General features: G+C 41.7%; 1 protein-coding gene across 2 annotated transcripts; it reads left to right on the top strand.

Moving 5' to 3' along the window:
* Positions 1-27,533: 27,533 nt before the first annotated feature.
* On the top strand, positions 27,534-49,855 carry LOC140105977 (synaptotagmin-15-like). 2 transcript variants are annotated; one of them, XM_072130105.1, is made up of 8 exons: positions 27,537-27,769; positions 28,958-29,162; positions 35,019-35,164; positions 35,351-35,646; positions 37,100-37,270; positions 38,537-38,657; positions 46,975-47,154; positions 49,335-49,855. In XM_072130105.1, exons 1-8 carry the CDS (start codon positions 27,763-27,765, stop codon positions 49,469-49,471), a joined length of 1,263 nt encoding a protein of 420 aa, XP_071986206.1. In that variant the 5' UTR covers positions 27,537-27,762; the 3' UTR covers positions 49,472-49,855. The 2 variants fall into 2 exon arrangements, with proteins under 2 accessions (XP_071986207.1, XP_071986206.1); XM_072130106.1 differs by lacking the exon at positions 46,975-47,154 and having other exon boundaries at positions 27,534-27,769.
* The last annotated feature ends 22,234 nt before the right edge of the window (positions 49,856-72,089 follow it).

Genomic DNA, 72,089 nt, shown 5'->3' with positions numbered 1-72,089 from the left:
TGCTTCTGAACATTTCCTGAATCAGGAAGGCTGTTGGAAATTTCCTTACTGAGAGAGGCTGCTGAGAATTGCACTAATAAAATTGCTGGATCATATCTTAATAAGTGGAGGGGGGGCAGCTGCTGGATAGTACATGTAGAAGGAGGGGTGGTACTGGACGAAAATAAAAACATTTATACCTCCCTTCCTCCTGAGCTCATGGTGCCTGTGTGTTGTGGCTAGTGATGCCGGCTCTTAGCACACCGTAGGTACGACGCATGCACAGTGAAGCCGGGATACTACGTGAGAGGAGGCACTGTGGTGGGATCTGCTGATGTGAGTTCAATGTGCCTCGCGGTTAGGACCCGAATCTGCAGTGGGTACTGAAAATATTCAGACCCCTTTAACTTTTTCATTCTTTGTTTTATTGCAGCCAATTGCTAAGATCAAAAAAGTTATTTTCTGCTAATTTATTAAACTGAAATATCACATGGTCATAAGTATTCAGACCCTTTACTGTGACACTCATATATAAGATGCTGTCCATTTCCATCTGACCCTCCTTGAGATGGTTGAAGTCCTTCATTGGAGTTCAGCTATGTTAAATTAAACTGATTGGGCTTGATTAGGAAAGGCACACACCCATCTATCTATCTATCTATCTATCTATCTATCTATCTAGTCTTTCCAAAAACAGGCAGCACTCCAAAGTAGTAGTAAAATAGTGGGGGGTGTCTTTATTCCATGTGCACATGGAATAAAGACACCCCCCACTATTTTACTACTACTTTGGAGTGCTGCCTGTTTTTGGAAAGACTATATTGGAGGACGCTCTAGCCAGAGGGTCAAGGACGTTGCACCCAACCAGGTTGCTGTGCTGCTCTGGATTTTCCCTTTCCTTTTTCTGTATCTATCTATCTATCTATCTATCTATCTATCTATCTAGTTCAGAGATATCCTGGATGAATGAGTGCAGTGGATCTCAGACGGGCCAAAGGTTTACCTTCTAACAAGACAACTGTCCGACTGTTCATGGTTTTCAGATTTGCGCAGCTTTGACAGGTATTTAACAGGGGTTTGCGCTGGGATTGTGTTGCACACGTTCGGATTGTGGTGCGCTGGCTTTCATGTCACAGGTGCTCCCACCATCCCTGTCTCGTATTGGGGGCACACCTGTGTTCTTCTGTGTGCTCCCGTTCCAGCTTCGTTCCGGATCCCTGTCCGTGCACATCCCGTGTGCATACGCGCCACCTTCAGGAAATTTAATTGGCGGTGGCCATTTTCCCTGAAGGCTATTTAAACCTGCCTCTTCCATCACACCCTGCCGGATCTTTGAGTCTACGCCATTGTGAAAGCTTTCTTGCGATATTCCTGCATTCCGGTGTGTTCCTGCTCCTGAGTTCCTGTGTTCCTGCGTTCCTGTGTGTTCCTGCTCCTGAGTTCTGTGTTCCTGTGTGTTTTCCTTATCCTGTGTTTCCTTTCCTGTGTTCCTGCGTTCCTCTGTATTCCTGCTCCTGTGTTCCTTTGTCCCGTGTGCCAGGAATAAGAAGGTGAATTCTGTCCGACCTGAGCGGGGAAGCGACACATGCAGGATATCGGGCGCACAATCTTAGTAAATCATGACATCGTGACAATGCACGTTCGTCAACTCTGCGGGATCAGGTAAGTAAATGTGCACCAATGACCCTCATCACACAGCTAAAATAACAAAGCAGAGGCTTCAGAACAACTCTGTGACCATTCCTGACTGGCCCAACCAGAGCCCTGACCTAAACCCAATTGAGGATCTCTTGAGAGAAATGACATCCACCAACGTTCACCATCCAACCTGAGGGAACTTCAGAGAATGTGCAAGGAAGAGGCAGAGGATCCCCAAATCCAGTTGTGAAAAACTTCCCAAGAAGTTCCCAAGAAGACTCATGGCTGTATTAGCTCAAAAGCTGATTCTATTCAATACTGAGCAAACGGTCTGAATACTTACAACCAAGTTCCATTTAAATTTTTTAATATATTAGCTAAATTATCTACATTTCAGTTTTTTTTTGGCAAAATGGGATGCAGAGTATACATTTGGTTTGAATACTTTCCGTGCCAAATGTATTTCCTCTTAATTAATGTTGCTGCACCTACAATCACTACACCGACTATCCGTATATACTTGAGTATAAGCCGAGTTTTTCAGCACAAAAAAACCTAACTTGACTTATACTAGAGTCTATAGAAAAAACTAAATATGTGCTCACCTTCTGACAACCCACAGGTGCTCTACTTTTCAGCTTCAGATCCGTGTCGCCTCATGATGTCATGACTCTACACCAAAAATGTGTATGCTGGCATGGGCACACACTATGATGTCAGCAAGCAGATGACATCATGGTGCATGTGACAGACCACGTGCCGACAAGGAGCCAATGCCGGATGTTGCTGAAAAGAAGAGTACCAGCCAGAGGGGCGTCGGAAGGTGAGTTCACTTTGGGAACATTTTGTTTTTTTCTTATATGCAATATACGGGGGCAGGGGCTTCAAGGTGTATACTGTAGGGACATGGGCAACAGGATATATACTGGGGGGGCAAGGGCTGCAGGCTACATACCGGGGGGCAGGGGCTGCAGGCTATATACTGGGGGGCAGGGGCTGCAGGCTATATACTGGGGTATGAGTTGGCATGCTATATACTAGGCTTATACTCAAGTCAATAGGTTTTCCCAGTTTTTTGTGTTAAAATTAGGGGTCTCGGCTTGTAATCGGGGCAGATTATACTCGAGTATATATGGTATTTAGGTTTAGATCTATATTCACTCATGCATGGACATACATAGTAACTACATCTTTAACAAAATTTTATAAATAATGCAGAGGAGAATATTAAGCTTTGTAAAATACTTTATTAAAGAAATCTCTTCCTATCTTTGTACCCTGTTTTTCTTCCTGAAAGGTAAAATTTCCAACTTCTATGTTTATCTCCTGAAAAAGTTAAATCATTAAGAAAAGTATTCTATAGGAATAGAAAGAGTCAGTCGCCTTTCCTTATCTCTGCTGTGTACAGTACCTTGGGAAACATTCAGATACAATGCTCACAGCAGGAGAAAAAAAGTGCAGAAAAAAGGTTTTACTTAAAGGACATCTACCACCAGGATGAAAGACTGTATGCAAATGAGCCTGAGGCGCTCCACGCTCCAGGCTCCATTAACATCAATGGAGCCTGGAACCCCTCAGGCTCATTTACATACAGTCCTTCACCCCTGGTGGTAGATGCCCTTTAATGATGGATATTTCAAAGTTTACTATATCATTATTTATAACTACAGTAATAGAAAATGTAATTAAAAATGTAACACTTTAACAACCGATCAATAAAACAAATGCCCCCCTTTAAGTCTATATTGTAACTAAAAAAATCTCCATGTAGGTCACCCCCATAGGAGAAAAAATAAAAGCATGTCTCAGCATAAAGAAGATTCTATAGAATTGTGAGATTATGGGTAATATCCAGAACTCACCCACGGCAGCAGGCACGGGTACACCCTCAATCCGTACCGAGGATCGCTGGTGTAACCGTGACACACCTTTTTTTAGCCTCACAGAAATCTTAGGTTCATCATCTCCCTCAAACGCTTAACACAAATTTAATACTGCTTTTCTGCTTCCCTAGAGGACACTATCATGCCCCCAACATAGTTTGTGCCCCCACCGTGGTCAATATACGCACAGTGCCTCCTGTTGAATAGTAAAAGGGCTCCCAAAATGGAAAGAAGGCCCTCAGGGTCGCCAATATAATGGGGCACATTTACTTACCCGGTCCCACAAAGTTCATGAAAGAGCATTGTCTGACGATAATAATGATTGTGCGCCTGATATGTTGCATGTGTCACTTCCCTGCTCAGGACCTCTGGTGTTCACCTTCTTCTTACTGTTGTATGTAAGTGCATTGTCTTGCAACACAATTTGAAACTTAAATACCCCAATCAGTCCGAATCAGTCAGATCGTCTGACGGCTGTCCCCCGATTTCTGTCACATGGAAGCCAGACGCAGCTGCGCCACAGTCTGATCGTGTGCAACACAATCCCAGCCAGAAGTTTCTGTTAAATAGCTGTCAAAGCTGCGCAAATCCCGAAAACCGTGAACAGTCTGATGAAAGTGCGATCCACGACCCTTAAAATATAAAATGAATATATATACCTGCCGCTGGTCATTCAAATGCCTTACAGTGGTGTAATGAAGGCAATACATCCTCCGCCTGCACAGTGGCATGTGCATCACAGATCAAGGTAAAGTTCCTCTTTTTTCAGGACAGAATTATGAAATGGTCCCTACCATTTTGAAAATTCTCATGAATCATTAGTACACGACTACAAGAAGCTTTGTAACATATCGGGGCTTGTTTACTAAGGGTCCACGGATCGCATTTGTGGGGCCACAATGTTTTTACCGGTTTTTAAATCAAGTGAACTTTTAATTAAAAATTTGTTTTTCTGGATGCTGAAAACCATTGCAATACTGGCCCCCACCCAGTTACAGTATCTGTGCATTGGCAACAGCGACTGGCACAAGCAAGAGGTGCTTTTTATATCAACAATATACTATTAACCCAGTGAAGGATGGCGTCATCATTCGTCACCAGCACCACATCTATGAAGAAGACATCGATAGGAGCCAGGAGCAAGGTAAGTACATTTTTTAAATTTTAATTTATTGGTTACTTGTGGGCAACCTGTGACTACTGGGGGCAGTTTATCACTAATTGGGGCAGCCTGTGACTACTTGGGGGCATCTTGTGACTACTGTGGGAAGCTTGTCACTACTTGGAGGCAGCCTGTGACTACTTGGGGCAGCCTGTGACTACTTGGGCCAGTTTTGTCACTACTTGAGGGCAGCCTGTGATCACTTGGCCTGTGACTAACTGAAGGAAGCCTGTGACTAATGGGGGAAGCTTGTCACTACTTGGGGACAGCCTGTGGCTACTGTGGGCAGCTTGTCACTAATTGGGGAAGCTTGTCACTAATTAGGGCAGCCTGTGACTACTTGGGGACAGCCTGTGACTACTTTCGGGCAGCCAGTAACTACCTGGGGGCAGACTGTAGCTACTTGGGGGCAGATTGTTACTACCTAGGGACAGCCAGTAACTACCTGGGGGCAGATAGTAGCTACCTGGGGGCAGACTGTAACTACCTAGGGCCAGCCTGTCACTACTTGGGGACAGAACTATGACTACTTGGCGTAAGCACTATGGATACTGGGGCATGGTGGCAGTGCTGTGACTACTTTGGGCAGCACTGGCTACTGGGGCATGTGGGAAGCACTATGACAACTTGGGGGCAACCCTGTGACTACTGGCAACTGTAGCATTAGTGGCTACTTGGAGGTAGCCCAGGGGCATAATTGTGATCTCTATTAAATTGCTTTAAAATTTAAGAAGGTGGAGTTAATTATAATAAAATGACTGCTTTGTGTCTCTAAATCTAAATCCAGAGTTCTGATGGGAAGAAGTTGTTGTATCCTATCCACCTATCAGATAGAAGACGAAAGAGAATTCCTCCAACCAAAGCCGTCAAGTGCTGGTGTTACACCTTAGCTCACAATTCTGCACACATTCAGTTCACAACAATGGGCTTGGTTTTGGTTCTGCAAAAAAAAAAAAAGCTATTGTACTGTACAGTTGAGCAGTTGTGCTCTGGTCCAGTTTAGTTTTAGTTGGCTTTTGATTAGTGGGTCTAGATTTAGTTGGCTTAGGGTTAGTGGGGCTAGGTTTAGTTGACTTAGAGTTACTTGGGCTAGGTTTAGTTGGCTTTGAATTAGTGGGGCTAGGTTTAGTTGGCTTCGGGTTAGTGGGGTTAGGTTTAGTGGGCTTTGGGTTAGTAGAGCTAGGTGTAGTTGGCTTTGGATTAGTGGCGCTAGGTTTAGTTGGCTTTGGGTTAGTGGGGCTAGTTTTAGTGGGCTTTGGGTTAGTGGGGCTAGGTTTAGTTGGCTTTGGATTAGTAGGGCTAGGTTTAATTGGCTTAGGCTCAGCAGCGCTAGGTTTAGTTGGCTTAAGGTTAGTGGGTACATTTAGTTTTCCGGTAGTTACGGTCACACACTGGGGCTCATTTACTAAGGGTCCGTGGACCACATTTTTATCAATTTTCCCGACGATTTCCAATTTGCCCCACATTTAACAGGGTTTTTTGGCGCACACCAAACCCGACGGATTTGGACTGTGGGCGGGATTTAAAATTCAAATTGTGTTGCAAGACACACACTTACAAGCACCGGGAAGAAGGTGAACTCCGGATGACTTCAGCGGGGAAGCGACAGATGCAGGAAATCGGGCACACGAGCTACGTGAATCGTGCCGGACTTCATCTTCATCGGACCGTTCGGATCGGGGATCGCGACAAGACCAGGTAAGTAAATTTGCCCCATTGCGTTTGAATTACATTCAGGAACACAATTCATGCACATTGTGGAGGTGTTTCACATGTGCACAATGCAAAACACTTTCTGAGTGTAGTTTGCCAGTATTCCTCCCACAGAGTGCACCAACTTTTTTTTGGTTCACCCTTAACATAGGCGTGCTTATGTCTGACTTTGAATGATAAGATAAATGTACTGCATGTTCTGACTGAGCACTGGAACGTTGCTTTATGTGCAGAAATTTGTTTTGCATGAAGAATAGTGCAGCCGTGCCACAAAACACTCGTGGGCGACACAAATGTCTCACGGACACTTCTTGAATACATGTGCAAGCAGTTTGCACTGAAAAGAAAGTGGAAAGTCCATCAGAAAACTGGTGCAAAGACCTTAGTAAATGTCGGCCATGGTGCACATTCACCTTTCAGTGTAAACGCAGATTTGGTTGGGAGAAACTCCTCCCCACTGTGCTGGAATTGTGGCCCTAAACATAATTCAAGTGCAAAGTGTGAACACAGCTGGAGGTCGCATTCTGATTATGTGTTTGCAAATCAAATGCATTGGGCAAAACGCATCCAACGCATACATGTTCTGTAAATAGCAACATTTGTTTTGTCTTTTAACATTAATTGTAATTTCACACACCACACACACATGCTGCACACAAATGATGGAGCATTTTGTCCAATGCATTTCAAAACACAAGACAAATGCATTGTGCAAATGCGACGTGAAGCAGTTTTTGAATCTAATGCTTACAGTTGATCTGTAACACCCCAGCCAATGCATAGGCAGGTGGGTAGTTTCGAATAGCGCCCGCTCCAGGTCAGGAGCTGTTAGGGAGAATTATCACCTCTCTTGGAAGGTTCTAGAACCTGGGCATTGTGTAATTGCAGCTGTACATACAGCCTGGAAAAGCAACAGTTAATGCTGTTTTTTCCAAGGTACCTGTAAAGCAAGCTGAAAGCTGGTTGGAGGAGTGCTACCACCTGACCAGGGGAGTATAAAAACCTCTGCTGGGTGGAAGCACATGGTCTTGGAATCCAGTAAGTAGATAGAGAAGCAGTCCAGTGAGCATCTCCCTCCAGAGCTGCTGTCCAGACCCACTACCAGGAAGAAGAGGTATCTCAGGCCCAAAACTGCAGCTTCCACTATTGGACACAGTTCCCCCTAAATCAACCCAGCCCTCATCTTCTACCGGGCTGCGAGTAACCTTTCTGCGGGCCAGCTACCTCCCACCAGCTCACCAGCTTGCGGAATCTACTGCTGTTTTGCCATTGCCTGCTGTTCAATAAGGAACTGAAAGTTGATTTACACAATGTTGCCTCCGTCTGATCCAGGCTGTTTACCACTACTGGCTTCCCCATCCATTACCCAGGGACTCATCCTACAGACACTTAGGGGTTGCCCCAGGGAGAAACAATTGCATCAGAAACCATTGCATCGTGCCCAAGGCTGCACTAGCCAGCCACTCCGGTATTCTGGGCCCCAGCTGCCTCCAGGACACAAGAAAAGGCTAGGCCCTGGTGGGGGATGTTGCAGATCGTTGTAGAGACTCCTCCTGCATCCAGCGCTCATCTCTTCTAGTAATGTGCTGGGGGTTATGGGCATTAGCACTGAGAGTGTATAGGGTAATATCAACAATAAATACAGCCCCGTCTAAAGGTAACAACCTAGTGGTTATCCTGAAGTAATGTCCAAATTCAATTAGTAAATTATAGACATTTATAAATAAAGTTAATTGTATCACTATACTTCACATTGTAGGGTGTCTCAAAGGTGGTGATGAAGACCTCTACGGAGGAGTAGTGAACTGTAGACCTTAAGAACTCTGTGGTTATCACTGTTAGATATTATTTGAAAACAATGGTGCTATTATAGGCCGCACACCCCCTGTATGCAGTCCCAATTTGGGTAATATCCGGCTTTATGCTAGCATGTAATGGTTTATGCACTGAACGGCTATTTGTGCCTCTATTTTAGATTGGATTTGTGTACCTGCATGCCTTTTCTCGGCCATAAAAACTTACTATGAATTTTTGTGATAGGATTTTACTGCATTCTAATATCTAGGGGTGTTTTGTGGAGGTTTTTTTTGGTTGCATCATAACCATTCCCTTTGTCTGCATGAATCTTGTCATGCAATTTTTAAATGTTTTTAATGGTGTCTTCAATAAATTTTGTATCGATTACTTGAATCCTATATCTTTTTGAGGATCATTTATACACACCACACTGGTCCATATTGATACTATTATAGGCCGCTTAGTCATTGCTAAGCCGTAACTTTTTAATAATTGGAAGGGTCGGGTCAATGTTTACAATAAGCTGCAAGTAACCCTAGGAAGATTATAATTGGTTCTGGCAGTGAGCGCGAGAGGGAATGAAATGTATTGCTTCCTGTTAGTTTAGCGGTTCTGGGCAGGATAAAAAAGATTGAAACGAAAATTAATGCCTTGATTTACATATACGGAAATGAGATTGTGCTCTACAGAGAATAAACAGAACATATTCTAATTGAATCAGAAGCAATCAAATACACCAGAACAATCTTGCACATATCTATTGTTATAACAATAAAATATTAAATGTACAGATGCAGTAAAGTTATCCTCCATGCTTAATGCAAGCAGTAGCAACAATCTTTAACTTGATTTTCCATAGTTTTTATGCTAAGTGGGGAGTTCTTTTTACCAACAAATCCAAAACACCTGTTTTATCATTAATTCATACGCTGATCTGTGAGACCCTAATGTAACATCTGTACCTGTGTCATCATCTCCCCGTGGAGTACTCCTAAGTTATGATGTTTCAACCAAACACTGCTGGTGTGAACAATAGTTTATGTTTGGTGAATACCTTGATTTATTTGCACCACAAGTCAATCTCCTGCAGCTCTGCTCTGGTTCATCAACAATTAACCTGCTCTTACTGACAGGCTTCATCAACTAACATTACTCCCTGCTGGTCTAGATGTCATAGCCTTAATCCAATCGTTCATGGGGCGATCACATAAATCATCTGCTTCATTTATTTGTGTGCCTGCAAGAGACCCAGTTTGTACTAAGCTTCTGGTATCTTGTATTGTTTTATTTCTGATCTCTGTATTTTGATATATTGGCTTGCTTTTATTTTTGACTTTTCTTCTACCTTGTGATTTTGTACTGCATTTGCCCTTTTTGTTGTGACCCAGCTGTGGAGACTATTCTCCTATTTTCGATTTGTCTTGTCTTCATCTCTATGTTTTGCAATTGGGCTCAGGGAGAAAACATTTCTTACTTGTTCCTTATTGCTTAGGCTAAAGTGAGGCAAGTAGATAGGGACAGCTGGGAACGGGATTAAAGGGAACCCGTCACAAATATTTTCACAAATACAGGTAGTGACAGGTTCCTATAGAGCTCTAATAACTATTTGACACCCTGCTTGTAGCTATAAAATTATGCCCGTGAGATTCCCATATATTCAACTTTATAGTTTTATCTGGTAACTAAGCATGGCTACAGTGAGTCCAGGTGGGTGTGGCCTCCTCAGGCTGAATCCAGCAGCTCCTCCCCATCCCTATCTCTGTATGCTGCTATAAGGTCATGTGACCAGGGTGACATCATCACAGGTCCTATAGCTTTTGTAGCATTAGGAACTGTACACTAAGCACATATGTCATGAAATCACAGCATATTTTAGCACATGAAATCACAGCAGCCTGCATGGAGAGGAGTAGAAGTCCATGGAGGCTGCTGTGATTGTTTTATGTGGTCAGATATGTACATGGGGTATAGTTTTCATATTAAGTAGCTCAAGGACCTTTGATGATGTCATCCTGGTCACATGGCATTAGGCCACGCCCCCCATGGACTCGCTCCAAAGCTGTATAGATACCAGGCAAGATTATAACTCTGATTTTATGGGGATCTGAGGGGAACAATTTTTAGCTAAAAGCAGGGTGTTAGATAGTTACTAGAGCTCTATAGGAACCTGCCACTACCTGTATTTGTGAAAATAGTGGTGACGGGTTCCCTTTAAGCTCAGGGTTCACTTTGTCTGTATCTTAGTCTGTTCCCAGATCCCAGTTGAAAAGAGAGAAGTACAAAAAAAACACATAGAGAGATTTCTGAATGAAGATTTTTTGCTCCTTTACTTTCAAAAGAACTTACAGAGCTCAACGGGGGCTTATATTTAGCTTAAAGGGGTTATCCGGGTTTAAAAAATTTCTTCTGGCCGGGCTGGGGAGGGCTATTTAAACACAATAAACGTGTACTTACCTCCTCCGGTGCTGCCGATGTCCCGCGCCGTGGCCGGTCTTCTCTGTTCGCCGGTTTCATTACACCGGCGCACAGGGAGCTTCCGGCCGGCCAGATGCTCCCATGCGCACCATCTCCCAGCGCTTACAACGCTGAGAGATAGGGACGGATGGGAGGAGCTGTCCACATCGCGGACCGGAAGCTCCCTGTGCGCGGCTTCCGTGCCCCTGTAAACAAACAGGGGCACGGATCGAAGGGACCGCGGCGCGGGACATCAGCGGCGCCGGAGGAGGTAAGTCCATGTTTATTACGTTTAACTAGCCCTCCCCAGCCCGGCCATAAAAAACTTTTTAAACCCGGATAACCCCTTTAACTTCCTGATGTTAGTATTAATATCCAATACAACGTACTGAGCAGCTGGAAAAAAATCCAAATGTGGGGAAGTGGACAAAAACAGCATTTGCACCATTTTCTTGTGGCCTCTGTTTTTTCACTGTGCAGTCCAGATGACACATCCCCTATATTCTTCTCTATATTCTTTATATACAGAGAGATACCACATTTATGTAGGTTTTATAATATTTTAATTATGTTTTATTTTGTTTTGTTGATTCTAACTTTTATGCTTCTAACTTTTTATAAACATTTCTGTTAAGTATTTTAAAGTTTTTTGTATAATTGTTTTAATAGGTTACTTGAAATCCTAGGGGCTCTGATCATTCAAAAGATATAAGGCAATATGACTGTATATTGTGATTTTACTTCATCTGACAAGGTATAATTCAGATCACTCCCAGAAGTATGTTTTATGGGTCCCCCATAGCTCTGCATCCAAGGTGGGGCCCCTTTCCACCACAATGGGGATCATTTACTTACCCGGGCCTGTCGCGATTAAGCGGCGCATTCTCCGACGAGGATATGGGTCTTCCGGCAATTCACTAAGGCTGTGTGCCCGATGTCCACCAGGTGTCGCTGCTGGGCTGAAGTCTGCCGAGGTTCGCCGGAGTTCACCAACCTATTTCCGGTGCATGTGAGTGATAGATTTTGCGACACAGTTTAAGTTTTTAAATTCCGTGGTTTTTCCGTCGGGTTTTCTGATGGCCACGCCCCCCTATTTCTGTCGCGTGAAAGCCGGCACCAAAATCCGATTGCGCGCGCCAAAATCTTGGTGGAATTCGATGCAAAACGGAAAAAAATCGGGAAAGTGTGGCCACTGAGCCCTTATTAAATGACCCCCGTATATAATACATTTGCCAGAGATATTAGGAAACAATGGTATTTTCGTTTTAGATAATAGCAATAACACTGCAATGACTAAATAATCCCTCTAAACTGTAATCCACAGCATTACCACAAAACACATAAAATAACACCATCATGATAATGCCCAAAAGAATCTTTATTGATGATATTTACCACCATACTTGTAGTATACAAACACTGTGTCACGGGTGTTCCTGCTCCTCCTGTGTGCCCCCTCTTGCTGGCAGCCTCACTTACCTTGCGTGCTTGCCCACCTGCTAGGGTGCGCACTGTCTGTCTGCAATTTAAAGGGCCAGCGCACCACTAATTCCTGCCGGCCACAAGGTGCAGGAGCAGTGCAGTTTAAGGAAATCTACCACATGGATGCAGTATTTTACACCAATCACACCAATATGCTGATGTGTATCCCCAGAAAGAGCATTCATTCTTCTTAAGTTTTTGGATAAAATCGTGTTTTAAAATGATGCAAGTGAACCTCAGGGGCTCCTGTCTACATCACAGAAGCCCCTTCTGGCTCCATCTTCTGCTAATTATTCAAGCTTCTGTACGGTGTTACTGCCCACCTCCTCTTACCTCTTCCCAGCCTGACAGATGGTAACGCCAGTCGGAGCTAGACGGGACTTCTGTGATGTAGGCAGGAGCCCCAAGGCTTATTTGCATACTTTTAAAAGGCCATTTTCTCCCAATCTAGGCGATTAGAAGATAAAGGAAGTACAGATCCTGTTTCAGAGGACACACCAGCGTGTAATTGTGCTTGGTGTACAATACTCCATCCATGTGGTAGATTTCCTTTAATGTGCGTTGTAAGCAAACCTGAACAAGTGGGTTTTTAGGTTAATGTCATTAATGTAAAGCCCTAGCATTCCCTCATTCATATTCACAGCACCTCCTTGTAATTCAGTAATAAACAGCCCCCTCCTTCAGTCAGTAATCCAACTATTACACTTCATTAATCCATTAGAAAGGGCATCCCCTCCCCCTCAGAAATCCATTAGACAGGGCATCTCTCCCTCAGTAATCCATTAGACAGGGCGTTCTCACCTCAGTAATGCATTATACAGCACATCCCCCTTAGAACTTCATTCGACAGGGCATTCTCCCTCAGTACTAATCCATTAGAAAGGGCATCCCTCTCAAAAATCCATTAGATTTCTGTCCCTCAGTAATCCATTAGATGGGGCATCACCAACCCCCCTCAGTAATCCATTAGATAGGGCCACCTACCCCGGTAAAGTTTGCCTTGGTTTTTAATATTGAATAGCAGACCCTTTTGTGGATTGGCTTTGGGTATCTGAACGTCTTCCCCCTTCAGTAAAACCTGTAATCAGTGTTACCCTATTGTCCGGGCAGCCATCAACCTTGCAGATTGGATGAAATGTCGCCTTGCCAGCTTCCATAAGACTACAAGGCCCCTGGTCTTCACCGCAGCCCACCGCAAAGCAGGATGGATTTTACTGCCAGGGTCCTGTCTGGCCTGTAGGAAAGCGGTGGTAAAAGCTTGACAAGTAATGACTGGTACAAGTCCATGGCCAAGGACAGGCAGATTTTGGAGCAGAGTCCAGAATCGGTATCAAGAACAGGTTGAAGGGTAGTGGCCAGAAACAATAGGTCTGGGAGTCACAGTACGGAGCAGGCAGAGGGCTGGAGCACAGGGTAGAGACCTAATACTCTAGCAAAGACAGATGGCTCAGGATACACATTTATAGCCCATCCCACAGAGTAGATCACGGTATCTCAGGATGAAGTTGCAGGATAGGGCTGCAGTGCAGAGCACCAGCCACCAGAGGGAGTTCAGCGAACAATGTGCATATTCGCCACCAGAGGGAGTCAGAATGCAGAATCATGACAGCAAGCAATCTGTATACTTGCCACTAGAAGATAGAATGGAGAAACAGCGCAGAATCGCAACACCTATTAATTCTATAATACTGTGTGTGCACCACCCTTTCCCTTAGGATCAGTTCTCATCCCCTTTGTAGCTGCAGGCGTCCACCATCAGGACACCGGCACAATTTTATTATCTTCTCTAAATATCAGTAACAATCAACTCTCCTGTTGATCCCTGAGTTAAGGGAGAAACGCGTTGGGCTAGTGATACCTAGATTAGGAGAAAATACAATGTAATGCAAAAAGTAGCTGATATATCGATATGTCAGTGAGATATTAGACTGGAGAGAAGTGTATCTGGTGTTTCCCTATTCAAACAAATATAGGGCTGACTACTTATCTAGCGTCATATATACTCCAGCATTCCACCTCTCAGTCGTCTTCCTTTTATGGAACACCTAGGTTTTGTCATTGATGCATCTGATGTTAATCTCCACTGATATGGCTTTAGATGTGATCCTAAAATAAGGAGTTCTTAATGGTCTCAAATGGTGGTGTTTATTTACTAAGGGCGACAATTCACTGATATAAGAAACCCCCACCCTTGCTTTTTAAGTATGCCCAATAAATATTAAGTGTTATATCCTCCCTTCCCGTTCATATATGTGATATCATTTTGAGTCTACTACGGAATCTCTACTATTTAGATTTGGTCTGTGAAGTATTATTTCAAAATTTATACAGTTAGGATAGGAACACCTAAGAGCTTATTCATATAGTATTATTATATGTTGTATCCTTCCAGCAGGCAGCTCATGAGTTAAGCAGTATTTCGACTGTAAACATGTCTCTCTCTAAATACATGCTTTCATTTGAGTGCTCTGGCTGTGCATGTTCGCAGGATCTGAAGCTGTGTGTAATTGATGGTGGCATTTCTTTTGGAATAATTAGCAATAAAAGTTTCATAAATTATTTATGTAGAAGTCATTAATAGTAAAAGCTTAAAACCCCAGTCTGTCACAGTTATAAACAGAATTTTGGAAAATATAATACATTTTATTGTAAAAAGTACTTAGAATTCAGCTCAAAACCGTAACATCTATGTAAAGCCTACAACCACACAAGAAAATATGTATATATGTTGTGGTAATAACACAAAATATGGCAATGATTTATTGATGGAAGCTCTCTACCCTCTGGCAATTAAATTTAGATTCACAATCAGACATAAACCACTTGATTACAGTTTAGGTCCCACACATGATTTGTCATAGAAATACCTTGGTCTGGTGCCCAATGACACCAGGGGTCCTTGAAGTTCAAAGGATTCACAGTAGATTTTGTTGTGGCCATTTTCCCATCTTAGACTAACATGTATTATACCTAATATCAAAGGGAAGAATCCCACTGCAAGGGTAAGGTCAGAGGACCTTGCTGATTTTGAGTAGATACGTTTCCAAAACCCCCCACTAAATCACCTAACATCCCAATTCCTGAACATACACCCCTCTTGCCTGATTTGGGGTGTATGCTACTGAGATGCCTAGTTGGCAATTGTGCAATTATTTCATGCTCCCATGAAGCGTTATGGAGTTCAATAAAAAACTTGTGACAAAAAAGTAACTGAGGGGAAGGGTAGCAGTTGAACATCCTCCACTCAGTGAAATCTAAGTCTGGGGGTTAGTTTAAATTGGCAAGCCCAAGAAACCCCCTTTGTCAGTCTTTGGAGGCGTCATTTCAAATAGACAGGCTGTCTGAAAGTCCTTCTGCTGAAACTTCTGGCAGGATAAGTCTTCTATTACACTAGTAAGGTTTATTAGTTTTATTCCCTTTTTCTACTGTTTATGTCTGTATTGTGTGCATATTTTTTTAAATCCTTTTTTCTGACAATTGTATATATTTTATGTCTGCACTAAACATCAGTGTATTAAATCTTTAAAACTTAATGGGGCATATTTATCAGGACCTCTGCGCACCGCCACTGGCGCAGAGGCCCTGAAATAATCGCAAATGCTAGCTTATTGCTAGCTTTTGCGATTATTTTCCCCAATCCGCCACCTTCACGCCAGTGGGGCGTGAAGGGGGGGCGCGGCCGGCCGAGCGGGGGGCGCGGCCGGACGGGAGTGGGCCGGCGCGGGGCGTTACTGTCCCCGCGCCTGCGCACTCGCTGCTGCCGGCGACTTTTCATACGTGAAAAGTCGCCGGTTGCGTTTTTTTCTACGCCAGGCAGGGCCTGGCGTAGGATAAACGCTGCGCAACTGGCAGCCCGATACATGAAGAGGCAGAAGCCTCTTCATGTATCGGGCTGCGAATTTGCAGCGGCAGGGCTATCATACGCTGGCGCACGAGCGCCAGCGTATGATAAATATCCCCCAATAAGTCTATGCTTGTATTGTAAATGTGCCATCTTGCATAGGTGTGTTGGGCAACTATAATCACACATTTGTGATTATAGTTGTCATATTATACCAGTACTAAATATATAGTGATGCAATATTATCTCCATACTCTGGAAATATACTACATATATTAATGTCTAGTAATAACGTTCACATGCTGCATGTAAATGTAAATGTAATTGTCAGAATATAGTTGTAGACTCTGTCCCCTGGGTCACATGCTACACCTTAGAACATGTTCAGTCAGCCACTTCTTTAGACCCAGCAGTTAAAAGTGCCTTTCTAAGTACACACAGGGCCGCATCTGCCATGAGGCGAGATGAAAATCTCGCTTCAGGCAGCAGAATGCGGGTCCCTGTAAAGGGCGGCGAAATTCGCCGCTCTAAAGTGGGCGATTCGGGCGTCCATTAACGCCCGAATCGCCCACTAGCTAAATAAATCGCGCCTGTCTCTTTAAGACACAGGCGCGATTTATATGCGGAGCGACGCAGCGCCTTTCCGGCAGCTGCGTCGCTCCGTTCTAAGCAGTGACACAGGCGTCATGACGTCACGCGCCTGTGTCACTGTGCGGAGCCGCGGCTGCCGGAAGCGCCGCGTGAGGACGGGACCCGCGCGCCGAGGGAGCAGCTGCCTGCAGGTGAGTATGATTTTTATTATTTTTCATGTATTTAATTAATTAAATGTGGCTAATAATTAATAGTGGGGGGGCGCTATATATATCATATGGGGCCAGAATTATTTTATACTGGGGGGGGGGCTTGATGGAATGCTATGTATTTTATTTGGGGCTATAATTATTTTATACTGGGGGGGTGGGCGCTATATATATCATATGGGGCCAGAATTATATTACACTGGGGGGGGGGGGGGATGATGGAATGCTATGTATTTTATTTGGGGCTATAATTATTTTATACTGGGGGGGGTGCAATATATATTTATATTATTTGGGGCTATACCGTGATTATTTTATACTGGGGGGAATGCTATATATATTATTTGAGGCTATGATTGTTTTATACTGGGGGGATGCTATAGATATTATATGGGGCCAGAATTATTTTATACTAGGGGCAGGGGGGAGGTTCTGTATATTTTATTTGGGGATTTGGGGCTATACTTATTTTATACTGGGGGGATGCTATAGATATTATTTGGGGCTATAATTATTTTATACTGGGGGGATGCTATAGATATTATTTGGGGCTATAATTATTTTATACTGGGGGGGATGCTATAGATATTATTTGGGGCTATAATTATTTTATACTGGGGGGGATGCTATAGATATTATTTGGGGCTATAATTATTTTATACTGGGGGGGGATGCTATAGATATTATTTGGGGCTATAATTAATTTATACTGGGGGGGGGGATTCAGTATATATTATATGGGGCCAGAATCATTTTATACTGGGGGGTGCTGTATATATTATATATCACTATATCACTAAGCTGGGGGGGCTGTATATCAGGTACAGTATATTACTAAGCTGGGGGGATGTATATGGGATACAGTATATTACTAAGCTGGGGGGCTGTATATGGGGTACAGTATATTACTAAGCTGGGGGGATGTATATGGGATACAGTATATTACTAAGCTGGGGCTGTATATGGGATACAGTATATTACTAAGCTGGGGGATGTATATCAGGTACAGTATATTACTAAGCTGGGGGGATGTATATGGGATACAGTATATTACTAAGCTGGGGCTGTATATGGGATACAGTATATTACTAAGCTGGGGGATGTATATCAGGTACAGTATATTACTAAGCTGGGGGGATGTATATGGGATACAGTATATTACTAAGCTGGGGGGAGGTATATGAGATACAGTATATTACTAAGCTGGGGGGATGTATATAGGATACAGTATATTACTAAGCTGGGGGGATGTATATGGGATACAGTATATTACTAAGCTGGGGGGATGTATATGGGATACAGTATATTACTAAGCTGGGAGGGGGCTGTATATGTGGGGCAAGATTTTATCCCTTTATAATGAAGGGATGTTTTATATGTGGGGTAGCATGCGGACAGTTGTGTTGTGAGGAGTATATATTATTTAGGAGCACAGTGTTGTTATCCAGGAGACTTTATACTGTAAGTGACTGTGGTATTTTTAGGGACGCCGGGTGGAGATGCTGCACAGAGCTGAAGATATCCGGCCATGAATTCAGCAGTGATACGTCATGGATTGGAGAACCCGGAATAAAGTCCTACTGATGGAAGAGATTGTCATCTATAAGGTACTAGATGTCACTAATGCCTCTTAGATCCTGTAGTCAGTCACACAGTGTCAGGGAGCTGTCTGTAGGGATGTTACTTGTTAATAAAGTTTAAGGATTTACTTAACAGGGAGCGGGGGGGGGGGGGGGCAGCATTTTAATATTCGCCTCAGGCAGCAAATATGCTAGAATCGGCCCTGAGTACACATATTTGCCTGATGTCATTGACACCAAAAGTATTTAACCTTAAAGAGTCACAGTGCCCTCCTCCCCCATCATCATTAGGGAAAAAGAGGACTATGCCACAAATTATACTATTTTTATTTTTATTATTATTATTATTATAATTATTTCATATATTTATTAACTTAAAGGCCTGTATGTACAGGAATGACCATCTCTCTGCAGGTCCTGCATTATATAATACAATTTGATAAATACAGCACCATCAACTTACAATTATCATAAATAAATTATATTGCTGAAACAAAGCAGAATGAACCTTGGGAAACATATTACATTATCTACATAAGAAAATTACTAATATAATTTTTTTAATGTCATTCTCTGCATTAATTTCTTGATTTCATCTGTTCGGTGCAAGCTAATAAACACACATGCATGGTTGTGAAACCTACAGTCTATGAGTAGGAGGAGGAAGAATTACAATGCGACAAATCTCAGTTTACATGATACTGTTTAGCCAGTTTGAGATTTTTATTTGTCGTGTTCTGCCAAGAACATGTTCATATTTTCATTACAAGTTCCAACTTCTTCAGTTTACAAAGAAGTGAATAGCAGCAAAGCTTTTGTATAGATTACATACATTGCAGCTCTTGTAGAAAAGACAAATAATTGTCAATAAATCCTTCACTTTGCACTTATGAGTAGTCTGTAATCATTGTACAAAATTGGGTACAGAATTACCGTAAGTTATCTAAAAATTTAAAAATATATACTGTTCTAAACTGTTCTGGCAGCTTGAATAATTTGCCTTTGTATACTGTGTGTTACAGGCAATCTAATATATAAAGCTGAATGTATGTGTTTATATGTATGTCCGCTTAAGGAATCTTTACCGTTGCATTTACAATTACAAAATTTTGCATAGTTGTTGCCAGGGAACGTCATAGACCACAGTTTGAGCCGAAATGTTCACCCCACGCTTTCCAAAATGTACTTATTCCCCACCATATGCAGGAGCAATTGTCTGCTGCTTGTCACCGGTTCTCACGTGATCGGGATCGCGAGCGCACCCATGTTACTCCATGCACCACCACTGCAACTACGCCGGACTCACCTGGTTCCTGCTTGATATTGGACTGCCGTGTGCACGCATCGGCTCTTGAAGATTTAAACGCCCGACGCACTGCTGATAGGTGCGCTGGCTGAACATCTCCACCTTATAATCCGGTACCTCCCTTCCTGCCCTGCCGGATCTTTATGCTTATAATAATAATAATTCTTTATTTATATAGCGCACACAGATTACGCAGCGCTGCACAAAGCATGTCAAATTGGTCCCTGTCCCCATGGGGCTCACAATCTAAACAACCTAACAGTATGTTTTGAAGTGTGGGAGGAAACCGGAGTACCCGGAGGAAACCCACGCAAACACAGAGAGAACATACAAACTCTTTGCAGATGTTGACCTGGGTGGGATTCGAACCCAGGACCCCAGTGCTGCAAGGCAGATGTGCTATGAGGTATGCTTATTCCTGGAATACCCCTTTAAGCCTCATTGGCTCTCGAATAATGGCTCCTCCTATCCTCTGCCCACCACTCCACTTACATTGTCAGGTCTAGGGCAGATCAATCTCTCTGACTCAAGGAGCATGTCAGCCCCATCTCCCATTGCTTATTTTCTTATTCAGAAATTATTTTGTGGTTTATGTGCTGTGTGTAAATAAATATTATAGATAGATAGATAGAGAGATAGAGATAGAGATATATGTGCATATAATAAAATAAATTAAATAAATAAAATTGCAACAACAAAATTTGACAAAGTTATGGTCTTCCACATGGTTGGATTATTGATAATGGATTTTGAAGCCTGTTCTTGTTATTTCCTGAATATCAGTCTGCATGCCATGTGTTTTTTAAAAACCGCTTTACGAATAATAATATATAAAATGCTAATACTGCCAAAAAATATTATATTACTTTAGAACTGTATTACCGTATTTTTCAGACTATAAGACGCTTCTTACTATAGGACGCACCCCAGATTTAGGCTTCCAAAAAAAGGAAAAATATATTTTACACCAATTAAAATATTTCTGTCGGTTGCACTAAAGCACAGCGCACACAGACATACATTTACACACACAGCTCACCTATACGCACACTCACTCAGCTCACCTATACGCACACTCACTCAGCTCACCTATACGCACACTCACTCAGCTCACCTATACGCACACTCAGCTCACCTATACGCACACTCACTCAGCTCACCTATACGCACACTCACTCAGCTCACCTATACACACTCACTCAGCTCACCTATACACACACACACTGCTCACCTATACACACACAGTTCACCTATACACACACAGTTCACCTATACACACTCACTCAGCTCACCTATACACACTCACTCAGCTCACCTATACACACACACACAGAACCACACACATACACAGAACCACACACATACACACACACACATACTTCCCCCATTCCTCTTCTTATGCCATTGCAAAAGTTTCCTTGTGACATCCCTGCGTTCCTGTGTGTTCCTGTTCCTGAGTCCTGTGTTACCAGAGCCCCTCCGTGTTCCTTTGTTACCGGAATCCCTCCGTGTTGCTGTATTTGTGTGCCTGTGTTCCCGTTCCCATCTGCCTTGACCTCCCAATGTTGACCCCGGTTTGGACTTGACCTTGCATCTTTGCTGCCGGCCCTAACCCTGTGCCTGTACCCGACCACGAGACTGTCTTCCACAAGGCTACGGCTGTCTATGCCTGGCAACTATGATGGAATCCCTTCACAAATTGTCTCGGAGCGATCCAAGGTGGCATTCTTCGTCAGTCTCCTCTCCGGGAAAGCCCTGGAACCTATACCGGTGGACAGAATCCAGCTCTCCCTACAGGAGCGTTCCAGACAACGTCAGGAAAACCTCTGTCTGTGTTGTGCCAGTCCAGAGCACTTCATTGGTACTTGTCCTGTCCGTCCCCAACGTCCGGGAAATGCCAGTACCTAGGGTTCTTGGGAGAAGCGTCCCTAGGTGTGAGCAAAGCTTCTCCACGTCTGACTCTTCCCGTGGTCCTCAGCGTTGGCACCGGTACCCAGATCCAGGTTTCTGCTTTCCTGGATTTGGGCTCTACAGCGAACTTTGTGGATGCTGCCCTGGTCTCCCAGCATCACTTCTCAGTGGTTTGTCTAGAGAAGCCATTGTCCATTGCCTTAGTCAGTGGCCAGATTCTCTCTGTGCACAGAACCCCTGCTCCTGCAAGTTGTTGCCTTACATAAAGAGAGACTTTTTCTTTGTGCTACCCCAGAGCACTTCCACTCTCCTGCTGGGTCTCCCCTGGTTGCAGCATCATGCCCCTATTCTGGACTGGTCTTCTGGGGAGATAGTGGGACTGCTAGCTATTCAAAGATTTATGGGCATTGCAAATTATTATAGACAATTTATCCCTCATTTCTCATCTGTGGTAACCCCGATGGTGCCAGTCTTTTCTTCCATCACATCTTCCGGCTTCATAGCCTACCCCCAGCACTTCGTTTTGGATCGAGGTGTTCAGTTTTTGTCCAAGTTCTGGAGATCTCTGTGCAGCCAATTGCAGGTGAAATTTGACTTTTCTTCTGCCGATCACCCTCAGTGGAGAGGGCGAATCAGACTTTGGGTTGCTACCTCCGCCACTTTGTGTCTGCCCGTCAGGATGACTGGGCTTCTCTTCTAACATGGGCGGAGTTCTTCTACAATTCCCTGGACTCCACTTCTAATGGTTCTGCTCCCTTCATTATTAATTATGGACTGGATCTCCTCCTTCTCCAGTTACCCGTGCAGATGTTCCTGCTCTGGAGTACTTGGTACAGGATCTAAAAGTCATCTGGGAACAAGTCCGCACCTCATTGCTCCAGGCTTCAGCTCAGACCAAGCATCAAGCGGACAAAAAACGCTGACCATTTTCTTTCTTAACTCCTGGTGACAAGGTCTGGCTATCCTCTAAGTATGTCCGGCTGAAGATCCCTGGCTACAAATTGGGACCCGATTCTTGGGTCCATTTGAAAGTCGCATCAATCTGGTGGCCTACAAGTTGCAACTGCCTCCTAGCATGCGCTTCCAACTCCTTCCACATTTCTCTCCTCAAGCCAGTCGTCTTGAACCACTTTGCCCAGCAAGTTCTTCCTCCGGCGCCACAGGCTGATTCCACCGATGTCTTCGAGGTGAAGGAGATCCTGGGTATGAAGAGGGTGAGAGGTAGGCATTTATTTCTTGGAGACTAGAAAGTATTTGGTCCTGAGGAGAGATTGTGGGAGCCAGAGGATAACATCCTGGACATGAGCCCGCTCCAGCGATTTCTCAGGCCCAGGAAGAGGGGGAGGCCGAAGGAGGGGGGAAGGGGTACTGTCACGGGTGTTCCCGCATTCCCTGTCTCTGATCGGGGGCGCACCCGTGTTCCTCTGTGCACCCCCGCTGCAACTACGCTGGACTCACCTGTCCTGGTTCCTGCTCGCCATTGAAATGCCGTGCGCGCTTTCCGCCTCCTAGGTGGCTGTTGAAGATTTAAACAGCCAGCGCCCTGTTTAATCTACCATTTTTTTTATGCATTATGAACCAAACATACCTTAAGAATGCCATCGCTACACTGATGCAGAAACTTTGTTTAATCCCTGAGACAAGTGGTTTTTCTGAAAAAAATATTTTAAAATTATGATAATGAGGCTCTGTCGCTCCTGTGGCTGACTCAGGTAATCTTCTCACCCTAATTATGCACTGCTCCAGCCTGGTCCTGCCCAGCATAAGATGGAGTAAGTCCTCTCTGTGGTGTCCCTCAAAGGCAGAAATACTCAATCCCTGAACCATCCCCCAACTGCTTTGTATGAGTCATCCAGCTCAGGTTTAAAACTGTGTGGACAGTCCAGGAAGCTCTCTGTGTAAGGTGTTTATGTAGGGACCCAGCGTTCTCAAGGTCCGTTTTTTTCAGCAAAACCACTCGACTTAGGGATTTAACAAGATATGTTTCTGCATCAGTGCAGCTACAGCATACACAAGGTATGTTCGGTTCATAATGCATGAAAACAAAAGGTAGATTTCCTTTAACTGTGGAGGAACCACAGCAGGGTTTGCAGGAGATAGATGGGTGTGGTAGAAATCAATCAAGGCTGCTAGGAAAGAAAATACACCAGTTTTCAGACTAGCAAAAGACATAAAACAAACTGACACTTATCATGTGGAAAGAATTTTTTTTTAGGGCAGTTTCAGCAGTTTTCACGGACTGATAACAGTGTTAGGGATGCGGATGGGAGTGCAACGGGAAATCAGGATAATCGCAGAGGGCTTGGAAAATAGTTTTCTCTCCGGCATGGAAGCTTAAAGATCCTGCAGGGGACACAGGAAGGGGATCAAATTTATAATGACAAGCAGATGGCCAGTGCCAATTAGTGGTGCACTGGCCCTTTAAATTTTCCACCCTAGGGCAGGGAGAGGTGAGTGAGTGGCCGGGGCACACGGGGGCACCTACCTAATCGATACGAGTTATATTACAAATTATAGGATTATTCTATAATCCTATAGAACACTGATTTATTTGAGAGAATACCTAGCCATTTTTCTGTGAAAAAGTATAAAATAATGAACACAAGTAACACTTTATTATCAAACTGGAATCTGTGAGACTCAAACTAATTAGGAATTGAATAAACGAGATGAGAATTATTTCTAATTTATGTGCTGTTATATAAAAGTTACGATTGCATTATTTCAGTCTTTTATTTATTATGGTTAATAGAGTTGTATTCAAAAACTATTATTTGAACGCTAACATTGCATTACTGTAGTTTTTTTGTATGCAAGGTTGCGCGCTTGGTGCTTCACATATAAAGATTACAAAGTGTTTAAACCGCAATACAGCGGTTTATGACAATAACGAAAATAACCTCCGGCACCAGCTCACCCTGAGCTGGTGCTCGGTATTTGAAGCTTACAACTACTATTTCACGTGGTAGGTTTCCTTTAATGCTGTCAATAGATGTTTAGATACATAACTGCTTCCTACATCTCAAGAGATGTGAAAAGTCAAATATTTCTCTAGGAAGTTTGTACTGCATTTCAACAAACAATGATTTCACTTGATAAAAGCAATTAGCAAGGTTAATGTGTTCTGTAATGTCAGGCATGGCACACATAAGAACAGTTTACTTTACAGCTCTTATTTACATACCCGATTTATTGCTGTGCGCTATGAAAGACCATTACTGTATCCATACAGTAAGCTTAGTTATATTACTGTATCTATATGTAAGCTCAGTTCCGTTACCATATCAATACCTTAAGCTTGGTTATGTTACTGTATCAATTCAGTAAGCTTGCTTCTGTTATTTATGTATATGTAATATTCTTGGTGTGGTCATTGTATCTATATAGTAAGCTTGCTTCTGTTATTTATGTATATGTAATATTCTTGCTTCTGTTACTGTATCCATATAGCAAGCTTGCTTCTGTTTTATTCATATATACCTATACAGTAGGAATGATTCTGCTTTCTTGTCTATATAGTAAGCTTGCTTCTCTTTAGATATTAAGTAGTTGGCCAACATCTGTCTAAAATGTATGAGCGGATGCATTCATTTGATGGCATTAATAGGGTGTAAGCACTGGAAGTGTCTAGGGCAGCATCAGCACCAAATACAGCCCTGGCCACATATACTGTATGTTGGTGAAGGTGGTTATACTTTCACACTTAAGAATACTTCTCTTTCTTTTTACTTCTTTTAGTGTGTATCTTTCACCATTAGGAAACTTGAGTGTTTTTGTGCCTAAATACACCATATTTTAAAAAGCAGCACTATATTTCTTATTAAAGGGGTGTTCCCATTTTAGCATATAAATGTTATTGATTGTGTAAGGAAAAGTTATATCATTTTTAATATACTCTCAGTATCAATTCCTGATAGTATTCCAGATCTCTACTTGCTGTCAGGGCGCTTACACATGATGCATTACGTCAAGTTTTTTTTATGCGTTTTTGACGCATTTAAAAGGCTTCAGCCTTGATCACATGCTGAGGTTACATTGCGTTTTAGCAAATGCAGTGGAAAAGAAATGTAACCTCAGCATGTGATCAAGGCTGAAGTTTTCGGAATGCGTCAAAAAACGCATTGGGGGTCATTTACTAAGGGCCCGAATCGCGTTTTTACGGCGGGTTACCCAAATTTTTCAGTTTTTCGTCGATTTTCCCTGAATTGCCCCGGGTTTTTGGCGCACGCGATCGGATTGTAGCGCATCGGTGCCGGCGGGCACGCGACGGAAATCAAGGGGCATGGCCGAACGAAAACCCGACAGATTCAGAAAAACCGCCGCTGGACACGTGCTTACCTGCACCCAGCAACGGTTCGTGAACTCCGGTGGACCTCGGCGGACTTCAGCGCAGAAGCGACACCTGGTGGACGTCGGAGGAACTGCCTTAGTGAATCGCCGGAAGACCCAAATCCACCGCTGGATAGCGAATGGACCGGGTAAGTAAATCTGCCCGGGTAAGTAAAAATGCATTGCGTGAAAGCGCCCTTAGTCTATAGAAAGCTTCTAAGGTCATGTGATATCACACAGGTGCCCTGCCAGTTCTAATCTGCATTTTGGCTACTGTTTACCAGTTTCCGTTTAAAAGAAAAAAATGGACTATAATTTAAACAGTATCCGGACTGATACATTTATAGCAATATCTCTGTTTTAACCAATCTATTTAAAAAAAGGATACTTTGCTTTCCGTTTGTGTCAGATAGGCCGCGGTCACACGTTCCGCTAGCATTACGTTCATAATGCAGAGGGGGAGGGCCTTGGCGCGATCGCATACGCGTTTCCCGGGAAGCATATGCGATCAATAACCCGATCGCATTGGTTTCTCTGAAAACGCATGTGTGATCGAGCCGTTATGGACGCGATGCTGGCGGAACGTGTGACCGTGGCCACAGTTTCTGTTTTTCATTATGATATAACCATCCAACTCTCTGCTTAAATAATGGAAGGTCTAACAGGAGATGTACAAACGGAAACTAACCGCCACCGCTGCAAGTCTATTGAAATCAATTGGAAAAACAGATCTATTATTCATCCATTTTTAAATGGAGACTTAAAAACTGAAGCAAAAATGGAGATGGGAACTGCCCCTGTAACATGTTATTTCTTTCCACTGGAAGTAAATTTATAGGCACCGTTCACACAGTGCATATTGAATTAAGTGAATTTCACTCACTAATTTCAATCAAACATCTGTTTGGTATGTGGAAGTTTCAGGGTGCGTTCACACGTTGCGCTTTGGTTGCATTTTCATTACATTTTAAAACGCATAACAACAACTATTACTGTTAATGTTTCTGTTTACAAAACGCATTGTAAACGCGATGTTAATGCATATGTTAACAATGTGTTAACACATATGTTTTGTTAACACATGCGTTAACAAATTTAAACAGTAATATAATAAGGCAAATCACCTCTCCTCAGCTGTTGTAAAGCGTTTCAAACGCAATGAAAACGCAGGACAAAACGCAACGTGGGAATGCGCCCTAAGGGTGATGGCACACGTGGTGTTTTGAACACGTTTTTGGCCCGTTTTTAAGCAGTCCATCAAAAAACGAATGCGTTTTTGACAGGTTTGACCAATTATCTTAATTAAAACTGGTCAAAAACAGATGCGTTTTCAAAAAACTCATGAGTTTTTTGACGGACTGCTTAAAAACGGGCCAAAAACACGTTTCATCACCCTAACTTGATCTTTTTACCTTGTAATATATGTCACTTTATCTTTCCAAATTCATAGAAACTGAATTATCAGTTCGCTGGGGAAAGCAAACGTTTTTGATTTCTAGATAAAAAATATTGTTACATAGGAGGAACCTTTAGTCTCATGGTATCATCCATATTTAATACCAGAAGAAACAAATAAGCATTACCTATGAGATAAAGCTACATCTATTATCCAAAAAGAACACTTGTAAACGAAGTGGCTAAATGCTTTCTCCAGATCCTCCCCGCCCCTGCATCTACCTCTCCCCACAAGACAAGCCATAGATCAGTGTGTACAGGCGGAGGGGAGGACTATTCCCAGCACAGCTTCATAAGGAGCTGACCATGATAGGAGTGCGCCTGCAGATCTGCTCAGGGAAGGTTCTCATCTGCACATGGTGTGAATGGTACACGAGAAGACCCCACAAAATTCTTCTAGCAGCTGCCCTCTGCACCTGAGGACTGGCAGCAATGTCTGGTGAGTTACCTGCAGTGTGTGATCACCTGTAGCTGGGAGGTTACACTAGAATTTCTTGGCTGGAACTTCTAGACAGGATGCATTTGTGTACACATACAATGGAAAAGTTAATAAGAGCAATAAGGGATTAACCACAATATAAATCCATAGCAAATTAGCTATTCGGTTACAAGGGGAAACTCGTTTGATCTTTCTATATTTCTATGTCAGCATTGCTGTAACAGCAGTTTTCTATCAGATGGGTGTTGCATTGTGTGAATATTACACCAGTAGACAGCTGGAGGTATCTAATTCAAGGCTGGGCTTATTATCACTGCTTTTGGTGCAGTCACGCAGTGCGCTTATAACTAAGTCAGCTAAAAGAACTAATTAATTCTAATCAAATAAATATGCCTCACCTATAAAATTTAAGAAACCCCCAACTGAATGTAGTTCTTTACCATGTGGTTCTGAGGCACTGTGTGAACACAACCTGTGTGAACGGAGCAAGGCTGCCAGCAGACCTCTATAAACTACTGCAAAATTACTCAGAGTGTTAGACTATATTGATATTTCTCGTGTGTAGCTCTTAATCTTTTCTTATAACGCTGAGTTCTTATGTAGAGATAAGTTGATCTGAATCCCAAGTTGGCATTTGGTTGTGTCCCGCACAACCCAGACATCTTTCCTGAGTGATGACCAGACAGCCAGTCCGTCAAATTGGATGCTCTGGCCAACTACCCACAGCTCACTGTTATTTACAGCAATACAGTGCAGTAGCCCATGCAGATAACTGAAGAGCCGTTAAAATCTATGGGGACACTCCGCTCCCTACACCACCTTTTTGCCTCCATGCTCTGACTTGCTCAAAGTGATGGGCAGCTAAAATCATCATAAACACAGATTTTAATCCTGGTGGACAAATCTTAGTGATATAAGCCATAACATCTTGTTAAAAAGTTGGACAGTATGTAGGATGAATTTATCTCGCCAGCATGGAATATTAAATACCACCATTTTGAAGTGTAATTTGTTAGGCAGAAAATAGGCCATAAAGGACCCATTAATTGAGCCAATGTTTAACATGACATAAATAAGGCACAATAAATGCTAAAAAAAAGTTGCAAAAAAAAATCTGCCCCTGTATGTATTGTAATTTATTGTGGGGGATATGTTTCTATTGATTCTTTTCTGTTTTCTGGTTATTAGAACAGGTGGCAGCAGTGGCTGGAGGTGTCTTGGGGTCTCTACTTCTGTTACTTCTGATTGGCATCGGTATCTACTTCTTCTGGAGGAAGAGGTGCTCTGGACGATCCTATGAAGAACTCCTGAATGTGCGCACACCCACACGCTCCAACACAACTGCAGATGTCCATAGTGTTTCCCCTTCATCAAGTTGTGCTACTGACATGGGGTGAGACACTTCTCTCTGATCCTACTGAGGTTTGTTATATGGATCATTGTATTGTGTGTTTTATGTGAAGATGCAGAAATGGTTTATTCACAATTTAGTTAATTACTAGGAGAATGCATGATTTTTGCATGATCTGGTGTTATGTTCTACATTTTTTTTACATTTTCAGTTTTTTGTCTATTAGTATCAGAGCCGGATCATGGGGGGGCTTGCGGGGCGCGAGCCCGGGGGCCCCCACCAAATCGGCAATATATTCGGCGCCGGGCCAAATCCCGTTTCTGCCTTTAGACTTATTGTTCCCTCGCTCTGCCATAGACGATCCAATGTAAATAAAGATGGCGGTGCCCTGCCGCTGGGTCACGTCGCAGAGTGTGACGTCACAGCGTGTGACATCACCGCGGCGCGACTCACGGCGCGGGCTGTAGCAGGGCGCCGCTATCTTTGTTTACATCCAATCTCCACCTTGACAACGCGAGGGAGGATGAAGACAGCGTGCATCGTGGGAACGATGGAGGGTGAGTACAATTTTAGTATTAGGCTACATTCACACACATGTATGGGGGACGTATATATGGCCGATATACGTCCCCCATACACTCCTATGGGCTCACGGCCCTGTACGGGAGCTGTACGGTGCATCACACGTGCGGCACTGGAAAAGATAGGATATGTCCTATCTTTTCCCGTGATACGGCGCCATGCGCTGTATCTTCCTATGGAGAGGGGCAGGGGTGAGCTCTAATCATCCCCTGCTTCTCTCCACAGCGCTGATGTATGCCCGCCGTACTACGGTACGGCGGGCATACATCGTGCGAATGTAGCCTTATATCTAGAACTGCATATAGTTGTTATTGAGGGGGAGGAGGTTGTATATATTTATTATGGGGGTGGGGGGGGGGTGTATAGCAATAATAGGAATCTGTATAAAATTGTTATAGGGGGACTGTATATATTTATTATGGGGGGTGTATATAGTTATTATAGGGTCACTGTATATAGTTGTTATAGGGGGTGTATATTGTAATAGGGGAACTGTATATAGTTATTATAGGGGGACTGTATATAGTTGTTGTTATAGGGGGACTGTATATAGTGAATACTGGGATCTATATATAGTGGTTGCTGGGGGAGCTGTATACAGTGGTTGCTGGGGGAGCTGTATATAGCGGTTGCTGTTCCCTGTCTGGACTACATTCAATGGGGGCCTCCACCATGTTTTGCGCCCAGGGGCCGCCACCAACCTTAATCCAGCCCTGATTAGTATGTTTTTACTTTGCAAACTGATTGTTACAAAAACAAAAAGTTTATGGAACTAAAAACGTGTTAAGGTTTACATGCTTCAAGGTCCCACAAAGAAACTCCCATCTTCTGAACCAGGCCATTTGTTTGCCAAATCTTCTCCATATAAATAATTATATATTAAGAAATGACAGTATTTACTCAATCAATTGAAGCAGTTCTACCATCAAAATGAAGCCTGATAAACCAGGGGCACTTACTCATATAGGCACAGTGACTTTGGTAATTTTCTTAAATCTGTTATCTTTGGAATCCTTCCTTATACAATCAACTCTGTTACTGGAGTCCCTCCATGCTTTAGCAGTTGGAGCAGGAGAATTGCTGAGTGGGCAAGAGGGGAGGACCATGGCATGTGAAGCTATAGCACAGAGGGGCTCTGGTAACGCCCTGAGTCCTTATGGCTCATTTAAGCTGGAAGGAGGCCATGGATAACAAATATAACAAGATTAGCACAGTCACAGTGCCTGGATCTGAGTAAGTGCCCCTGGTGTATCATGCTGGATTTTGATGGTAGATTTCCTTACAGGCCTGTAATATAACCTATAATGTAACACAAGTATACAGAAAGGGAATAAGATTGGGGGTGGGGGGCGGAGTTGTGAATAAAATGTAACTTTTATTAATTGACAAAATAATTGTGCTTTATTTTTTTTCTATTAATAGAAACCCCCTCATCTAATTCCCTTTCTGTATACTAGTGTTAACAGAAAGGTTAAGACCTAATGCTGTTATTGAATAGTGGGTCAGTTTCAAGGGTGTAACTATGACTTCGGCAGCTATAGGTATGATGCATAAGCCCATAAGCCCAGGCAGAAGGTTGACGTTTACCCGTCGTCGACTTACGGCCTTCGTTAGCTTTATGTAAAAGTGGGAGCAGTTTCAAAATAAGGAAGAGAAGTTGGAGAAAATAAATTCCCACTAACAGTCACATTGTGATCATTGTCACTGCAAATTCCACAGATGCCTTTGTTTTCTGCAAGGGCTGTTTTAACATGGGGTTTGATGAATGTTTCATAATACATTATCATTCTTTTATGTCTCTTATGCCACATCTGTAGGCTGCTCTCGGGCTGCAAACAATTGATTGTGGTCCGTTGTTGGCAGCCCACGTGTCATCGGCTCACACACACGGGCTACAAACAGTAGACCATGCGCGCAGGCTGCCTGAGCCACACATTCTGGCAGGAATAGGGCTTTTTCTGAGTTTTGCAACACATGCTCCTACATAGTCATTCAAACAGTGGAACACAATGGTTGTTGATATGTACTTACCGTGGAGCCATTGAGTGAAAGAATGTTTATCTCTCAGTCATGTTCACTTTTTGCCCAACATTTTTACAAGCTTTATCATTGTTGAGGAGCCAGTTTCTGGCCTGTGTCTGGTAGTTGATCATATTATGGACAATGAAGTGCAGTTGACATGAATTTATCCACTTTGGGGTTGTAACGCTTAAAGAAAATCTACCACTTTATGTCATGCATTAAAAAGCAAACATACCTTGAGAATGCTGTAGCTACACTGATGCAGAAACATATCTTGTTTAATCCCTTAGCTGAGTGGTTTTGCTGAAAAAACAAATATAAAATTATGATGAGGCTCTGAGGCTGGTCCTTTTTTGCTTACATTAAATACACACTGCTCCAAAGACTTATGTACCGTATAAGCCGACCCGAGTATAAGCCGAGGGTGGGAAATGCATTGGTTACAGCCTCCCAGTATATAGTCTGCAAGCCCCTGTAGCAAACAGCCTGCCCAGCCCCTGTAGTAGGAAAAAAAATAACACTGTACTCATCTTTCCAACGTCCCCTGTAGGACCTCTTCTGTCTCAGACAGAAGAGGACCTACGGGTGACGTCAGAAAGGTGAGTTTTGTCTTTGTTTTAGTTGACTCGAGTATAAGCCGAGTTAGGGTTTTTGAGCACAAATTTTGTGCTGAAAAACTAGGCTTATACTCGAGTATATAAAGTAATCACTATTGTGCCTGACAGGCAGAAGTAATCAATCCTTGCACCATCCCTAAGCAGCTGGATCACTCACAAAGCTGAGGTTGATTAATCCTGTCAGGACAGCTCCTTGTAATGTTTTACGAACAGCAGGCTAATGCAAACCAGCTTTCTCAAAGTCCTGAATGTTATAATGTTTTTTTTCAGCAGAACCACTCAACTCTGGTATTACACAAGATATGGTTCTGTATCAGTGTAGCTACAGCGTTCTAAAGGTATGTTTGGTTCATAAAACATGCAATCAAATGGTAGGTTTCCTTTAAAAACCACTTCAACACAATCAATTGTGCCGATAATGGTAAAAGAGCACAGAAACGAATGCTAAGGTTTAGTCAATCTTGAAAGAGTCACTGTCAACATGAATTTTGATGCATGGGCCCAAATCTGGTTCCCTGACTTTTGCAAAGACTTCTATCCACATTTAAATAGTTGACAGATTACAGGTGTCAATGGTGGGGGGTGTAGTACCCTCAACCGAACAGGGTTGAACAGGGTTTTAAAATGCTTGCAGGTCTGACCGTCACCACTTATGAAATAACTTTCCTGAAGTCCCCTTTCATCTTATTATACTCAGTTTTTGTAATTCGTAAAAAAAAAAGTAGTATAAGAAGACAATGTGATGTTACGACTCCCCTTGTCCAATTGTTGTACCCTCGTGCACCAGGAGACCCATTTTTAGCACCCCCCCCCCTCAGTCCCCAAAGGGCATAGTAGAATTACAGGAGAAGATGTTATATATTACCTTGCAATGCCTTTTGCTCTGTAACCAGGCACTTGTCTTCTGGGAGTGGTTATATGAGCGGGGGCCACGCTAAGCCTAGTGATATAATTGATAAGGACACATTGAAGAACTGTTTCCCATTTGTGGGGGGGGAGGGGGGGGCGATAGACTGCTCCTCTATAGCCACTCCCAGGGGACAAGTGCCTAGTCAGAGCACATAGCATTGATAAGTACCGCATAACTAGTCTATTTGTATTAATAAAATACTGGGTGGGGGTGCTGAAAATAGGTCTCCTGGTAACAGATTCCCTTTTAAGTCAGTGAGATTGTGATTCAATTCTTTGTGGTTATCTTTGGAAATTTAACAATTAGTATGGGAAGGCCCACAGCTTGATGGTTGTGTATAATTTATTTTTTTTTTTTTCCCAAGCTCACATAACTGTTGCAGTATAAATAGGTTTATTAAATAACTTAAAGGAACCCCACAATTTTGATTACAATAGATAACGTATTGCACCGAAGACACCATTAGGCAAGCGATATCTTAGACTGATGGAAAAGATAATTTTGGAAGAAGGTCTAGGACGGCTTTCAGACTTGCCCAAATTCCACTTTGACAAAACCGTCTGTGTACTTTGCATTTTTACATGTGAGATAACAATCAGAGTACTAATAAAGAAGCATGTTACTTTGTAAGGAAAGTTGTGTGAATACACACACAGAAGAACTTAACTCAATATAACTAGTCATAGTAGCCCCCATCAGAACAGTTGTAGACCATTTTTAACATAATACCACCCCATAAATTTACATATTAATAGTCTTGTAAATCTGACATCCTCCATTTTCAATATGCCTGAGGGCAGTCCTCATAGCTTTTAGCATTTCTATACAGTGTATCGGATTCTCTTTACGGTGATGTAATGAATTATTTATTATTATTTACGGTGATGTAATGAAAGAACTGGGCCCACCCCAAACTGTCACCTGCCCGCTTGCCTCTACATATTTTAGGTGATATGGGGAAACTAGAAGACTGTCCTTCCCTATGCATAGGTGGGAACAAGAAAGAAACAAAACAAAAAAAGCCAGATATCTGGGTCACAGCAGAGCTAAAGAATGGTCAAAACACATAAGCAAAGATCTCATAACCTGAAGTAAAGAAAATTGCATGAAAAGATAATCTGGAGCTAGCCAGAAAATATAGATCATGTTCACACCTAGTTTCCTGATGGCTATGTAGGTAGCCTGAGAGCTTCAACCCCAGCTCACTGGAGCAGAGGTCTGTCTATCACAGCAGGTTAACTATTGCTGGACCAGAGCAGAGTTTCAGAAAAACTGGGTGTTATGCACTTGGTCTTAATACAGCCAGCAACATAAAGCACAGTTCACACTAAGAAAACTTGAGTGGAAACACACAGAAAAATAATGCATCCTAAGCTGCATACTGTGGACAGAGGTACTGGCACGGATGTTACAGGTTGTTTTGATACTTGTTTGTTTTGGGTTTGTTTAGCGACCACAATTTTTATCCTTTTTTAACGCTGTACGTAAATACAATATTAGGTCTATGCATAAAACACTAGATTTTTGGTTGGATCTAGAAGTGGCATTAAAGCCTAATTAGGGCATTACAAAATCTGTGCATTAGATAGTAATCTGTATTGAGATCCCTTAATTTTATAATGGTTTGTCTTGTGTGTAGATGACTAGGCAAAATAAATTTAGAAATGTATGCAAATTTCTGCTTCTGCGTTTAAAATGTATGAATAGCCTAATTCTAAAGGTTTTAATTATATTTATGGTAAAAATTTTACTTTTCTCTGTTTCAAGGCATAGAAGCATCCCCTTTGTTGTTCCACCGAAGTTTCGCGGGCGAGACTGGGTTGGGTTGCAGAATGAAGTACGAATACAGGAGGACAGTGAGCCCTACACTGCACCCGACTTCTTCAACCCACGATCATCATTCTGTTCTTTGGGTATAATAATGTTATTTTGATAGTCTTAAGAATAGATATTACTAGTAACTTTTTAGGTTAATAAAAAGGTGATGATAATAATCCTTAGATTGTTCTTGACCTGAGTTTTTTTGCATTCTGTTATGACTTTTCGCTTACTGTATATCACGGCCATCATAAGATATAATGACTGTAGTCTTTAATTAGGTGGTGCATATGTTCTGGGTTCTATCAACCCTGCTTTATATAAATATCCAGAAGACAATGAAGAAACAGATTTTCCGAAGGGAAATATTGGTCGTATCTGGTTTGCTGTGGAATATGAATACGAGACTGAGAGGCTTGTGGTGTCACTTATCAAAGTAAGAAACCTCCAGTTCAGCTCGGACTCCTGCAACCCCTTTGTGAAGATGCATCTCCTGCCCGATGAGAGGCGTTATCTACAGTCAAAGACAAAGCGTAAAACTGTGAATCCTCAGTTTGATGAAAACTTTGTGTTCCAGGTAGATGATTTTAATATCTAGTAGTTGGTGCTTGGTGAATCTTTCTCGTAGACGATAATAGATACTTTAATTCAGACACATATGTAAAGTTTACACAATTTTTTTTTTTTCAGGATTTCTCTTATCATATTTTTGCTCTGTAGGTCATGCTTGTTTTAGATGTATCTCCTGTACTGCATTTTTCTACTGTGACTTTTATTTATTTTTGGCTCATTAAAAGAAGATAACAAATGTAAAGGAAATCTGCCATAAAAATCTATGGTACATTTATACATTGTAACAGAAATGTTCAAAAATCCCTAAACAAAATGTGTTTAATATTTTTAACCAGGTTTTTAAAATCTTTTCCTCATGACAGTTTCCCTTTTTTAAGGGCTTAAAATATGTACAAGTTGATTTGCACTCTAGAAACTCTATTACAAAGGAAAGGACACTTTTTATATTCTTAATACATGACAAGTACTTGAACTGAAAGTACTTGTTTTTGACATTCAACCTATAATATTCTTATGGCTGATTAGAAATGCGGAAATTCTTTAACTGGTTTGACAAGATGGTTTCTTCTTGTTGGATTTTATCTTTCCTCATTCCTGGCTCACTCTCTACTGTTTTAAGATCTTTTGTTAGTTGTATCTGGCTTATGTCCTGAGGTCACAAGCAGATGGTTAAGAGATCTGTATTTAACCTACAAGGAGCCAGGTCTTTCCATGGAAGAAAATAAAGTTGAAGGAAAAAGGAATGTTGTGAAAATTAATAACTTTGATTAGAAGTTTAGCTCTTAGCACATGGCAAGAGAGTGGATGAGCTTAGATGACTGAAGGTATGTGCTAGGGAAGGGTAATCAACAAGCCACACTGCGCCAAGTTATGGTGTATGTTTTACACGGGATGGGACTTCTCCGACATCCCATGCATCTACAATTTATAAGAATAATCTGGATTTGGGAAAATAATATACCCATAGTACAACGTTGTTGAAATTCTGTATATTGAATAATATTTGTAAGATGTAAAGTAGGGCTCTGCACAACTCATGCCTGGCCTGAGGGGCCAACAAGCTCTGGGGCCCACCTGTGAATTCACCAATTAACCTTGGGCTTGAGCATATGCCTTTTAAAGGGAACCTACCACCCCGATTCTACCTATAAAGGTAGAACGGGTGGTAGGTGGATGAATGGGACGTAAGGATAGCCCTTTTTTAGGCTAATCCTCACGTCCCGGGTGTCTTTTAGAAAACTTTAATGCAGCCATATGTAACTTCTCAGAAAAGTGATGCTCCAGCCCTTCCACTAATAACTCTGTTCTAATATACCGGCTATGGTATATTGATGTATCCTGTGAAGCACAATGGACCTCTGTCCTTTTGCTTTTCAGGATCATTATTTCAAATATCAGTGTTTGATTTTGTATCCTACAATAAGTTCACTACAGAGAATTTTGTGATTTTTCAACAGGTTTCCGGAAAAACTCTGCATCAAAGAACACTAAGGTTTTCTGTATACCATGTGGATAAAATAAAGAAGCATCATTTATTGGGACAAGTTCTCTTCCCTTTAAAAAATGAGAATTTAACAGACGATGGGAAACTTGTTATTTGGCGAGACTTGGAACAGGAAAGTTTAGAGGTAACTGACTTTGGAAAAAGGGAATTGTGATCCAGTTTAACAAAAAATCTAAATTTTCATTTTTCCTTGCAACAATAAAAGCCACATCTATGTAATTTGTCAACATTTTGCACTTTTTCTGTTTGCACCATAGAATGTTAAATTAATAAAGCTACTTTTTTGGAAACAAAAAGTATAATTATGTTCTAAACGGTCAATTACTTAGTAAAACTGGAGCTGAAAAGGACTTGGGGGTATTGGTGTATGGTAAACTTAATTTTGGTGACCAGAGCCAGGCGGCTGCTGCTAAAGCAAATAAAATAATGGGATGTATCAAGAGAGGAATAGATTCTCATGATAAAGACATAGTTTTGCCCTTATACAAATCCCTGGTCAGACCACACATGGAATATTGTGTACAGTTTTGGGCACCAGTGTATAAAAAGGATATAGTAGAGCTGGAACGGGTGCAGAGGAGAGCAACCAGGATTATTAGGGGAATGGGGGAACTAGAATACACTGACAGATTAAAAAATTTGGGAATATTCAGTTTAGAAAAAAGACGACTGAGGGGAGACCTCATTACAATGTACAAATACCTGAACGGACAGTACAAGGATCTCTCCAAAGATCTTTTTATACCTCGGCCTGTGACCAGGACAAGGGGGCATCCTCTACGCTTAGAGGAGAGGCGATTTTACCATCAACATAGACAAAGGTTCTTTACTGTAAGAGCAGTGAGACTGTGGAACTCTCTGCCGCAGGAGGTTGTTATGGCGGATTCTATGTACATGTTCAAGAGAGGCCTGGATGACTTTCTGGAGAGAAAAAATATCACGGGTTATGGGGATAAAACATTTATTTAATTCTTGAAGGTTGGACTTGATGGACTTGCGTCTCCTTCCAGCCTTATATACTATGATACTATGAAGTGTGTATGCAATTCAGCCATGAATGTGCATACAGTTTTTTTGCATTCAATCTTGCAGAATAAGGCCGGCAGAGAGTCTTTTTTGTCATCAAATTTCTGTTTCATAGTTCTGTGAAATGTGTTCAGTCCCTGGGATCGGACCAACATATTGGTCCATTTTTATGGACTGAGCACTTTCTTGTACAGCTGGTTCCATTCCCTGGAATGTGGTTTAGGATGGACTTGTAAAGCAAATCTGCAGCAACAAAACTACCTGTTTGCATTGCCTCCAAGATATGTGTTCACATCTCTGTTATTTTTATCCTATTTACGAAATAGAACCCTTCATAAATTCTAAAATATTTATTTTCTTGAAGCCACCGTCGGAGTATGGAGACATCCAGTTCTCACTTAGCTACAATGATTACCTTGGACGTTTGACAGTAGTGGTGCTCAGAGCGAAGGGTATTCAATTCCTGGAGGAACATGCTATTGTCAGTGAGTACAACTTTTTGGCGTTAATATTTTTATTAAAACTTTCATTGAGGAATACATTATGCTGGCTGTGGAAAGATCAAGCTGTCTATGTTGATTAGTTGCTATGAAATTATAATAGATATCTATGAAACCTGGTCATGGTGCAGTGAGCATGCGTTGTCTCACCGCACTGTGACAGAGCCCGATGGCTGCATATAAAAATACAGGACAGTCCCTATACTAGGCTGTATTATCCTTTCAGCCACACGACTTTCAATAGAGGGAGTGTTGCACCCCTTGTTGCTTTTGCATGAAACTTGTAGGCTCGCCCAGGAGCATTTATTTGTGTGCATGTGTCACCGAAGAATGAGGCTTCAAAGATTGATGTACACTAGGTTGCTACCCTCCAAATTGGAGTAGTGTGTTTGGAAAGGGCAAATGTTTTTCATTTTTTTTTAAATACATATGTAATTCATAGTTCAAAGTGGGAAATTACTTAAACAAGTCTATGCAATGTTGAGAGGCAGGCAAAAGGGGGGAGGGGATAAGTTGTGCGAGAGGTTGAATAATTCGGTATTTATTAATGTTGATGTTCTTTCTCCAAAACGAATTCTGGTTGCTGGGTACTTTGTGCGCCACTGTATATGGATCTTTACACACAACTTGTTTTGTAAATTGATATTTTCTGCTTTTTCTCTCATGAATTGTACTAACTTTGCTCTTTTAATTAGGGACAGTTAATCTTTAAAATGCAGGTAAAAGATTCAATTTAAATAAAGCATGGGTTTCCTATGTACAGTGTGCCATAGACAGGTTTAATTTATTACAAACCATTAACAGCAAGGTGCTTAAATAATTGCCAATTAAACGATCTTCACATGGCAAGACCACATGCATAGACCAAACGGCTAATTCACCACTTAATAAAGCATGCAGCCAGTTCCATTAAATTAGAATGTAACTAGCGTTTAGACATAATGGGTAGCATGCATTTTATTATATTATAAAGTGTCATGTCAATTTTACCTAATATTCATTTACTGCTCATAGTAACCCATGTTAAAAAAATCAAAGAATATTCAAAAATAAAATTATGGAAGTAAATATTAAAATTTCTTAGTTTATATAACTAGAAAAACTGTTGGAGGCCAGAGACGCATGGGTCATAGATGAGCATTTTAATTCCGTGGCTTAAATAAGTGATTTTGCTTTTTAGTTGATGAATTTGGTGCATCTTGAAATCTGCAGTCTCCCGATGTCCTGCATGATGGATCTATTATTATTTTTTTTCTATTATCTTAGATGTTTGTATTGGAAGAAGGAAATGGACTGAAACCAAATTTCCTTCTACTGGATTCCAATATGACACTTTTTTTCTTTTATATTACGGTAAAAAAAGTTAATTTCGCATTCTCTCACCTGTAACCTTTTATTATAGTTAAATGTAAAAGGTTATTGATTTTTCAGGATCAGTTATCCAACTCTTTGATCCCTTTTCAGAATAAATTGTATGGCTTTTGAAAATTTTACTGTATGTTTCAAGATTTGGCATAAATATGGTGAAACAGGTTTTTGCCCATGCACCACTGTTAATGTAACTGTTAGTCTCCTAAAGCGGAAAGTATAACTGAAACTAAAAATGGAAGGTGACTATAAGGTCTTTGTTCATCTTCTGTTCCCCATATACTCAATTGTATCTTTTTATTTCCCTCTGTTATGCATCCATTATTTATAGTAAGAAAGACGAGGGCTACTGCCTTCTTAACCCCTTATCACCGACACTAGTTTTCAGCTCAATGACCAGACTCGATTTTTCAAATCTGACACGTCTCACGATAATTGGTTATAACTTCGGAACGCTTTAACATATCCAGGTGATTTTGAGAATGTTTTCTCGTGACACATTGTACTTCATGTTAGTTATAAAATTTAAGTGATAAGTTTTGCGTTTCGTTCTGAAAAAAAGTGAAAATTTGGCAAAAGTTTGTATAAAAATTCTTTTTCCAAGTTTGAAATGTTCTGGTTTCCAGACAAGATGTAAAACTACCCAAAAAGCTTGATAATTAACATTTACAGAATATCTGCTTTATGTTGGGATGATATTTTATGCTTCCGGTCATTTTTCTAGGATGTTATGAGGCGCAGAACTTTAGGTCCGATTTTTCTTATTTTCATGAAAATTGCCAAAACTCTCATTTTGAGGGACAACTCAGCTTTCAAGTGACTTTGAGAGGCCTAAATAATAACACCCCATAAATTACCCCACTATAGAAACTTCACCCCTCAACATATGTAAAACAAGTTCTATTAAGTCTATTAACCCTTTAAGTGTTTCACATGGGTTAAAAAATATATGGACTTGCGATTTAGAAACTATAGAATTTTTTTGGAAAATACATTCATTTTGGCCAAAACTGACATTTTCAGAATACATTAAATGATGAAATGCACTGCAACATTTGATGTCCAATTCCTCCCGAGTGTACTGATACCACATATGTGGTGGTAAACTTCTGTACGGGCGCACGGCCGAGTATAGAATGAATGGAGGTGCCATTCACAGCAGATTTGTATTGTCACATTGTACGAGGGCTTATTTTTTATGGGATGAGATACAAAGTATAGATAATTTATTTTGGGAGTCAAAAGCTTTTTCATGAGATTTTATTAACTATTTCAAGGGGGACACAAACAAAATCACCAATTTTTATTTTGGATTGTTAGCATTTTTTCCCCCCCCCCGCTCACTGTAACGTAAAAATAATATTTTATCTTTATTCTCTGGTTCACTACGATTGCTGTGATACCTCATTTTTATACAGTTTTTCTTATTTTTGCTCAATTTTCCTGAGCAAAACCAATATTGGAGAAAATCGCATTGTTTTTACTATTGACAAATTTTCCGGGCCATAACTTCTGTATTTTTCTGTTGTCAGATCTGGTTGAGGGCTTATTTTTTGCGAAAATGGTTGTTCTTTTCAGTCGTATCATATTAAGGAACGTAACTTTTTTTTGATCACTTTTCTTAGAACATTTTTTTGTGATCGTGGTTGATGAAAAATTGTATATTATGGGAAGTTTTTCATGTGTGGTTTTTTTTTTTTTTTTTTTTTTTTTTTTTACGTAGTTCACCGAGCGGGTTCAATATTGATTTAGATTTATTGTACAGATTAATACGGACGCGGTGATACCAAATATGTACGTGTTTTATTTACTTTATTTGCATTTTATGTGTTACTGGGGAGATTATGGGACTTTTATTTTATTTAATTATATTATAAAAAGATTTAATATTTTTTTAAAAACTTTTTAACATTTTCTACTTCTTTGCTTGAACAAGTGATCATCCGATCGCTTATTCAAGCCTTTACACTGCAATACACTTGTATTGCAGTGTATAGTGTAAGTAACTGAGCATGCCGCGCATGCTCAGTTACTTACAGCCAGGTGTTGCCAGGAAGGCAGAACCCGGCGGGGAGAGAAGCCTGCATCCTCGGGTCACTCGTCGGGACCCGGGGCAGCGGCAGGAGGGATCGGATCCCCCGGTAAGCACACCGGGGGGGTCCGATCCACGGGGGACACAATTGCACGCCGCGGTCATGCTTGAGTTTTTCCGATCCCGGGTGTTAGTGCCGGGTCTGGGCTGTGATATCACAGCCCAACACCGGCACTATACTGACCTGATGTCCCGAAATATTCTTCTGACGCGCCGCCGTATAAAGGCGTACGCGTCAGAAGAAGTACCCTTAATGATGCCGTAAAAAGCCAATACGGCGGTCATTAAGGGGTTAATGCACGGAATCTGCTCCAAAAAATGCCGCTAAATCTGTGTGTGTGTGTGTGTGTTTTTTTTTTTTTCCCTGTGTGCAGTTATAGATGCAAACTTTTGTTAAATTCAAAATGGTTCACCTGACTATAGTATACTGCAATTTTACTTGAAGTCACCATTCACATCTTTTACCTTTTTTTTTTTTTTTTTTTTTTTTTTTTTTTTTTTTTTTTTGCTCATTTATGATGAAGTATGACGTTCTATGGATGGAAACCTAAGACTTTTCTTACCTTAAGCTTTGGATCTGTTTTTGTAGGATAGACTGGAGATCACACACAATGGTTGGGTTTAGAGTAACCTTAACAGATGGATGTGTAATTCCAGATAGATCACCTCTGTGTACAGGTAGTACCTCAATAAGATTGAGATTGCTATCCTATCAAGGTTATGCGTCATGTGTCTGATGCAAATGGCAGAATACTTTTGAGTCATTGCAGGGCTGCTTGATGGACACCTTGGAAATGTCATCAGATCTGTCTGTGAAGGTCACAAAGAGCAATTAATACATCCTTTGCAGTGTAGATTTTTGTCCAAGGTCATCGAATTCAAAATGAATGTGACTTTTTCATTCCATTATTAATTAATTTATGGTCATCTATACTCAAGGAAAATTTGAACTTTAGTGTAGCCTATGCAGCGAAAAAAATAAGCATATACTACTGACTGTAAGTTGCAGCTATTACAGTAGGTTGCTTACGTTTACCATGTGCATTCTATTATAAGGTGTCTTAAGGGTTAATCTAATAGAAATTGGAGTAGGGATAATCTTTAAGATGTTATGTAGTATGGATTCCAGCCTTTGCTCACAGCTATAAGAAACAGTGGGGTCTAGCTGACTTTGCTGTATATGAAAAATTTTGATAAAGTAATGCAAAACCATTTTTGCAACCATGACATGTGCTGCAAACACTTAATAAATCTGAAAGCTCCGATAAAGAATTGGTGCAGCCACAATATATCTGGAGGACTGTGTCAAAGTGCACAGTACACACGGCAAACCTTTTGTGAGAATCAAATTGGGGTACAAAATACTAAAACAATAGAAGCGGCTAAAATTGTTGTCTGAGCCTTCACAAATCCTGGAGTCAATTTGCTAATTGATGTGAACATATCTGACTCTTTGCACTGATCATACAGGTACGGTAATTTTTTGGGGGAGAGTGAGTACTGTGTACATAATGCTGCACATTTTTCCAAATGATTAGGCATACTAATTGCCCCAATCATGATCTGTAAATGTGTAATTCACCAGATCCCACACTATAAGATGCAGGGACTCCACTTATGCACTATGCATTATGTATGGCTAGATTAAGAACAGGACTGCGCAAAAAGGCCCGTCACCGCCAGCTAGTGTTTGGCTTCCCTCCCTGTCCTATTGCAAAGTTCTCAATAAAGAAAGAAGAATCCGTGCCAGCTCTACTGTCTTCCTTTTGTCATTGTAAAATTAGTTTGTTTCCCTGTCAAATCTACTGTACTGTTTTCCAAAACTGTGGAATATATTAATACTATTGTATCATTAGATGCTATTCAAAAACAGTTATAATTATAACATTTGCTTAATGATTTCTGTAGAACGTGTTACATCTGCTCCTGATCCACAACAGCTGCTGTTTCCCCATAACAACAAGGGCTTCCAATATCCTTTACAGAAAAGTAAAACCATAATGGATAACAAACAAACTGTGCAAGATCATTTAATTACATCATCTTGGCATCAAAAATCACATATTGCTTTATTGCTACAGAAGATGGCCAAGATGCTGGGTTAAAATGTAGAATGCCTACTGAGCAATTTTTAAAGACTATCTTTATATAATACACCTGTTGCAACATCTTAAGAAGTTAAGGATTGCACATGTTAAAATCCAACATGTACTATAAAGAACAATACAATTAGCAAGATAAAGATGTGATACCAGGATGGTATCCTGCAAGTAAACTTTGCTATTGGCCCCTTCCATGGGAGAAGGTGCCTTTCATTACAAGGGGCCTTCTGGAATAGACTAAGGCAGTGGTGGCGAACCTATGGCATGGGTGCCAGAGGTGGCACTCGGAGCCCTCTCGATGTGCACTCAGGCTGTTGCACCATGGCAGAGTTCGCCAGACAGGGATCCTCCTGCAGTCTCAGGACTTGCAATGTTTAGCATTAATGTGGAGCATCCTGGTATACTTGAGGCTGCAGGAAGTGAGCGGTGTGGACAGGGTCAGGTTAACACTGGAGCCCCTCCTGAGCGACCCCTGAATCTTCCTGTTTAGGAAGCTGTCAAGGGAAGCTCCAGTGACAACCCAAATTTCCTCTCCTTCTGACAAAGATTTTGGTGCTCTCAGGCCTATTGAAAGTTGTGGTACAGCACGGATCAAAAAAATTGCAATAAGTTACTGCTTGTATTGCTGTTTTGGCACTTTGCAAAAAATATGCAGGTTTTGGGTTGCAGTTTGGGCACCCAACCTCTAAAAGGTTTGCCATCGCTGGACTAGGGAATATTGGTCGTCAAACTTGCAGTTCCTTTTCAGGATATGGATGAGAGTGACTGCAGCGCCACCTGGAGGACAAGGATTTTGGTGGAAACAAACTGACAGCATCACATGTACTCTACTGGATTAAATCTGCCATCATGGGGAAAGTCGTGCCTTTTATTTATATAGGGCCAACATATTACACAGCGCTGCACAGAGCTTGTCAGATCAGTCCCTGTCCCCATGGTGCTCAAAATCATATCAACCTACCAGTATGTTTTGGAGTGTGGGAGAACCCTGGGGAAACCAACGCAAACATGGAGAGAACATGCATAATTTTTGCAGATGTTGACCTGGTTGGGACTGGAACCCAGGATGCCTGTGCTTCAAGGATATACTGCTTGCCACTGAGCCACCCTGCTGCCTGTTAACCTCATGCACCATTTATTAAATCTATCCTTAAGTTCAGCCCTCTAAAACTAATTCCTACAGTCAGAGTAAAGCAAAGCTTTAAAATCAATGTTTCCATTCTTTCCCCTTTAACCACTGAGGTTACTGTCTGCTCAGTGTTCATGATATCTCCATCACTTCTTCACACCGGGGGTGTGTTGCAAGACCCAAAGCACTACTATTGACTACTATGCACACATTCTACTAGTTAAATACTACAACACACATAGCAATGCATCCGCTTTGTATTCTGCGGTGGACAGCAAGCCGACATTACAGATGACTCTGAAATATGTATTCTGATGTTTGTGCAACATCCTCCTCCTGTCGTCCCTGGTAGCTGTTTAATTGTGATGTCTGGTTTCAGTAAGATCTGATTAGCGGCTGAGAATAATAGTGGCAGATCCTGCAGAGAAAGGAAATGACCTTAATCGAACTTGCTTCCTTTACAATTCTTTTCTAGAATGTCCGGTTACTGGGATGTATCTACAGTTTTTTTCTTTTGACCATATTTTCTAGTGCTGAAATGACAGTAAACGGCTCTATAAATAATTGGTGTAGAAACTCCCCTATACAGGCGGTCCCCTACTTAAGGACACCCGACTTATAGACAACCCATAGTTACATACGGACCCCTCTGCCCACTGTGACCTCTGTTGAAGCTCTCTGGATGCTTTATTATAGTCCCAGACTGCAATCATCAGCTGTAAGATGTCTGTAATGAAGCTTTATTGATAATTCTTGGTCCAATTGTCACTGGGGCAAAAGAAAAAGATTTGTCTAGAACTTCAATTATAAAATATACAGTTTCGACTTACATACAAATTCAACTTAGGAACAAACCTCCAGACCCTATCTTGTATGTAACCCGGGGACTGCCTGTACACACTTTTAAAAATTATTTTGCTTTGTTTGACAATGGTTCTGTTAATGGGGGTAGGGACTGGATTGGTGAACAAGGGAATGGATTCGGATGTGCACCAAAATCTGGCAGGGTTTAACTGTGTATTTGGACTTTACACCATATATTGATTGGTTTAGTTTACGCTATAATTTTTGGCTCACTAACATTTTCCCTGTGAAGTCGCTTTTGGAGACATTAACTCATTAATCAAGGTATAAATTATTTTCACATTGAATTATCAGGATTTTATGAAAAATGTTTATGCTTTACCATATTTGCAAAGGGGAAAAATGATTTGTATAAATTTTTTTTTTTTTTTTTTTCCCAAATCTTGAGCATATCCATTAACTGAAGACTGATTCCCTTTCATTCATTTCAGTAAACCCTTTGATCCAAAAAGACATTAAATTTCTGAAAGTAGTGACTTGCTAGATTTCACATACCAGCAAAGTATAGACTATCGTTGATTTTTCCAGATTGTCTTAGTTCTTTTTTTAAAATTTTGCTTTTCTTGGCATGCATTACCTCCAGAGTAATAACTGGATATATATTCACAATTGACTTATATAAACAAAAAGCGAAATTTTAATTGAGGACCAGCACAAGAGGAATTACATTGGCAAATGGGAATTATGTAATATGTTTTGCCTTCATAAAGCACCTATAACGGCTTATATTTTTTCTATTTCTTGTAGGCTCAGCATATGTTAAAGTTTCTCTCATGAATCACAACAGATTTATCAAGAGTAAGAAGACTGCTGTCCTTGGCAGCCCAAATCCTGTTTATAATGAAACTTTCAGCTTTAAATTGGAGCAGAGTGAATTGGACACTGCCAGCCTTAGTCTCTCCGTCCTACAACATATTGAAGGAGACAGTAAGTAACATGGAGTGAACGGTGTAAGATAAGGCCCTGTGCACAAGACCATGTGTTGGGGGTGTGAACTGGCCAGCTAACTGCCTCCATAGAAGTCTAGTACACAATGTCTCACCTGTGACCAGGCCAGGAGGGGCTGTCAACGATAAAGCAGGTTCTATTTTTGACCCAATTTGCGACCCAGCCCCTCGGCTTCCTATTGAGAAGTGAGGGTTGAGCAGCACCTCCCCTCTCCTTCCTATTACACTCAGCCGTGAGCTTCCCACTAGTTCCCACCTGGGTGAAGAACGACTCCTTCTGCATGAGACCTTAAACAGTGTTGAGATTCTAGTTATTGGCCTGCCTTGTCAGGATGGTTTGCTAAAATGCTGGTGTATAAATCAACTTAAATGACATCTACCACTAGGATGAATGACTGAATGCAAATGAAATTGAGGGGCTCCAGGCTCCATAGATGTTAATGGAGCCTGGAGCCCCTCAGTCTAATTTGCATACAGTCTTTAGTTCTGGTGGTAGATGGCCTCAAGTCTGAGTTAAATAGGGTAATGTTAGTCTGTATACTACAAGAAAATATAGCAAAGCCGGATGCTCTATAGGAAAGTGAAGGATAACAATATTTACAGAGTTATGTGCAGAATATTAACATTTTTCTCCAATAGGGGGTTAACCATTTCCATATTCAAAAGCAAAGATGGAAAATCCAACAAACTGATCTGTGGGAAAGAACAGATCTCTCCACCTGTTCACCTCACCTTCACCTGTCCCTGATCCTTTTTCTCACTTGTTAAACTTGTTACTGTCCCAATACAAAGCAGGCCCGTATCACACATTGCTGTGTCGTTTTTCATATTACATTGGTCAAATAATGTGACTTGTACATCAAAAATGGCTGTTAACCAAAGAGAATTAATTGAGCAGTTATGCTCATTTCCACAAACACAGCATCCACTTTATTGGATGTGGATTATGAGGCAGTTTTGTTCCATAAGTTCTGTTTTTTAACTTTTTGACAACTCCTTTCTTGTCACAACTGGAGCACCCACATAGGTTTGTTGAACAGCTTTAAAATTTGGTCAATCATATTTTCAATGCAAAAACATAATTAGAATATTAGCATTTAAAAAAAAATTAAAATAGTTTATCCTTTTATTTACAAATTATTATTATTTGACTTGAATGTTCTCATTATGTGTTTCTAAGACAAATAACTGCACAGTAAATGGCACAACAGAGGATTAGGCTATTAAAACCCAATTAGATAACAGTTAGAGGCATCTGGAAAAGCTAGCAGCTGTGTACTGTAAGTCAGGGAGAGGGAGGATAAGAAATATGTATGTATCTGTCGGTAAACATTCAAATTATAGCTGAGAAGATCAATTTGTTGGTCTCCTCCTTAAATTTTTATACAAATGTGTATTTGTACCAATTCTCCATATTCTTAATCACAATTTACCTTGGTTAGCACTGGTAGTTTGAGGAACCTGCAGAAGGTGTGTGTGTGTGTGTGTGTGTGTGTGTGTGTTTTCCTCTAAAGGGGGTTGCAAGTAAAGATGAACAGACCTGAATGTCAACTATTTGTGCCAGCAAAGTAGCTAGCAACATTTCAACTTGTCTGGCATCACACTTACTGGTGTTCCAACCATTTTGAGGAGAATCCCCCCTGAAAATAGCAGTGCACAGCATTCCCAACATGTAAATGCTTGCATTCATATGCCACATGGATTTAAACGCTGCCAGCAATTTAACTTGAAAAAAGAAAAAAAAAAAAAATTTAAACAGTTAACACCGATGATTGGTGTTCTCAACAATCAAGGGCATTTCTGGGGTGAGGTGATCCTGCTCCAGGTTTCGGTACTGGAATCCCATTCTGAATAGGTTTTTTTTTTTTTTTTTTGAATTTTGGGTCCGGCTGAACTAGGCCAAACTGGGACTTAAGTGGGTCCACTTCTCCCTAGTTGAAAGTCTAACAATGCTACTTTATATTCAGTTTTTTTTTCTCTGCACAAAAAAAACCTAGTGCCTTTTGTTGTTGGGATGTGGCTTTGTTTGCATCTGTGCAATAAACAATCGGCAATCTACAGTCTGTTACATGGCAAACACCTTTTTAATCCAATGAATTCCACCAATGCTAATCTGCCTATAGCTTTTTCTAAGAATACCTTTTTTCTTTTACATTTTAGAAAGTAACTTACTAGGTCGTGTCGTGGTTGGACCGTTCATGTATACTAGAGGGCGGGAGTTGGAACACTGGAATGAAATGCTCAATAAACCCAAAGAGTTGGTGAAGCGATGGCATGCCCTGAGCATTAGCACCTGATAAGTATGAGCCAAATGTCATGGTGGTAAGAAATCGAGATGGAAGGCTTGAGTGAAGAGAAGATAAGATGTAAAGTGGAGACATGCTTCTTCTTTTTATCAAAGGGTGCAATACTACTCCCCATCAAGCTTTAGATCTGGTACATTCACCAGACAGAGTGGTACACTGAATGGGCTTTTTACAAGGATTTTTATCAAGATTGAATAGAAAGTTGTGATGGCCAGACTGTCAAGAACCCCGGAAATACTTAAACAATGATGGGTCTTACCCTACTACGTAAAGATCGTCATAATTTATTGTCCTTGTACATCACTGTCATATAATACACTGCTGTTTTTAGTTATTCCCTGTTTGTTATATTTAAATAAAATGTTTATGAAGTAATATTTTTTTATCTTGCAATCTTTTTCTTTTAAACTCATTTAAAATAAATCTAGATTACATATGCCAATTGTTAGAATGTTTCTATACAAATAATTTTAGAAGCTTTTCATTATTTTTTTTTTAAATTTAAAAAAACATAAAACCTATTTTAAATTTAGTACCTAATGTGATCTTGGTGCAGAAATTAGCATTTTGTGTGGACTTTAAAATCCAATGCAAATCCGTTTCCTGTAGGGGAGAAATCGGAGGTATGGGTTAATTTAAAGTAACTAGAAATATAAGGGAAAAGGCAGCACTCCAAGATTTCAGTAAAATGTGAGTCCTCTTTATTTCATATCCCAATACAGCACCGTTTTGGCTCGGTGTGAGCCTTTTTCAAGCCAAGTGACAAGTGCAAAAAGGTGCATATATATACAAGTATATCTGAATCACATGATCCTGATCAATTAGGTCACATGACCACAACCCTATTCCACTTTTTAGTACATTCCATCATAAATAACAATCCATAAATACATAATTGTACAGACATTTCATGGTACTGTAGTGCATGGTTATAAATTCATTACAAAGTGCATCCATAAATAAAGTGCTAGTGCATTAATGTGTCCTGTGTCAGCAATAGGTGAATCGCTTGTGTACAAGATTAGTATAAAAACAATTTTAAAAGGTACAAAGGAAACTCGCCACTCCGTACGCTATGTGTTGGCTGCTAAAAAAAACAAAAATAGAATGCTACGCGTGTGTATGCTGATATGACACTCATAGCTGAAACGCATGCGTCATGGTAGCATGTGCGCATGCGTCCCGGCGGCCCTATCACCACCGGTTGCCCGGGCAACCTATGACATCACTTAAACACAATAACAGAGACTCGTCACTGAAGCTGCTCGAAAACGTAAGTATAAAGCAGCTGGCGGTATATCGCTGTATATTGCTGCCGATGTAGCCAACATAAGTTAATTGATGTATACACGTAGCGAGAGGCAACGGGGCTCAGAAAAAGCCCACAGCCCCCAAGTGCATGACACGGAGCTGGTACATGGTGTATGGTAAATCCACTTTAAATGTAATGATATTGAATATCATATCAAAAATAATCTCACATGTAATAGTGCATATGTCATTTACCTACTGAGTTGTCCATGTGGTCTCTTCTATGTGGGGGAGACCACATTGGAATTCAAAACTATGTTTAACCAGCACAGATACACCATCCACCAGGACATGGACAAACACCATTACCACTGCTTTGTTTTTTTTTTCACCACCATGCATCCCCCCTTTTTTACAGAGACTCAAAAGACTGGGAATTATTTTTTTATAGACCTTGTATAATATTGACTTGAGAGGCGCTTTGTATTTTTTACATTAGGTAAGTGAGCGGCTTGTGGAGGTGCCCTAGTGGAACCTCTGTCATCCTTATTGATAGAGCTGCCTTGGACACCCCCCGGGTGTTTTGGTTTTTCCCTATATATATATATATAGGGGATTTGCAATACACCATGTACCAGCTCCGTGTCATGCCCTTGGTGGTTGTGGGCTTTTTCTGAGCCCTGTTAACTCTCGCAATGTGTATACATCAATAAACTTATGTTGGCTACATCGGCAGCAATATACGGCGATATACCGCCAGCTGCTTTATACTTAAGTTTTCGCGCAGCTTCAGTGACTAGTCTGTTATTGTGTATAAGTGATGTCATAGGTTGCCCGGGCAACCGGTGGTGATGGGGCCGCCGGGACGCATGCGCGCATGCTACCATGACACGTGCGTTCCAGCTATTCGTGTCATTTGAGCATACACACGCGTAGCATTCTATTTTGGGGGTTTTTTTTTTAGCAGCCAACACATAGCGTACGGAGTGGTGAGTTGCCTTTGTACCTTTTCAAATTGTTTTTATACTAATCTTTTACACAAGCGATTCCCCTATTGCTGACACAGTACACTTTAATGCACTAGCACTTTATTTATGGATGCACTTTGTAATAAATTTATAATTATGCGCTACAGTACCATGAAATGTCTGTACAATTATGTATTTACTTATGGATTGTTATTTATAATGGAATGTACTAAAAAGTGGAATAGGGTTTTGGTCATGTGACCTAATTGATCATTATCATGTGATTCAGATATACTTGTGTATATATATATATGCACCATTTTGCACTTGTCACTTGGCTTGAAAAAGGCTCACACCGAGCCGAAACGTTGCTGTATTGGGATATGAAATAAAGAGGACTCTCTCATTTTGCTGCCTTTTTCTCTGTATACATATTACTGAGGACCTGCTGCTGGGCCAAGGAGGGTTGCGCCCGCTTTGTACTTCTTTTATGCTGCTCTGGACTTTCTTCAAGTATAAATATAAGGGGATATTTATCCTCCTAACTATGGTGGGGGAGGGGAGGGGTTGCAGCCAGCTGCAGGTGTATTGTTAATTTTAACATATTGAGAAAGAAGGACCAGTTTGCTCGTCCTAATTAGCAGGTATTTCTCACATTTAGTTTGATTAAAATTGGGTTGTGGTCTTAATTCCATTCATTAGGAAAACCAGCAAATCAAAAAAGTAGCAGCACTCCGTGTCCAATTCGAAGGTGTTTATTCACCAGGCGAAAGTACAGAAACGTTTCAGCTAACTCAATGTAGCCATTATCATTGTAGCTATTCTCATTAGGAAAACCAGATGTAATGTCTGTATACAATGGGGAAATGTGAAGGACAGAAAAGAAAACTCTGTTCACACCAAAAATATTAAGGTCTATTTGGCATACTATTATAATTCCTTCATTCAAATAAAAAAAATGATCGACCTGTTGGCCCTCTGGATGAAACGAGGTGTACACATAATGCAGGCAGTACAGGTAAGTATTCATGTATTAATTTAAAATATACTAACAAACTTAAAAGATGGGTCTATAATATAATCAAGTCATACGTCTGGTATCTCAGCCCAAGCCAGGGTTTCAGTTCTTTCTGAGCTGACAACTCTTCCCGCAAAAATAAGTGTGAGCTGGTGCCATGTCTTTATTCTACTAATAAAAATATGCTCCGATCGCCGATTTATAAGTTTTATTAACTTGTATCTAGGCGCACCGGTGACGCCACCGAGCCCTCCGGCGCCCCCGCCTGCACAACTTGGCACGGGGAAACAGGCTGTGCTAAGTTGCGCAGGCAAGCATGTGCTGTAGAGCTCGGTGACATCAGACTCTCTTCACTTCAGAATCCGGCACACGCCTGGTGCCCCAGTGCGGTGCGCCGAGATATTAGTTAATATAACTTATAAATCGGCGATAGGGCTTTATTCTACTAATAAAAATACGCTCCGGCACCAGCTCACCCTGAGCTGGTGCCATGTATATGTGTGTAAATACCACCACTCTTAAGTGGTAGGTTTCCTTTAAACGAACCTCTTGCCAGGAATGTAATTCTAAGCTGGTGACAGGTTTCAATAGCCTATGCTATGCTGATAAATAAATCACTGAAATGATTGGTAATCCTGACAAAGGTTTTTTAAACAAGTTTCAGTTGTATTACCTGGCTCCCTACCAGGAGCATGTAGTGAGTCCTCGGGGAATGGGCAGCTACAGCCTCTGTGTGTCTGTCTTCTATCCTCCATACTAATCCGGCGTCCTCCCCAGTTCTTGTAATGTGCATTAAGCAGGGGGAGAGAGGGGGATGGTGTGGAGGAGAGGATGAATGCATGAGGAGACACAGGCACACACAGACTGCTGCTGCCCTTGCAGCGAGCCAGGTAATGTTAGTAAAACCTATATAAACTACTGAAAAGATTCAGAATGTTGACAAAATGCGTTTTAAAAAAACTCACAGCACAGGCTATTAGAACCTGTCACCAGCTAAAACTGACATACCTGGTGACAGGTTCACTTTTAACATGGTAATTGATTTTCTCAAATTGTGCTGCTAATGTATACATTTTATCGTCCGGGATGTCATGGTGTAGTGGGGGAGTCTGGCATGTGGCATCTGTGTGAATTGCCTTTAGTTTTAACATCATATCTCTATGTAGTCTTATGACAAGTTATTAGAACTTACATTACAATTTTTTGGCCTACCTATCATTAGACTAATTGTTTTTAGTCCTATACAGTGTAATGTGATACACTTGAAAAGTAACAGAATACATTTTGAACAATAACAACCCAAAAGTGCATTGAAAAGTGGTCGTCTAGTGGGTAAGATGTACTGTATATATCACACATATGGTGGAACAAATATTCTTCCAATCTGGTCAGGATTAGGCATCTTAAATTTTCAGTCTACTTTGTGTGAAGTAAAAAAAAATAAAACTTTTTAAGGCAGGAAGTGATTATTTCCACTGCCCATTTACCGGAATTCTGTAATTGGTGGTAAACCTTTATAATGGTATGCATGATGTTAAATTGGAATTGCTCAATGATATAACCTATATTGGTATTTAGTTAGAAAATGTTACTTGACTTCATGATTCTTTCCAGGAGACTCTTAACCCCTTCTCGACTAGTACGGCGCGCGCCGGGTCCGGGTGCATGGAGAGGGCTCGTGGGCTGAGCCCTCTCCATAGCCGGTAAGTCTTTGCTGCATATTTCAGCAAAGGCTTACCGGTAACACCCGCGATTGGTGCTAGCACCGATCGCGGGTACTTTCACTGCAATCGCCAACGGCAATGCTGCCGGAGGCTTCAGAAAGATGGCGCCGCCATCTTGCCGCAGATCATCGCTCCCCGATGACGTCACGGGGAGCGGTGATCCGTTGCCATGACAGCTTCAGGTCTCACGGAGGCCCAAAGCTGTCTCGTTTTAACCCATTCATTACAATGTGCTATCAGCACATTGTAATGAATGAGGAGTAAAATCCCCATATACTGCCATGTTGCAGTATATGGTAGGATCGATCAGACAACCTAGGGTTAAAGTTCCCTAGGGAGTCTGAAAAATAGTAAAAGTAAAAAAAAGTTAAAAAAAACCCTAAAAATTCAAATCACCCCCCTTTCCCTAGAAAAGATATTAATATTAATAAACAGAAAAAATCATAAACACATTAGGTATCGCCGCGTCCGAAAATGTCCGATCTATCAAAATATAATAACGTTTTTTTGCTGCGTTTAACCCCGTAACGGAAAATAGCGTCCAAAGTCAAAAATGAAATTTTTTTGCCATTTTGGAAAATATAAAAAAATTTATAAAAAGTGATCAAAAGGTCGCACAGTCCTAAAAATGATAGCAATGAAAACACCATCAAAAGTCGCAAAAATGACACTACCCACAGCTCCGTACACCAAAGTATAAAAAAGTTATTGTGGCCAGAAGATGACAAAATCAAAAAAAAAAATTTTGTGCAGCTTTTAATTTTTTTAAATGTATGAAAACATTATAAAACCTATACAAATTTGGTATCCAAATAATCGTAGCAACCCAAAGACATGTCATTTGGGGCACACAGTGAAAGCTGTAAAATCCAAGCCCACAAGAAAACTTCGCAAATGTGTTTTTTCACCATTTTCACTGCATTTGGAATTTTTTTCCCGCTTCCCAGTACGCACCATGGAATATTAAATACCGCCACTACGAAGTGCAATTTGTTACGCAGAAAATAAGCCATAACAGAGCTCTTTATGTGGAAAAATAAAAAAGTTATAGATTTTTGAAGGTGGGGAGTGAAAAATGGAAGTGAAAAAACTAAAAAAGGCCAAGTCGTTAAGGGGTTAACATCCATTCACTCACTATCAAATGGTCCTATCTGGTATGTTGCACTTCACTGAATGATGAAGTGTCATTAGTGTGTGTGTGTGTGCTTTTCCCCTTGTGATACAAAGGAATTGTAATGTTTGCGATTATAGCATTGTCTCATGCCAAATGAGCTATCGTTGTAGGAAATGATTTCCTAATTGGAACTTTCCAAAATGTGTAGTATACTTCCAGTGTCAGGATTCGGGATGCATGGATCCTCTGGACCACCACAAGAGGTGGTACTAACTGACACCTGGGACAGGTGCGGCAGGGTACAACCAGGTCGTTCCACAGGTGCGACTAGCCCGCGGTGGCAGCAGAGGTTGAGGTACCCTAGCGGTAGACATACTTGTGGAGAGGTCAAGGCAGGCGTCAGAGATGCAACTTCAAAGTACAATCCGTGGTCAGCAACAGGAGGACCAGACAAAAGGGAACACGGGAGCAAGAATGCAAGATACATGGGAATGCTGGAGACTCAGGAAAGCAGGGATATTGCTGGGAAGCTTTCTCTGAGGCACAGAACCGGCAGAGAATGTAGGAAGTGGCCAGCTTTTATAAAATTCCTGGAAATGGAAAGCACCAATTAGCATTGTGCTGGCCCTTTTTATCTTTTGAGGGCTGCCACACGTGTACCCTAGGTGGCGGGGGACATGCGTGCTGCACTGCCAAATCCTGGGTGGGAGCGTGGAGAGGTAAGGCAGTATGGAGGGGAACGATGTGGGCCACGGAGGTGTCGGCGACAGGAGCGAGACACGGGTGTATCCGTGACCCGAAAGGTGAGTCGCGGGGACACCCATGACATCCAGCTTGTAGCACAATACTTTAGAGCTCCTCATGAAGGGGGTTGAATGTCTTAATATGTCTTTCTATGCAAAATAAATCGCATAAACTCAGAAGTTCAATAGCAAATTCTCTTTATTAAAACATTGCCGATTGGCAATCCACATCTGTTTTTTAACATTTTGATCTATGTAAGACCTGAAGATTGGGATTCATTGCTGGTGGGAAGAGATTAAGAAAAGAAAGCCCAATTGGGATAGAAAAGCGTCTAATGTATACACATGACTGACCACATAGGAAGCAGAGTGGTGCATCAAGTCTGCAATAATGCAAATGTTAGATGACAAATATTTTGGGTAACAGGTACAATTATAAGCTATCATTGCAAATTTCAGCGATTATTGCCACTTGGCAACCCTGCGGCATCATTTGCACAAATGTACATTTTGGAAGTGTGATGGCTATTGTTTTAACTAACTCATGTCCTCATGTCTTTCTTTGGGCTCACATCCTCTTCAGGAGTTTTTACAGCCCCTTGTGTGAGATACTTTCCAAGTCATAAATTATAGAGCAGGTTCTATTCCTGCTAGTGATCATGACTTGGGCTGTCCTCGTTTATTGTCATTGTTACTTGTCCAGAACTCACCCGTCAATGGCCTACAGCCACAGACAATGGACCACAGGACTGTTTTTTTTATCTTGTGAAAAGCTGAAGGAAAATAAATATTTAGAGAGAAATGTTGGACTTGATTCCCATGAGGATCTCTCTAAGGAGGATAAAAGTAATTTGGTTATGCAGTGCGGTACTGCTTGTGCCACCATGCAATCTCCTGCTTTGCTACTTATAAGTAATCTTAAAGGGTTTAATGTAAAAGTGCTACTACAAATGTTCAAATTACTTGTTGAAAGGACAAGGAGAACCTGTTGCACCTCATTTGTAAGCAGTAGGCTTAGAATTGACAATAAGGTCTAGACTTTGTTAAATTCAATATGACAAGTATTTAAGTTCTTTTTACTGCTCGATAAAGAAACTAGAAATAACTGAGGGCAGGTTAGGTTCATTGCATACAAAAAGAAAATTTTATGACAGTCCATATTTTATAAGGCATAAACATTTTATAGTGCAATCGACTACAGAAGAAAGAAGTCCAGTACGGTGGAGGCTCTGAGTTGTGATTTTGACGATGTGCCAACTATTCTCCAATGTTCTATGTGTTGTTTACTATGGATGTTTTCCTGCATGCTCTTCATGCAGCATTGACTATGACCCACCTAGAAATCTGACTAGTTGAGCAAACCACCATGAGAAGAAAATACATTATGTGGTAATAGTATAGAAGTATTTAATCTTTTATTTTGTTATGGTTCACCTAGATTAAAATTCTAATTTACATTTTAGGCCAGGGCCGACCTAATAGACCTACCATCAAACCTGTTCTGGATGCCTTGACCCAAGAGGGAATCAGAAAAGCACGGTATTCAAAAGACTAATTTTAGAGTCTGCTTGCCAGGTGTGCACTTTCAGTATAAACAATCTCAAATTAGTGGGTGGAACAGGTCCATTTTGTCAGGTTTTTTTTTCGGGAATTTCACATCTCTTGCAAGGACTGCACAGATTTTCTACTTTGCGCCATGATGCAAATAACTTCTACTATCCGTTAGTAAGGTTGTTTTTAGTTTTTATCCTCTTTTCTGTATTGTGTGTGTGTACATTCTTTGTAAATATCTTTTAGCTCTTTATCTGACCATGTTTGTTTGCACTGCACATTGTGTATTAAATCTTAAAACATATTAAGTATCTGCTTTCAGTCATAAAGAACTGAAGGGATAACGCCACTAGTACTATTGTTAATGTATCTAATAGAAAATTAGTTTAGCTATATGTTGGGTTATGAAATTGTTAAGCAACTTTTGTAAATAGACACATACTGCCTTTCTAGTACAATAAGTTAGTAAAGTAGAAGTGGTGGCAATACTATTTTTGAGGAGGTGTGAACTGGGGCTGTTAGAGTAGGCTGTAACATCATGTTCTAGGCTGTAACATCATGTTCTGGACAGCAAAGGTAAAATAGTCGTGCCTCCCACTGATCTTAAAGATGAAGAGGATACAAGGATAAATTAGCATTGTGGTCCATTCATAGTGCATAAAAAGCAAATAAGATCATAGCATTTATATAGCAAATCTCCCACCTGTCCCAGTAAAGGAAATTATAAATGAAGGGTGTAAGGGTGAAGCAACAGTGAAGGGTTATCAGTGGAAGCTTTGAATGTAGGCATTTTTAGTTGGTAGGTGGCAGGAAACATTAGAGGCAATTATATGGTTTGCAGGGAAACCACATGACTGGAGACCTCATACACTGGGGGCCAAAGAAAAAAGACTCTACATGGTACAGGAGACTTCAGAGAATGGGGGCACCCACAATGTAGCTTTGCTGATGTTGTACCAAAGGGAAGCTGCAAAAAGAGGCATCAGTGGAGGCAATGAATGTGGGCATTATTGGTTGGGCGGCGGGACATATAAGATGCATATAAAATAGTTTGGGGTTGTAGCCTAGGGACCAAAAGCATTATACACTGGGGGTCACAGGAAACAGTGTAAGGGGCATTTAGGTGGGTATTATGTGTGGGTGTGCTGGTGAAGTGGACTTGGGGGCAGTGGTATAAAGTGGTCATAGGCCATAAGAATTTCCCACTGAAAAGTGCATCGTTGGAAAAAGACACAGGTCCATCAAGTTCAACCAAGGAAGCAAAGGGATTAGATAAGGAAGGGATTTAGGAGAACAGTTCTATATAATATTAATTTTATTTGTATGTAAAGGGGCATCTAGACCCTTCTTGAAGCACTTAAGTTGCTTTTTTCCATTATAAAAATGATAGAATCCAAGCATTCATTCTGTTAGGATCACACTGACCTAAATTTGTCATAATAACAGAAATAATAATAATACAAAATTCTTCAGTGGTGAGTAGCAGAATAAATTGGTAAGTGGAAGATTTATCTTAACATTTTAGGTTAATCATTTGTATATAGTTCAGTTATTCAGTTCCTTATCTAACTTGAGAAAGAACCATTTGTTAAACAAGCAAAAGGAGATTAGAAATTTTTTATGTGTGTCCACATCTTGATTTGCCTTGTTAAATTGTACATGTAGATATTCTAAACACTCTAGGGTCATTGAACTGCATGGAGAGTACAGAAACCTGAAATGTATTTCCTTTAGGATTATCAAACTCCAAATGCATGTATGAGGGAAAGGTGCTAAGGAAAAAAGAGGTTTGACAATACTAATACACATCTAAGCAGTAGTGTAGCTAGGTGGGGCAAACACATTTTATCTGCAAAGGCACATACTACTATTTGAGTGCTGCTAGCAGTCGGCGGGTCCCAGGATGAAGCAGAAGAACGCTGTGTGTGCTGTGAACTCTGCCCCTTGTGTTATGCCCATCACCTGTGTCTTTTGCAAACCCGGAGCTGCCAGCGCATACAACGCTGTTGTGCTTCTACCCTGTACATGTCGCCTGCTAGCAGTTTTCACAGCGCACATCCAGGTATGCTTTTATGTAATGTTGTTAGTGGCCCCAGTGGGCTTGGTTGAGCCTATTTTAGTACCCAACATAACAGCAAGATTAAGGGCCAAACATCCCCTGTTAAAGTGTAGAAAAAATGAGCCAGATTCAGAGTGAAGCCAGAAGGTAAATTAAATTCAGCCCGCACCACCATTAAAAGCAATTCATAAGAATAAAATCTTATGCAGAGCTACTGCTTTGAGATCATCTACAATAAGGCCTATCCATAGTAAATATAAAAATTTGTCCCTACAGCAAAAATACTACAATATAAATTGACATCTAAAATCTATATACCACAAATGTTAACATATTCCAGTAATAAATCTACCAAGCACATAGATACCAATGAATAGGTTGCACATATAAAGATATATCAGCCATAAATATATATCAGCCATAAATAACCATTACATACTGTTGGGCTGAAGCTGTTTCCTACTACCTCTGTGTTGCCTGGTCCATCCAACTTTTCTTCCTGTAGTCTCCTCATTGTTGCCAATCCTTTCCCATCAGAAACTTCTCCCAGCCGTGACTTATCGTTGCAGAATTTGCCACCTTGGTGATCGTGGCCTCTGGAGAACATCTCCATACTTTTTCCATTAAAAAAAAATCAGTCAATTTAATGTCCCCTAGGTAACAGCTAAGTGCTGCACAATGTGCCTCCTGCATATACCGATAATACACTGAGACCCCTCAATATATCATAATATATACTACTGTATACTTCCCCCTCATTAATTCATATTTAACCGTGACCATGCAAAATATACCTCAATTAAGGCGTAAGCGTTCCTCAATTTGTGCGGAGTAGCTACGACAAAAAATATGATTGAGTGCATGAGGCCTAAGAAGTAAAGTAGATGACCTCGGCACTTGCCTGCACATTGAGAAATCGTAGCTTGATAAAATCTTCTTTATTGAAACATAATGCATAAAAACAGAGCACATAGTCAAACGAGTACAACAAAGGACCTAAGTGTTTCGGCATTTAAGCCTTATTCCTGGTCTACACTTTTGATATAAAGTCTATACCATGAATAAGATTTAATTGCCCAAACGCGTAGTAATTTAGTAGTAAAACCAGCGAGATTCCTAAAAGCAAATTACAGGATTTTGACAGGTTTTTTTTTTTTAAGAAATACTGTACTGACTGTAATAGGGCATTACCACAAAACAAACATAATAGTGTTTGCCGCAATGTTAGATATAACACGTCTGTTTTAGGTTTCATTTATTACTTTTATATTTTCTTTTTTACATTTTATCTTTTCAGCTGAACATTTTAACTTTTTCCCAGTTATAAGTGAAAAGGGGCACATTCACATTGACACTCATCACTGGCCGTAATATGTTCTGTTTAACCAAGCAAAACCTGCTTTATAATAGTGACACCTACTGTCCAATTTTCATGTTCTTTTAAGCTGGACACTAAAGTTGCAGAGAATTTTTTAAACTTTTGAAATAAATTCCCTAAATGCATGTGTATCATTATACAACTTCCTCAGGGATGTTTGTATTTCTTCTTACATTAAGGCCCGTTCCCCACTTGCGAGTGTGATGCGATGAACTCGCATCACACTCGCAACGCAAGCTGCCGGGAACGCACGGCCTGAACGCTGCACCGCGGGAGTGAACTCAGCATGTCAGTTCACTCCCGCGGTGCAGCGTTCAGGCCGTGCGTTCCCGGCAGCTTGCGTTGCGAGTGTGATGCGAGTTCATCGCATCACACTCGCAAGTGGGGAACGGGCCTAAGACCCCCTGCAAAGGAAGTCATTTTTGCTTAGAAACAACCTGAAGAGCACAAATGATTGTGTTCATCTAAAATAGAGCCAAATTCTCCAGCACCCAGATTACGTTCAAGATAATGAAGTCCTGTAGGTTTGAACATAAGATGAATTTGTATGTTGGAACAGATATACAGGCAGTTCCTGCGTTACATACAAGATGGGGTCCATAGGTTTGTTCTTAAGTTGAATTTGGATGTAAGTCGAAACTGTATATTTTATAATGGTAGATCCAGACAAAAAAACATTTTTGCCCCAGTGACAATTGGAATTTCAAAATTTTTAGCTGTAATTGGACCAAGGATTATCAATAAAGCTTCATAACAGACACCTTACAGCTGATTATTGCAGTCTGGGACTATAGTAAACCAACCAGAGAGCTTCACCAGAGGTCACAGTGGGCAGAGGGGTCCGTCTTTAACTATGGGTCGTCTGTAAGTCGGGTGTCCATAAGTAGGGGACCGCCTGTATTTTGTAAGCGTATGTCGAGACAAAAACTTTTTTTTGTCTTGGTGAAAATTTGGGTTTTCTAACTTTTAGATTGTCATGTGAACAAGATTTAACCCCTTATCACCGCCGCTTGTTTTCAGCTCAATGACCAGACTCAATTTTTCGAATCTGACATGTATTACGATAATTGGTTATAACTAGAGATGAGCGAGCACTAAAATGCTCGGGTACTCGTTATTCGAGACGAACTTTTCCCGATGCTCGAGTGCTCGTCTCGAATAACGAGCCCCATTGAAGTCAATGGGAGACTCGAGCATTTTTCAAGGGGACCAAGGCTCTGCACAGGGAAGCTTGGCCAAACACCTGGGAACCTCAGAAAAGGATGGAAACACCACGGAAATGGACAGGAAACAGCAGGGGCAGCATGCATGGATGCCTCTGAGGCTGCATAATCGCACCATTATGCCAAAATTATGGGCAACAGCATGGCCATGACAGAGTGACAGAATGAAGCTAGATAGCATCTAAAACATCCAATAATTGACCCTGACACTATAGGGGACGGCATGCAGAGGCAGCGGCAGCATGCTAGAGAGTGGCATGGCGACATACCCTAAATGGACTCAGTCTTCAAACCAATGGGTGGCAGAGAGGAACCAAAGGAGGTGAGCAAGAAGCGCTCAAATAATATCGGTACATGATAAAAGTTTGCCAGTATATTTTGTGGATTACACAGCAGGGTGGCGACAAAGTTAACATGGAAGCCATGAAAACAACCCAAAATTCTGCCTGACACAGCTCGTTTGATAAGGGGACCATGTATGGAGGCAGTGAACTAGTAGTAGATTAAAGGTGCTGCAGTTAAAACTATGTTAGTTGGATCTTGGCATGGAGCTGGCGCTCCGCTGCCAGGCGAGCTTTCGCCAATCCAAGCCCCTGTCTCTAGGCTACTCCCCAAACAGCACTTCTAAGAACCTTTTGTATAAGATCAAGTGTAGTAGCGTTCTTATAAGTTTGGGATATGGCGGGTGAGGGGAATGTAAACAGATGCGCAAGAAGCGCTGAAATAATATCGGAAAATGATAAAAGTTTGCCAGTATTTTTTGTGGATTACACAGCAGGGTGGCGACAAAGTTAACAAGTTTGTTGTGGAAGCCATGAAAACAACCCAAAATTCTGCCTGACACAGCTCGTTTGATAAGGGGACCATGTATGCTTACAGTTCATGCCAGTCGCTGCACTGGCTGCCAGTCTCCTTTCGAATACAGTTTAAAATACTAACCCTCATTCATAAAGCTCTGTATAATGCTGCACCCCCCTACCTCTCCTCTCTTATCTCAGTCTATCGCCCAACCCGTGCTCTTAGATCCGCCAGTGTTCTTAGATTAACCTCTACCCTAGTGCGGACCTCCCACTCGCGTCTCCAAGACTTCTCTAGAGCTGCACCAATTCTATGGAATGCTCTGCCCCGGACTATCAGACTAATACCTAACCTCCAAAGTTTCAAACGTGCTCTTAAAACCCATTTCTTTAGGCAAGCCTATAACACTCATTAACTGCATGAAGTTTTAACTCTTCTACTAACCCGTCCTGTGTCGTCCTCCCATCTGTTATCCAGCAACCAACAGGCACCAGACTTCTCTGCAGTCCCATTCACCCTGGACCTGGTATATAAGATGACGGCTGAGTGGTTCAAGCGACAGCAATTCCATTTATTATATTTTGTTCTATTCCCTAAGAAGAATGGCTTGACCATTAAATATTCTTTTACCTCGTGTTACCCCATCATCTTCATAAACCGTAAGCTCTGGCGAGCAGGGACCTCACTCCTGTTGTTCCATACAAATGTTGTGCTCTGTTACATTACATTTGTATTTGTTTCCTATGATTTGTAAAGCGCTACGGAATATGATGGCGCTATATAAATAAAGATTATTATTATTATTATTATGGAGGCAGTGAACTAGTAGTAGATTAAAGGTGCTGCAGTTAAAACTATGTTAGTTGGATCTTGGGATGGAGCTGGCGCTCCGCTGCCAGGCGAGCTTTCGCCAATCCAAGCCCCTGTCTCTAGGCTACTCCCCAAACAGCACTTCTAAGAACCTTTTGTATAAGATCAAGTGTAGTAGCGTTCTTATAAGTTTGGGATATGGCGGGTGAGGGGAATGTAAACAGATGCGCAAGAAGCGCTGAAATAATATCGGAAAATGATAAAAGTTTGCCAGTATATTTTGTGGATTACACAGCAGGGTGGCGACAAAGTTAACAAGTTTGATGTGGAAGCCATGAAAACAACCCAAAATTCTGCCTGACACAGCTCGTTTGATAAGGGGACCATGTATGGAGGCAGTGAACTAGTAGTAGATTAAAGGTGCTGCAGTTAAAACTATGTTAGTTGAATCTTGGCATGGAGCTGGCGCTTCGCTGCCAGGCGAGCTTTCGCCAATCCAAGCCCCTGTCTCTAGGCTACTCCCCAAACAGCACTTCTAAGAACCTTTTGTATAAGATCAAGTGTAGTAGCGTTCTTATAAGTTTGGGATATGGCGGGTGAGGGGAATGTAAACAGATGCGCAAGAAGCGCTGAAATAATATCGGTTAATCATAAAAGTTTGCCAGTATATTTTGTGGATAACACAGCAGGGTGGCGACAAAGTTAACAACTTTGATGTGGAATCCATGAAAACAACCCAAATTTCTGCCTGACACACCTCGTTTGATAAGGGGACGATGTATGGAGGCAGCTATATGGACGACTTTTGGAGGTAGCAATGGAGACAACGTGTGGAGGCTGCTATGGAGACAATTTAATTTGGATAGTGCCTGTATGTGGCAGTCCAAAAAAGTTTTCAAACCAGAGGAGCAGGTAGGTGGCCCTCCAGAAAAATTGAATAGATTGAGTGCCTGTATGTGGCAGTCCAAAAAAGTTTTCAAACCAGAGGAGCAGGTAGGTGGCCCTCCAGAAAAATTGAATAGATTGAGTGCCTGTATGTGGCAGTCCAAAAAAGTTTTCAAACCAGAGGAGCAGGTAGGTGGCCCTCCAGAAAAATTGAATAGATTGAGTGCCTGTATGTGGCAGTCCAAAAAAGTTTTCAAAGGTATGGTATGGTCAGCTACGTACTCCCTCACCATCTTTCTGTAAAGATCAGCCCTACTCTGCCGAGACTGGGGACAGGTGACAGTGTCTTGCTGGGGTGACATAAAGCTGGCAAAAGCCTTGTAAAGCGTACCCTTGCCAGTGCTGGACAAGCTGCCTGCTCGCCTACTCTCCCTCGCTACTTGTCCCGCAGAACTACGCACTCTGCCGCTAGCGCTGTCAGAAGGGAAATACTGTTTCAGCTTGTGCACCAGGGCCTGCTGGTATTCATGCATTCTCACACTCCTTTCCTCTCCAGGGATGAGAGTGGAAAGATTTTGCTTGTACCGTGGGTCCAGGAGAGTGAATACCCAGTAATCGGAGCTGGAATAAATTCTTTGAACGCGAGGGTCACGGGATAGGCAGCCTAGCATGAAATCTGCCATATGCGCCAGAGTCCCAACGCGCAAGAATTCACTCCCCTCACTGGCCTGACTGCCCATTTCCTCCTCCTCCAACTCCTCCAACTCCTCTTCTTCTGCCCATACACGCTGAACAGTGAAGGTCTGAGCAATGCTCCCCTCTTGTGTCTCGCCAACATTCTCCTCCTCTTCCTCCTCATCCTCCTCCACCTCCTCCGATATGCGCTGAGAAACAGACCTGAGGGTGCTTTGGCTATCAACAAGGGAATCTTCTTCCCCCGTCTCTTGTGACGAGCGCAAAGCTTCCGACTTCATGCTGATCAGAGAGTTTTTCAACAGGCCAAGCAGCGGGATGGTGAGGCTGATGATGGCAGCATCGCCACTGACCATCTGTGTTGACTCCTCAAAGTTACTCAGCACCTGACAGATATCAGACATCCACGTCCACTCCTCATTGTAGACTTGAGGAAGCTGACTGACCTGACTACCAGTTCTGGTGGAAGTTGACATCTGGCAGTCTACAATCGCTCTGCGCTGCTGGTAAACTCTGGATAACATGGTTAATGTTGAATTCCACCTCGTGGGCACGTCGCACAACAGTCGGTGAGCGGGCAGTTGGAGGCGGCGCTGCGCTGCCCTGAGAGTGGCAGCATCTGTGCTGGACTTCCTGAAATGCGCACAGATGCGGCGCACCTTCGTGAGCAAATCAGACAGATTGGGGTATGTCTTGAGGAAACGCTGAACTATCAGATTTAACACATGGGCCAGGCATGGCACATGTGTCAGTCTGCCGAGTTGCAGAGCCGCCACCAGGTTACGGCCGTTGTCACACACAACCATGCCTGGCTTCAGGTTCAGCGGTGCCAGCCACAGATCAGTCTGCGCCGTGATGCCCTGTAATAGTTCTTGGGCGGTGTGCCTTTTATCGCCTAGGCTCAGCAGTTTGAGCACCGCCTGCTGTCGCTTAGCGACGGCACTGCTGCTGTGCCTAGAGCTAGCGACTGATGGCGCCATGCCCACGGATGGTAGTTCGGAGGAGGAGGTGGAGGAGGGGTGGGAGGAGGAGGAGGCATAGTAGGCCTTTGAGACCTGGACCGAGGTAGGCCCCGCAATCCTCGGCGTCGGCAGTATATGACCAGCCCCAGGGTCAGACTCGGTCCCAGCCTCCACCAAGTTAACCCAATGTGCCGTCAGCGATATATAGTGGCCCTGCCCGGCAGCACTCGTCCACGTGTCCGTGGTCAGGTGGACCTTGTCAGAAACGGCGTTGGTCAGGGCACGGATGATGTTGTCTGACACGTGCTGGTGCAGGGCTGGGACGGCACATCGGGAAAAGTAGTGGCGGCTGGGGACCGAATACCGAGGGGCGGCCGCCGCCATGAGGTTGCGAAAGGCCTCGGTCTCTACTAGCCTATAGGGCAGCATCTCCAGGCTAAGCAATCTGGAGATGTGGACATTAAGGGCTTGGGCGTGCGGGTGGGTTGCACTATATTTTCTTTTCCGCTCCAGCGCCTGTGGTATGGAGAGCTGAACGCTGGTGGATGCTGTGGAGGATCGTGGAGGCAACGATGGGGTTTTTGTGCCAGGGTCCTGGGCAGGGGGCTGACTATCAGCTGACACAGGGGAAGGAGCAGTGGTGTGCACGGCCGGAGGTGAACGGGCTTGGTGCCACTGATTCGGGTGTTTAGCATTCATATGCCTGCGCATACTGGTGGTAGTTAAGCTAGTAGTGGTGGAACCCCTGCTGATCCTGGTTTGGCAAACGTTGCACACCACAGTCCGTCGGTCATCCGGTGTTTCCGTAAAGAACCTCCAGACTTCTGAAAATCTAGCCCTCGCCGCGGGAGCCCTCGCCACGGGAGCTTCACTACGTGACACATTTGGCGCTGATGCACCTGCTCTGGCCCTGCCTCTCCGTCTGGCCCCACCACTGCCTCTTCCAACCTGTTCTGCTATAGGACTCTCCTCCGTCTCAGAAGCACTGTGTTCACCCGGCCTCTCAACCCAGCTTGGGTCTGTCACCTCATCATCCTCCGATCCCTCAGTCTGCTCCCCCCTCGGACTTCCTGCCCTGACAACAACTTCACCACTGTCTGACAACCGTGTCTCCTCATCGTCGGACACCTCTTTACACACTTCTTCCACTACGTCAAGAAGGTCATCATCACCCACAGACTGCGACTGGTGGAAAACCTGGGCATCGGAAAATTGCTCAGCAGCAACCGGACAAGTGGTTTGTGACTGTGGGAAGGGTCCAGAAAACAGTTCCTCAGAGTATGGCAGTTCAAATGCCAAATTTTCCTGGGAGGGGGCAGACTGGGGGGGGAGGAGGCTGAGGTGCAGGAGCTGGAGGAGTGCCGATTTCGGTGACATGGGTGGACTGCGTGGAAGACTGACTGGTGGACAAATTGCTCGAAGCATTGTCGGCAATCCACGACATCACCTGTTCGCACTGTTCTGGCCTCAACAGTGCTCTACCACGAGTCCCAGTAACTTCAGACATGATGAACCTAGGGAGTGTAGCTCTGCGGCGTTCCCTTGCTCCCTCATCAGCAGGTGGTGTCTCACCCCACCCAGGACCACGGCCTCTGACCCCTGCAGTAGATGGACGCCCACGTCCCCGCCCTCGTCCTCGTCCTCTACCCCTAGCCCTCGGGTTAAACATTTTGAAAATGAAAGTTATATAACTTTAATTTTTTTTTTAACAGTTTTTTGTGTTTTTTTGTGTGTTTTTAGTTTTTTTTGTGTTTTTTAGTTTTTAAAACCAAACAATGCTATCCTATTGCTATGGCTATTTTCTAGCCAAGTATGAAAGCACACTGATGAGATGACGCTGAGTTATGAAAAAATAAAAGGAAAATAAAAAGGAAATGGCAGACTGTGCCTAATTGAAATCCAACCCCTAATAAATTTTCCCACTTCGGTCTTTGCGATGGATATGTGCCTCACTAAGCGCTAAACACAGCGGTCGCAAGTCTCACTCCAAATTCCTCACAATTGGCTAGTATATGCACTGCAGCAAGGACAGCCACCAGCAGATCAACCAGAAATAAAATATATATAACGCTATTGTAGGCGTAAGTAAGCCGTTTGGATTCTCCTTTGGCTATTTTCTAGCCAAGTATGAAAGCACACTGATGAGATGACGCTGAGTTATGAAAAAATAAAAGGAAAATAAAAAGGAAATGGCAGACTGTGCCTAATTGAAATCCAACCCCTAATAAATTTTCCCACTTCGGTCTTTGTGATGGATATGTGCGTCACTAAGCGCTAAACACAGCGGTCGCAAGTCTCACTCCAAATTCCTCACAATTGGCTAGTATATGCACTGCAGCCAGGACAGCCACCAGCAGATCAACCAGAAATAAAATATATATAACGCTATTGTAGGCGTAAGTAAGCCGTTTGGATTCTCCTTTGGCTATTTTCTAGCCAAGTATGAAAGCACACTGATGAGATGACGCTGAGTTATGAAAAAATAAAAGGAAAATAAAAAGGAAATGGCAGACTGTGCCTAATTGAAATCCAACCCCTAATAAATTTTCCCACTTCGGTCTTTGCGATGGATATGTGCCCCACTAAGCGCTAAACACAGCGGTCGCAAGTCTCACTCCAAATTCCTCACAATTGGCTAGTATATGCACTGCAGCAAGGACAGCCACCAGCAGATCAACCAGAAATAAAATATATATAACGCTATTGTAGGCGTAAGTAAGCCGTTTGGATTCTCCTTTGGCTATTTTCTAGCCAAGTATGAAAGCACACTGATGAGATGACGCTGAGTTATGAAAAAATAAAAGGAAAATAAAAAGAAAATGGCAGACTGTGCCTAATTGAAATCCAACCCCTAATAAATTTTCCCACTTCGGTCTTTGTGATGGATATGTGCCTCACTAAGCGCTAAACACAGCGGTCGCAAGTCTCACTCCAAATTCCTCACAATTGGCTAGTATATGCACTGCAGCAAGGACAGCCACCAGCAGATCAACCAGAAATAAAATATATATAACGCTATTGTAGGCGTAAGTAAGCCGTTTGAATTCTCCTTTGGCTATTTTCTAGCCAAGTATGAAAGCACACTGATGAGATGACGCTGAGTTATGAAAAAATAAAAGGAAAATAAAAAGGAAATGGCAGACTGTGCCTAATTGAAATCCAACCCCTAATAAATTTTCCCACTTCGGTCTTTGCGATGGATATGTGCCTCACTAAGCGCTAAACACAGCGGTCGCAAGTCTCACTCCAAATTCCTCACAATTGGCTAGTATATGCACTGCAGCAAGGACAGCCACCAGCAGATCAACCAGAAATAAAATATATATAACGCTATTGTAGGCGTAAGTAAGCCGTTTGGATTCTCCTTTGGGGTGGATATGTGTGTCACTAAGAGCTAAACACAACGGTAGCAAGTCCCCCTGCAAATTCCTCACAATATGGTACTAGCTGCACTACTAGTGCCAGCAAGCCCAGCCACAAGCAAACAAAAAAAAAAAAGTATAACGTTATTGTAGCCCTAAAAAGGGCTGTTGGGTTCTTGTTGAATCACTCCTGCCTAACAGTAATCTACTAGCACCCTAACGCTGTCCCTGACTAGCAGCAGCTCTCTCCCTAGCGGCATCCAGACACAGAATGATCCGAGCAGCGCGGGCAGCGGCTAGTCTATCCCAGGGTCACCTGATCTGGCCAGCCAACCACTGCTATCGACGTGTAAGGGTACCATGTCATGCTGGGTGGAGTGCAGAGTCTCCTGGCTTGTGATTGGCTCTGTTTCTGGCCGCCAAAAAGCAAAACGGCGGGAGCTGCCATTTTCTCGAGCGGGCGAAGTATTCGTCCGAGCAACGAGCAGTTTCGAGTACGCTAATGCTCGAACGAGCATCAAGCTCGGACGAGTATGTTCGCTCATCTCTAGTTATAACGTCAGAACACTTTAACATATCCAGGTGCTTTTGAGAATGTGATTTGTCGTGACACATTGTACTTCTTGTTAGTTGTAAAATTTAAGTGATAAGTTTTGCGTTACGTTTTGAAAAAAAAAAATTGGCAAAAGTTTGTAAAAATTCTTCATTTTCCAAGTTTGAAATGTTCTGCTTTCCAGGCAGGAAGTAAAACTACCCAAAAGCTTGACAATTAACATTTACGGAATGTCTGCTTTATGTTGAGATGATATTTTATGCGTCCTCTCATTTTTCTAGGATGTTTTCTAGGTGCAGAACTTTAGGTGCGATTTTTCTCATTTTCATGAAAATCCCAAAAACTCACATTTTGAGGGACAACTCAGCTTTCAAGTGACTTTGAAAGGCCTAAATAATAGTAAAACCCCATAAATTACCCCACTATAGAAACTTCACCCCTCAACGTATGTAAAACAACTTCTATTAAGTCTATCAACCCTTTAAGTGTTTCACATGGGTTAAAACAATATGGACCTGTAATTTAGAAACTTTATAATTTTTGGGGAAAATACATTCATCAAGCCAAAACTGACAGTTTCATAATGAATAAAATGCTGAAATGCTCTGCGTGCTGTATGGGTGCACGGCCGAGCATAGTATCAAAGCAGCGCTTTGTATTGTCACATTGTATAATACATTGGGGCAGATTTATCAAGCTGTCTGAAAGTCAGAATATTTCCAGTTGCCCATGGCAACCAATCAGAGCTCCCCTTTAAAATATTCATGAGCACTGGTAAAATGAAAGCTGAGCTGTGATTGGTTGCCATGGGCAACTGGAAATATTCTGACTTTCAGACACTTGATAAATCTGCTCCATTGTGTGTTTTTTTTGCTAATGCAAACATATGAGGGCTTATTATTTGGGGGATGAGATACAATGAATGGATAAGTCATTTTTGGGGGGTCTATAGCTTATTCATGAGATTTAATTAACTATTTCAAGGTGGACACAAACAAAACCATTTTTATTTTGGATTTTTAGCACTTACACCCCCCCCCCCCCCCCTGGCTGATGGCAAAGTAAAACCTAATATTTTATCTTTATTCTCTGGTTCACTACGATTACAGTGATACCTCATTTATATAGCTTTTCTTATCAATTTTACTAAGTAAAACCAATATCGGAGAAAATCAAATTGTTTTTACTAGTGACAACTTTTCAGGGCCATAACTTCTGTAAATTTCTATTGACAGATCTGGTTGAGGGCTTATTTTTTGTGAAAAAAGTTGTTCTTTTCAGGCGTATCATATTAAAGCACATAACTTTTTTTGATCAATTTTTAAAACATTTTTTGTGATGGTGTTTGATGAAAAATTGTATATTACGGGAAGTTTTTCGTGTGTTTTTTTTTTTTTACGTTGTTCACTGAGCAGGTTCAATACTGATTTAGATTTATTGTATAGTTTAATACTGACGCGGTGACACCAAATATGTAAGTTTTTTTGGTGTTTTTGTGTTTTATATACATTATTGCA

The sequence above is a fragment of the Engystomops pustulosus genome, chromosome 11, assembly GCF_040894005.1.
Source record: "Engystomops pustulosus chromosome 11, aEngPut4.maternal, whole genome shotgun sequence".
NCBI classification, from domain to species: domain Eukaryota; kingdom Metazoa; phylum Chordata; class Amphibia; order Anura; family Leptodactylidae; genus Engystomops; species Engystomops pustulosus.
This window is presented reverse-complemented; position numbering and strand designations above follow the sequence as displayed.

Bases quoted from the DNA above. Each gene is read 5' to 3' on its own strand.
- LOC140105977 (XM_072130105.1), top strand. The intron at 37,271-38,536 runs GTAACTGACTTT...ATTTTCTTGAAG, and splicing joins TGGAACAGGAAAGTTTAGAG to CCACCGTCGGAGTATGGAGA. The intron at 38,658-46,974 runs GTGAGTACAACT...TATTTCTTGTAG, and splicing joins GGAGGAACATGCTATTGTCA to GCTCAGCATATGTTAAAGTT.